This window comes from Felis catus, chromosome X (assembly GCF_018350175.1).
Source record: "Felis catus isolate Fca126 chromosome X, F.catus_Fca126_mat1.0, whole genome shotgun sequence".
Taxonomy (NCBI): domain Eukaryota; kingdom Metazoa; phylum Chordata; class Mammalia; order Carnivora; family Felidae; genus Felis; species Felis catus.
This window is the reverse complement of record NC_058386.1, coordinates 83983494-84055582: the sequence shown is the minus strand read 5'-3', so window position 1 is coordinate 84055582 and position 72089 is coordinate 83983494. Positions and strand designations below refer to the sequence as shown.

At 40.2% G+C, this 72089-nt stretch overlaps 1 protein-coding gene and 1 long non-coding RNA gene across 2 annotated transcripts; both read left to right on the top strand.

Annotated features, from left to right (window-relative positions):
* The first annotated feature begins 40726 nt into the window (after window positions 1-40726).
* On the top strand, window positions 40727-45917 carry ESX1 (ESX homeobox 1). Its single transcript, XM_019823485.3, has 4 exons — window positions 40727-41041; window positions 41229-41547; window positions 42574-42619; window positions 45407-45917. The coding sequence occupies exons 1-4, from the start codon at window positions 40924-40926 to the stop codon at window positions 45725-45727; spliced, it is 804 nt and encodes a 267-aa protein (XP_019679044.2). The 5' UTR covers window positions 40727-40923; the 3' UTR covers window positions 45728-45917.
* A 12905-nt stretch (window positions 45918-58822) lies between these two features.
* Window positions 58823-69362, top strand: LOC102899919. Its single transcript, XR_442483.4, has 4 exons — window positions 58823-59072; window positions 64735-64882; window positions 67597-67645; window positions 68160-69362. It is a non-coding gene; the product is annotated as an uncharacterized LOC102899919 (long non-coding RNA).
* Window positions 69363-72089: the final 2727 nt, after the last annotated feature.

Here is a 72089-nt window from a genome sequence, read left to right as displayed (position 1 = left end):
AAATAAAATGTAAAGGCAAAAGACAAGCTTGAAAAAAATATTTACAATATGGATGTCAAAGAGTTAATATACCCAATTTGTAATAAGCTCATAAAAATCAATAATAAAAGATAAATATCCTAATAGAAAAATAAGCAAATTACATTAATAAGCATTTCACAAAAGAAGAAATGCAACATTTATGGGAAATAAATATTAACCTCTCTAACGATCACAGAAATGCATATAAAAGCAATGCTAAAATATATCTTTTCTTGTGTAGATTGGCAAATATATTACATGTCTAACTAGAGTGGGGAAACCAAGTACTCTCATACCTTGTTGCTCATAATAAACATAAATTCTGGAGCAATGGAAATACAGGATAAGCAAAAGCCTTTAAGATGCACATACCCATTGACCTAACATTTCCATTTCTAAGAAATTATGAGGAAATTAGCAACAATATTCACAGGATGTTCACTGCTGAGTACACATAATTTCAGCATCCATATTATGAAACAATAGACACACCATTAAAAATTATATAACTGAAGAATGAGAAAAATATACAAGGTGAACTGCCAAATTGGAAACAAAACTATTAAAAACAAGTATGTTTTTAGAAGGACAGGCCTTTTCAAGCCCCTGCTTTAAATGGTTCATTATTTTTCCATTGTTCTTAGAACAATGTTTAAAACCCTTAACCTGCAGGTTTTATCTGGTCCTTGCCTTAGATTCAGCCTAATCATCGCCTGCATTCCTCCTTTCCTGTCATTTTAGCCTTCTTTTAGGTCCCAGAACAGGAGTTGGCAAACATTTTCCATAAAGGGACAGATAAAAAATATGTTAGACTTTACAAGAGGCCATACAATATCTATTGGAACCATTCAACTCCACAGTTGTAGGACAAAAGCAACCATAGACAGTATGTGTATGAATGGGCATACTGTCTTCAGATAAAACTTTATTTATAAAAACAGGTAATGTTATAGCAAGTCTAGTTTGCCCACTCCATCCTAGAGCATCCCATATTCCCCCTAGTCACTGATATTTTGCTTTTCCCACATGCTATCACCTCAGCTTGAAAAGATCTTTCCATCTCACCCACCTCTCCCCTCCCCAATCTCCCATCACTCAAACCTCCTTGGCCTACTTCCTGATTATCTTTCAGATTTCATCTCAAATGTCAATTCCTAAGGAAACCATTCTTTTATGTCTAGACCCATATCAGTCCCCTCTCCCACACACTCTCACAACACACTGCTATTTCTTCATGACCTTTAACACAATTTGTAACTGCATATTTAATTTGTGATGATGGGAAAATGTTCGTTAGAGTCCAAGCTCCAAGGAGATAGACAGTGATCCTGTTTGCTATTACATCTCTAAAACTTACAAGAGAGCCAAAAACATCCTTGCTCAATAAATCCTTGCTGAATGAACAAATTAATGAATGAATGACATACACCAAATGTTATCTGTGGGTGGCAGGACTTTGGGTCATTTTTGGTTTCTTCTTTGTTCCTCAAATGTGTTTTCTGTTTTCTGAGTTGCACTCATATTCCTTTTGTATTTAGGAAAAATAAAAATAGAAAGTGCAAAATTTTAAAAACAGCATAAAAGCAATGCATCAATAAATATGAAATCATGACATAGGAATAAGAGGACCTTGAGTAAATGCATGATCAGAATGGGTAAACTTACTCTGGAAGGTCTCTCTGTAAGGGGTTTTCAAGCCAGGTCTTCAAGGTGATGGTTGTATGAAAACTGGTTAAAAGGAGAAAGAGGGCACGGCAGATGAGGTTACTGGAATGTGCAAAAACACAAAGGTAGAAAGTAACATGAAAATGGAAATTGAAAGTCACAAAACCAAAAAATTCAGGAGACCAGAAGCAAACAGTATAGAGGAGGGTTACTGGTTTCTATTGAACTTTTCCCCTCTTTTCTCCTCTTCATCTTGCTTTTGAAAGTGTACAAAATGGCAAAGCCCCAAGAGTGCCCCTGATGTGCTTTCTGAAGAATCCAAGAGAGCTCACATTTCTAATCAAACTTGAATGCTCTGGCTTAGCTAGGGCTCCGTAGAGACATGTGGTCTCACCTGGGTGAAACATCAAATGAAATCCCTCACTGGAGAGCACCGGTGATAATTAAGCTACTTTTATAAAAATACACTGGAATGACATTTTCTCAGAGACTGTCTTAAGGTTCCTCTTAGCCTCTTGAACTTCAGCTCTTGCTCCTTATCTTTCAGAAAGACTCACTCCCCAGCTAGGAATGTGCCACACATTTTGACCAAGTACTTATCTGCACAACCACAAAACAAATATCATCAGTTAGGGAAAAACAATTTCCTCTGGCAAGTAGAGACAGCCTAATTGCTAAATCTGACAGGTTCAAGCCACCCAAAAGTATAATGGATGTTGATAACCACTGGCAGGTTGGACATTTGATGCATACAGTATTGCTGGAAATTACTTACATCAAGGGTTGCAACTGACCATTAGACTAAATTTTCCAATCTCCGTGGGTTTCAATAAATAGTTCTATCAACTTGGTAAAGTGCCAAGCTAGAAAGTTAGCCCATTAACTATGGCTCTGAAAAAAAAAAAAAAAAGGCTAACAGAGTGGAGGATACTTACAGTATTTATGTTCCAAATCAGTGTGAAAATAAATCTCTGTGGCAAAATTGTGCTCTGGATGTTGGAGATGATTTCCCCTCTCCATTTGGAGGATTGGGGAACCATGCTTAGACTGAGCCAGTACCTGGAAATGACTGCGATTTGGGGGAAGCTGACAGTGGCATTGAGTTTAGTGTTCCAGGATATTCATAGCCTGATTCATTATTCACTGGGCCCTTTTGAGGAAAAGCTAAGTCTCATCCACAATGAGTATTGTTTCTTCATGCACCATCTCCCCTTTATAGAGCAGCAGGGATAGGCTAACAAATGGACAGAAACTGAAACTTCCCTGGATCCTACCAGTGCAAGGTAAATGCAGCCCTGGGCCCCACTTTGGAAGAAAGAACTGTGAAGAAGCATGGGAAACCCAGGAATCACTACAGAGCTGCTACAGGGGAAATAATTCACAGCACACAGAGTTCCAACCTACATGATTACCTCCCAATCATTAGTAAACCCCTTACATATAATCAGGAAAAGCAGAAAGCAAAGTCTTAAGGATTAAACTGGATTGGCAGTTTAAAAGAGGAGAAATGGCTCTATTAAGCAACTAGAATAACAGAGAGAAAGCAAACCAGCAAGAATAGCAACAATTAAAGGAAGCCCTCTCTTCTCTTGGGAAGGTTGAGAGGTTCAATGTAGTAATGGAAATGCCCAGGAAAGCTGTTGCTATGGTCCTGGAGGGGAGAGATGATGTATACATGAATTAAAACAGTGGCAAAGGCAGTGAAGATGGAGAAGAGGGGGTAAGTCTAAAAGATATTTAAGAACTAGAATCAATAGGACTTAGTCACTGATGGAGAAGGGTACACTAAGTGAGGTATCTAGGACGTGATATTAACATACAATCCTTCAAAAAAAAGTAAATAAGTTAATATTTGTAAAGTCCTTAGAACAGTGCCTGCTATATAATAAGAGCTATAGGGGTGCTTACTAACGATCATTATTATTTTCCCGGTCAAACTGAAAGTGTAAAATGCCAGACTAACCAGGATACACAGAAGTTCCATATTCAACAAGAGATTCTAAAGTGTATGTTTCTGGGGCACCTGGGTGGTTCAGTTGGTTAGGCATCCTACTTCAGCTCAGGTCATGATCTCACAGTCTGTGAATTAGAGCCCTGCGTCGGGCTCTGTGCTGACAGCTCAGAGCCTGGAGCCTGTTTCAGATTCTGTGTGTGTGTCTCTCTCTCTGTCCCTCCCTTGCTTATGCTCTGTCTCTCTCTGTCTCAAAAATAAATAAAAAACAATTTAAAAATTTAAAAAATAATAATAAAGTGTATGTTGTTAACGATTTGTACTGCACCACTCTCCTATACCTGCCCTGACAGACATGCAGGTAACTGGCCCAGGATTGGGCTGTTGCTGGTATAATACCAATAACTAGCATCCATATACCACTCTACCTTGAACCAAGTGCTTTTACATGCCATTTCATCTGACCCTAACAAGAACTTCATAAAGTTGGTAGAAGTGAGGTCCTGACTCTGCTATGCTCCAACTTAGGCTCTGTGGGGACAAGAACTATGTCTTTTAGCCCTTATTATTCCCCATAGAACTTAGCACTTAGTAGGCAGTTTCAAGTGGTCAGATCAATATGGCAGCATGGTTGAAACTACTGCCTCTGGATCCAAACAACCTGTACTTGAAGCCCAACTCTACTACTGTGGGTCCCTGAGAAGTTAGTTCGCCTCTTTGAGCCTCAGATATCTCATCTGCAAAATGGGAGCAATAACAGAGCTTTCTTCAGATGGCTGTTGGAAGGATAAAAAGAGATAATGCATATAAAGCCCTTAGCACAATGTCTGGCCTGTGCCCAAGAAATGAGTTATACTTGGTATTGCTTGCATGTGTGGAAGCCCAATTAATAAAAAAGAATTTTAAGTAGTCAAAGCAAGAGTTAAGGTATAAAATCATGGGGATTATTTTTCCATCAAAAAGATAGCTAGAACAATGTGTGCACATGTCGTAGACTCTACGTCTAAAGTTCTCTTTTGGGCAGCAAAACAGCGGATGCAGGATTAACGTGAGAGATGGCTAATGCTCAGAAAAAGACAAGCGCCCCGAATAAGGGTCCTTGCCCCGTATTTATTCAAATCAGAAGGCTTACAAACATGATTGGTGTGAACAAAGAGACAAAGAAAGTGTGAAGATTAGCTTGGGGATGTGAGTGAAAAAGGGGGGTTTTGAAGATATACAGTGTTTGGAGTTTGGGTCAATATAAAACAAAATCTGAGTGCAGGGCAGATGGGTTAGATGGTTGTTAACAGCAGACGGGACGAGTCGTGCCTGTTTATCTTAGCTAGCCTAGGGGATAAGGCAGATAGGGGAAATAACTTCAGGGTTAACAAGGCACCTTTTCCTCTGTTAACCATCTGTGCTCTGTGCTGCTTTGCCTACAGTGCAGCAGTCCATAGTCCAATTGGCCAATTTACCCAACATGGCCCTACTTTCCTGTGAAAGCAGCTTTCTGCTATAATACTAAATTTGGGGTGCTTCCACCCTGAATATTTAATCTTGTTATTCCTGTGTATTGGGCAACTTTGTGCCATTTCTATTTAAGGCCTTTGCCTATCTCTCTCTCTCTCTATTTTGGGGGCTCTGCACCCCCTCTCTATTTGGGGGTGCTTTTACACCTCCCTAATCCTGGCACTTTTGTGCCTCCTTATTCTCGAGGTGTCTTTGCATCCCCCTATTCTTGGAGTGTCGATCTGGTTTACCCAAACTCGGGTATGACATTTTATGACTTTGTATTTCTTTATGCCTTGTTAACCCATTGGTGTAAAACCGGGGGATTCCTAAGCTTATCCCCCACATGCACAGAAAGAGATTTGCACAGACATAGGCCTAGTTCCAGGAAAGAAGCAGAGCTCTAAGGGTGAAGAGGAAAAGGTACAAGGGAAAAACAGCCCAAAATAGATTCAGGAACCCGTTGCTTGGCCTGGAAACCTGAAAATTCCGAAGTCGGCTCCTCTGAATATTATTTCCCCATTCAAAAATGTGAGCTCAATTATGTTAGGATCAAAAACTCTGGCATGAGCTGCAAACAGCTGGGCTCTTGCTATAAATTCCCTGCTGTGACCAAAGCATAATGAAGTTAGGGCTTTTTCATGTGCATTTTTTTTTAACCCGCGAAAGGAAAATATAGCTCTCCAAAGTAAAGAAATGCAACTGCCCCTGTTAGATTCTATTCAAATCTATTTAAATCCAGAAATGGCAAGCCCTTGCCAGGAAAAGCTAAAAGAATTCTCAAGCATACTGGTGATGTGGAAAGGGGGCACACAGGCTTAACAAAACAAGAGCATAGCTGTGAGAGGCCAGAAATGCCCACTTCTCTTCTCCAAACCCTGGGCCTGAACCACTTACCACTACCTTTCTGTATTGCTCTGAAGAGGCCATCAAATAGCCCTGCCACTCATCTCTACCCCTCACCACCCCCTCACCACTGGCCACTGGGCTTGGCATGCAAATAAAGGCACCACAGTAAATGCATCTTTCCCCTAGCTCAGTAGCATCTCTTCGTGGATGCCCAGAAAGCGTTGTTGTTCCTTTAATCTGCTGTCTTTCTGGATCATAAAAGATCTATCAGGAAGCCATAAAGTGCTGAGACATGACCTGGCCCTGGGAGGAGAAGAAAGGGTAAGGAATGTAATCCCAAACAGAAGTGAAACAGTACTGCCTTAGGCTGGAGAAAAGGCTCAAGTATATGGACCATTTAAAACCAACTTCCTGGAGTGAAGGGCAAAATATTTTACCCAACAAGACACTGGTCATATTTTTACTTCATCTCACAGTGATTTGTGAAAATTTGGGGCTGTCCCCCCAAAGAAACATTTATGGAGACAAAACAGTTTTCTCAGCCCAATATTACTGATTGGGTGTACCACATATAAACAATCCTGTACTGGTAGCTATCTTTTCATGCATCATACTTTATGTCTTCATGGAAGTCTACGGTTGAATCCTGTGCTTTCTATAGAAGTCCCAAGACCTGAGTGGCTGTGATGCATTGGAAACAACTCTTGGGAGAGCTGAGTCCAAATCTTTGCTTGGCACATAGTAGGTATATGACATAGACTCGGCTTCAGGACTTCTCTGGACTCCAGGAGGCCCATCTGTGTAAGACAGATGTTTTTATAAGGCCAGGAACATTCTAGAACTGGAGGAAGTAAACTTGGGATGCAAGAAGCCACAAGATGCATATGGATCTCCCTGGAGTATTCATTTTACTCAAAGAGTGAGAAGAGAGGGGACAAAATTATTTGTGTATCAAAACAAACTCAGCAATATTATAGAGTAAAAGGCAAAATTCTCACGATGCTTTTAAAGATTGAGCATGAAAATTAAAAGTAAATTAGTGATGATTTAAGATAGCACATTGGGAAAATTCCTGGTTCTTACTAGGTACACAATAAATATTCATTAAACTGCACTATTGATTCTCACATATCTTTAGGTCAAATAAAAACAAGAAAAAGGGTACTATTAATCAAGTTCAGTCTTAGTCTTACCATGCAAAACTTCCCAGAAAACAAATCTCAGATAAAACTGCAAGAAGACAGGGGTGCTTGGGTGGCTCAGTCAGGTAAGCGTCCGACTTCAGCTCAGGTCATGATCTCACAGTCTGTGAGTTCAAGCCCCATGTCAGGTTGTCAAGCTCTGTGCTGACAGCTCAGAGCCTGGAGCCTGCTTCAGATTCTGTGTCTCTCTCTGCCCCTCCCCTGATCATGCTCTGTCTTTGTCTCAAAAATAAATAAAAACATTTAATTTTTTTTTAAAAAACTGCCAGAAGACAGGTACCACATCTGCCCAACTTTGCATATGACCTATACACTTTTGATAAGGGTAAACATATTTTACAACTTCCTATATGATCTGACCCCTGACTACCTCTCCAGCCTCATTTATGCTACTTTTCATTCTTCAAACTCTAAGCCCTGGGAATCATGAACCTTTGTACATCCCTTAGCTAGCTGAATTTCCTCAAAACTCCATGTAGTAAATTCTCTCCTCCTGGCTTCCATTTTGTATTTGGTTATAGAATCATGTTCTGGGAATAATGAGAGAGGTCATCGGGTTTCCTTGACAAAACCACTGAAGTTTTAAAATAGCCTCTGTAGGGAGACAACAAGAAGCCCAGTGAGATTAACACCTTCAGAGGCCAGCAAAAGAGAACTTTCTCATCTTGCAGCTCCAATAGGTAAAGAGATTGCTAAGGAGCCACAGAAAAGGTAAGGATCCATGTGAGAAGGGGTGTGCCCAGAGAGAGTCCCTCCTGTATGTATTCAGGGCAGATACCTTGGTGTAACCTAGTCTGGTGGACTTTAGAAAAGACCACTCAACATGACTTATAAGGCTCTTTGGGTCCTGGTAGTCCCTCACCCCCTTCTCCAGGAAATCATACGTTTGCCATATTCTCTATCATCCGTTAGCTTTGCCCATTCTCCCTGGAAATATGCTTCCTTATTCTCCATCCTTCTTTGTGTGACCAACACCATTCGTTCTTTATATTTCAATTTTGCATTCCTTCCTTCATTCATTCATTCACTCATTCAACATATATGTACTGAAAGTCTTCCATGTGATTGGCACCGGAGATATAACAGTGGACAAGACAAATGAGATGACTGCCTTCATAGAGTTTATAGTCTAGGGGAGAAAGACAATAAATAAGAAAAATAAATAAACAAGATAATTTACATAATGAATCAAGCAAAGTGATGTACTCGAGAGTGCCTAGATGGTGGACTTAAATTGAAAGGTGAGTGTAGTGCATTGAATGGTAGCCCCCCAAAAGATATGCCCACCCAGAATCACAGAATGTGACCTTATTTGGGATAAGCCTTTGCAGATATAAGTTAGGTAAATATCTCAAGACAAAATCATCCTGCATTAATGTGGGATCTAAACCCCAAAATGAACTTCCTTATAAGAAACAGAGAAGGAGAAGATACAGACATACAGACCCAGAGGAAGGCCATGTGAACATGGAGGCAGAGATTGGAGTGATGCTGCGACAAACCTGGAGCCACCAGAAACTGAAAAAGGAAAGGAAAGATTCTCTACTAGAGCCTTCAGGAGGACTTCCCTGCTGACATCTAGATTTTGGACTTTGAGCCTCCAAGAATTATGAAAATAATTTTATGTTGCCTTAACTCAATTGTGGTAATTTGACATGACAGCCCTAGGAGACTAACACAGCCAGGGAAAGTTTCCCTAAGGACATAATTTTTAGGCTGAATCTGGAGTGATGAGAAGTAGCCAGCCATGGGAAAATCTGGGGAAAGTACACTCCACATAGAGAAAAGTAAGTGCAAAGGTCCTGAGGCAGGGACAAGCTTGACATGTTTAAGTAACAGAAATAACACCAGATGGCTGAACAGAGAGGGGGGGAGGAAGAGAAGTTGATACAAAAGAAGATCTTGCAGGGTTTGTAGGCCATAGTAAGGAATGTGGGTTTTATTCTACATGTGATGAAAAGCTTGAAAGCATTCAATCACACATAGAATTAAACCCAAATTCCTTACTATAATTAAAAGACACTCCAAGATTTGGCCTATGCCAACCTCTATCCTTCTCACTTATTTTGTTCCATTCTCACATAATTTTTTCAATAAGCAAAACTATTCCTTCCTTCAGAGTCTTCACATTTTCTGTTTCCTCTGTCCTGGAATGTTCTTTCCCCAGAACTATGCTTGTATGGCTCCTTCAAATGATTGAGGGGTAAGCTCACATGTCACCTCTTAGAGAAGTCTACTTAAGAGCCAATTATGCTTTCAATTAACCTTCTTCATTATTTCATGTCACTCATCACTTTTGAGATTATTTTATGAATATGTTTACTTGTTTGATGTCTATCTTCCTCATGTGATTGCAAGCTCTATGGAGGCAAGAGTATTTGAACTGTACTTTTAGGATTAAAATGAGTGTGCCTAAAAGATACATGAGAAAGGGGAATGTTCCCAGGACTGAAAAACTAACCACTTCAGAACTGTTGTAATATATAGAAAGAGGGTAAGGTGAGAGAAATGAGAAGTAATGGAGGATAAAGCAATTGTGCTTTTTTTAATGTCTTATTTATTTTTGAGAAAGCACAAGCAGGGGAGGGGCAAAGAAACAGAGACAGAGGATCTGAAGTGGGCTCTTCACTGACAGCAGTGAGCCCATGTAGGGCTTGAACTCATGGAACTGTGACATGATGACCTGAGCCAAAGTCAGGTGCTCAACTGACTGAGCCACCCAGGTGCTCCACATTGGCTGCATTTTTAAAAATACCACATTGGCTGCTGAATTGTAGTGGACCAACAGTGTAAGAATACAGACCATTTATTCATTCAAGATTATGTATTGACCACGCACTACATGTCAGGCACTGTTTGGGATTTCTCAACAAATGAAACAGACTAAAGTTTTTATCCTCTTGGAGCTTGTGACTTAGTGGGACAAGCTTTATAACTACTGCAGGTGATGATGACTGGTACTAAGGGTGAGACAGTGGAGATAGGGAGAAGTGGTTGAATTTAGGATGTGTTTTAAGGGGGGGGTAGAGTTGGTAGACCTTGATGATGGATAGTCTAGATTGGACATCACTTCCTCCACAAGGTCTTCCCTGGGATTCCCCAATATTAGATCAGGATTCACAGCTCTCCATGTTTATTCTTTTGCTACACACCCTGTATTACAAATACTCGTACACTAGTCTGTCTTACCTGTATCTTATGACATTACATCAGAACCCACGGCACAATGTTTGGCACAGAATAGGTATTCAATAAATTTATTAATGAAATAAACTTATTTCATGCTAATATTTATCATTATCAAATAAATTTACTAAATATATAAACCAAGTCTTTTATCAGGGTAGTATTCACTGCCCATCCAGCAAAAAAATCTCTTTTAATCTGCTGTTGTTTTATTCTGGTCTTTGATACAAAAATTTCCTTTCTAGATTGATATCTGATAAGAACTTCCATTTAAACTATGAAAAACTTTGTGCTAAGACTGGAAAATGACATCATCTCATTATGACAATTGCACCTGATTGAACATTGCACAATGTCAGAAAATTAAAAGTTCAAGATTATAAATATAGTGTCAGAGAGCACATTTATAAGAAATCAAATATTCAATCAAGCTATTATGACATTTAAAAGGTCAATGGCCAAAAGCAGTCCACATATTTAGGTAATGGTCAATGCAGTTCTATAGCACCAGTCACAGCTCAGAAAATACTTTAAAATAAATTTTAATGGAATTCAAATTTACGGGATCCCAAACAGCAAAAAAAATTCAACAAGAAAGGCAAAAAATATGGCATACAGCTATACACGAAAGCCTAGAAGGTAAGGACTGTTGCTGTTATTTTTAAACACATCCCTCAAAACTCAGAAGATGGTGGCACAGGAGGACTCTGGGCTCACCTCATCCTGCTGATCACTTAGATTCCACCCACATCTGCCTAAATAACCCAGAAAACCACCAGAAGACTAGCAGAATGGACTCTCCGGAGCCAAGTGTAGACAAGAGGCCCAGAGAAGAGGGTAGGAAGGGCTGAGAGGCGGTGCATGCTGCATGGACTGACAGGAGGGAGCCAGGGCAGTGGAGGGGCAGCCTGCCTGGCAAGGCAGAGCCCCCGAGTCTGGCTTTCCAAAGTGAAGGGGCCAGACTGCATGAGTTCTAACAGCCAGCAGGACTTAAAATCTGGAATGTTAAAAGTGAACAGGTCTGCTCTCAGCAAGGGAGGGAGAGTTGTTGAGCCCCAGGAAGACAGAGCTCAGCTCAGAGGGGGAACAAAGGCACTGACAAGCGCCATTTCCCTCTCCCATCCGAAATTCCAAAGGAAACCAATTCCATCACTGAACTTGCTTGCACTGCGTAAATGCCCAATGCTGTTTCTGTGGATTCATCTCTCCAATGGGTCTGCCTCCCTCCCGGTGCCACAGGGCCCCTCCTGAAGCGGACCCCCGAGGGCAAACCTAGCTATGCCTGCCCCTCTTGCTCCTGTGCACCATGCGGATCCACCCCGGCTAATAGGCCCCTGGCCAGATCCCATAAAAGCAGCACCACAAGCTTGGCAGTGTGCAAGTAGCCCAGACAGGAGCCACACCACTCCACAGTGAGTCCTGCCCCTAGGAGAGGGGAAGATAAGGTACCCACCAGTCTGACTTTGGCCCCAGCGGTGGGCTGGGGGCAGACATCAGGTCTGACTGTGGCCCGGCCCACCAACACAAGTTTCTCACAACAGCACAGGGGATGTGTCCTGCAGTTTGGAGCTACTGCAGGGGCCACCCAAAATGATGAAATGGAAGAATTATCCTCAAAAGAAACTTCAGGTAGTAGTGACAGCTAACAAATTGATCAAAAATGATTTAAGCAATATAACAGACCAAGAATTTAGAATCATAGTCTTAAAATTAATCGATGGGCTTGAAAAAGCATAGAGGACAGCAGAGAATCTATTGCTACAGAGATCAAGGGACTAAGAAATAGTCATGAGGAGCTAAAAAATGCTATAAATGAGGTGCAAAATAAAATGGAGGCAGTCATAACATGCATTGAAGAGGCAGAGGAGAGAATAGGTGAATTAGAAGATGAAATTATGGAAAAAGAGAAAGCTGAGAAAAAGAGAGATAAAAAAATCCAAGAGTATGAGAGGAGAATGAGAGAACAAAGTGATGCAATCAAACAGAACAATATCCATATCATAGGAATTCCAGAAGCAGAAGAGAGAGAGAAAGGGGCTGAAGGTGTACTTGAACATATCATAGCTGAGAATTTCCCTGATCTGGGGAAGGAAACAGGCATTGAAATCCAAGAGGCACAGAGAACTCCCTTCAGACGTAACTTGAACCGATCTTCTGCAAGACATATCATAGTGAAACTGGCAAAATACAAGGATAAAGAGAAAATTCTGAAAGCAGCCAGGGATAAACAGGCTCTAACCTACAAAGGTAAATACATAAGAGTAGTAACAGACCTACCTACTGTAACTTGGCAGGCCAGAAAAGAATGGCAGAAAATGTTCAATGTGATGAACAGAAAAAATATGCAGCTGAGAATCCTTTATCCAGCAAGTCTGTCATTTAGAATAGAAGGAGAGATAAAGGTCTTCCCAAACAAACAAAAACTGAAGGAAGTCATCACCACTAAACCAGCCCTACAAGGGATCCTAAGGGTGATTCTGTGAGTGAAATGTTGCAAGGACCACAAAATACCAGAGATATCACTACAAGCATGAAACCTACAGACATCACAATGACTTTAAACCCATATCTTTAAATAATAACACTGATTTTAAATGGACTAAATGCTCCAACCAAAAGACATAGAGTATCAGAATGGATAAAAAAAAAAACAATACCCATCTATTTGCTGTCTACAAGAGACTCATTTCAGACCTAGGCCACCTTCAGATTGAAAGTGAAGGGATGGAGAACTATCTATCATGCTATTGGAAGTCAAAAGAAAGATGGAGTAGCCATACTTATATCAGAAAAACTAGACTTTAAATTAAAGGCTGTAACAAGATATGAAGAAGGGCATTATATAATAATTACAAGGACTATCCATCAGGAAGAGCTAACAATTATAAATGTCTATGCGCTGAATATGGGAGCCCCCAAATATATAAAACAATTAATCACAAACGTAATCAACCTTATTGATAAGAATATAGTAATTGCAGGGGACTTTAATACTCCACTTACAACAATGAATAATCATCTAGACACAGGATCAATAAAGAAACAGGGGCCCTGAATGACACATTGGATCAGATGGACTTGACAGATATATTCAGAATTCTGCATCCCAAGTGACAGAATATACTTTCTTCTCGAGTGCACATGGAACATTCTCAAAGATAGATCACATAGTGGGTCACAAAACAACCCATCATAAGTATAAAAGAATTTAGATCATACCATGCACACTTTCAGGCCACAACGCTATGAAACTTAAAATCAACCACAGGAAAAAGTCTGGAAAACCTCCAAAAGCATGGAGATTAAAGAACACCCAACTAAAGAATGAATGGGTCAACCAGGCAATTAGAGAAGAAATTTAAAAATATATGGAAAATGAAAATGAAAAGACAACAATAATAAAGCTTTGGGATCGAGCAAAAGCAGTACTGAAAGGAAAATACATTGCTATCCAAGCCAATCTCAAGAGACAAGAAAAATCCCAAATACAAAATCTAACAGCATACCTAAAAGAACTAGAAGCAGAACAAAGATACCCTGAACCCAGCAGAAGAAGAGAATTAATAAAGATCAGAGCAGAAATAAACAATACATAATCTAAAAAAACTGTAGAGCAGATCAATGAAACCAAGAGTTGTTTTTTGAAAAAATAAAGTTGATAAACGTCTAGCCAGGATTCTCAAAAAGAAAAGGGAAGTGACCCAAATAGATAAAATCATGAATGAAAATGGACTTATGACAACCAATCCCTCAGAAATACAAGCAATTATCAGGGAATACTAAGAAAAATTAAATGCCAACAAACTGGACAACCTGGAAGAAATGGACAAATTCCTAAGCACCCACACACTTCCAGACCTCAGACAGGAAGAAATAGAAGACTTGAACAGACCGATAACCAGAGAAGAAATTGAATCAGTTATCAAAAATCTCCCAACAAATAAGTGTCCAGGACCAGACAGCTTCCCTGGGGAATTCTACCAGACATTTAAAGCAGAGATAATACCTATCCTTCTCAAGCTGTTCCAAAAAATAGGGAAGAAAAACTTCCAAACTCATTCTATGAAGCCAGCATTACTTTGCTTCCTAAATGAGACAGACACCTAGCAAAACAAGAGAACTACAGGCCAATATCCCTGATGAATATGGATGCAAAAATTCTCAATAAAATACTAGCAAATCAAATTCAACAGCATAAAAAAAGAGTTATTCTCCATGATCAAGTGGGATTCATTCCTGGGATGCAGAGCTGGTTCAGCACTCACAAATCAATCAATGTGATACATCACATTAATAAAAGAAAAGATAAGAACCATATGATCCTGTCAATAGATGCAGAAAAAGCATTTGACAAAATTCATCATTCTTTCTTAATAAAAACCCTCAAGAAATTCAGGATAGAAGGAACATACTTAAACATCATAAAAGCGATTGATGAAAAGCCCACAGCTAATATCATCCTCAATGGGGAAAAACTGAGAGCTTTCCCCCGGGGATCAAGAACAAGACAGGGATGTCCACTTTCACCATGTTGTTTAACATAGTGTTGGAAGTTCTAGCATCAGGAATCAGACAACAAAAGGAAATCAAAGGCATCAAAATTGGCATATATGAAGGCAAGCTTTCACTTTTTCAGATGGCATGATACTCTATATGGAAAACCCTATAGACGCCACCAAAAGTCTTCTAGAACTGATACATGAATTCAGCAAAGTCACAGGACACAAAATCAATGTACAGAAATCAGGTGCATTCTTATACACTAATAATGAAGCAACAGAAAAACAAATAAAGAAACTGATCCCATTCACAATTGCACCTAGAAGCATAAAATACCTAGGAATAAACCTAACCAAAGATGTAAAAAGATCTGTATCCTGAGAACTATAGAAAGCTTACGATGGAAATTGAAGAAGATATAAAGAAATTGAAAAACATTCCATGCTCATCGATTGGAGGAATAAATATTGTTAAAATGTCAATACTACTCAAAGCTATCTACACATTCAGTGCACTCCCAATCAACATTGCACCAGAATTCTTCTTGAAGCTAGAACAAACAATCCTAAAATTTGTATGGAACCACAAAAGACCCTGAATAGCCAAAGAAATATTGAAGAAGAAGACCAAAGCGGGAGGCATCACAATCCCAGACGTTAGCCTCTACTACAAAGCTGTAATCATCAAGACAGCATGGTATTGGCACAAAAACAGACACATAGACCAATCGAATAGAATAGAGACTCCAGATTTGGACCCACAAAAGTATGGCCAACTCATCTTTGACAAAGCAGGAAAGAATATCCAATGGAAAAAGTCTCTTTAACAAATGGTGCTGGGAGAACTGGACAGCAACATGCAGAAGGTTGAAACTAGACCACTTTTTCACACCATTCACCAAAATAAACTCAAATGGATAAAGGACCTGAATGTGAGACAGGAAACCATCAAAACCCTAGAGGAGAAAGCAGGAAAAAACCTCTCTGACCTTAGCTGTAGCAATTTTTTACTTGACACATCCCCAAAGGCAAGGGAATTAAAAGCAAAAATGAACTATTGGGACCTCATGAAGATAAAAAGCTTCTGCACAGCAAAGGAAACAATCAACAAAACTAAAAGGCAACCAACGGAATGGGAAAAGATATTTGCAAATGACATATCAGACAAAGGGCTAGTATCCAAAATCTATAAAGAGCTCACCAAACTCCACACCTGAAAAACAAATATTCCAGTGAAGAAATGGGCAGAAGACATGAATAGACACTTCTCTAAAGAAGACATCCAGATGGCCAAAAGGCAAAAGGAAAGATGCTCAATGTCGCTCCTCCTCAGGGAAATACAAATCAAAACCACACTCAGATATCACCTCACGCCAGTCAGAGTGGCCAAAATGAACAAATCAGGAGACTATAGATGCTGAGGAGGATGTGGAGAAATGGGAACCCTCTTGCACTGTTGGTGAGAATGCAAACTGGTGCAGCTTCTCTGGAAAACAGTGTGGAGGTTCCTCAAAAAATTAAAAATAGATCTACCTTAGAACCCAGCAATAGTACTGCTAGGAACTTACCCAAGGGATACAGGAGTGCTGACGCATAGGGGCACGTGTACCCCAATGTTTATAGCAGCACTTTCAACAATAGCCAAATTATGGAAAGAGCCTAAATGTCCATCAATTGATGAATGGAGAAAGAAATTGTGTTTTATATACACAATGGAATACTATGTGGCAATGAGAAAGAATGAAATCTGTCCTTTTGTAGCAACATGGATAGAACTGGAGAGTGTTGTGCTAAGTGAAATAAGCCATACAGAGAAAGACAGATACCATATGTTTTCACTCTTATGTGGATGCTGAGAAACTTAACAGAAGTCCATGGGGGAAGGGAAGGAGAAAAAAAAAAGGTTAGAGAGGGAGGGAGCCAAACCATAAGAGACTCTTAAAAACTGAGAACAAACTGAGGGTTGGTGGGGGATGGGAGGGAGGGGAGGGTGTGTGATGGGTATTGAAGAGGGCACCTTTTGGGATGAGCACTGGGTGTTGTAAGGAAACAATTTGACAATAAATTTCATATTAAAATAAACAAGTAAGTAAGTAAGTAAATAAATAAATCACATCCCTCAATATTTCTATCTATAAATATCTTGTACTATAGAACTTATCCAGTTACCCAGTGGAAGGTTGAAGCTTGCTTTTCAGTGGCTGATATCCAGTGATTGGTTTCAATCTGCATTTCCATTATAAATGATTATAATATAAATGAGGGTTTTTTTGCTGTCCAGTATTTGTGCATCCCCTACCCAGAGTAATGATCTATATGAAAACATGTTAAATCTGATTATAGCAGCCAAAAATATTCTAGAGAAACAAGGAGCTTAGTTAGGTGCCACGTGAATTTGTCTCATGAACTCCTGTCCACTACCTCTTCCTCTAGCCAAAGCGTCCAAAGCACTCTCCTTCCATATGAATAACTGTCATTTCACAGGTTATGTAACCCAAAAAGGGGTCATTTGGCTGTTCCCTAGGGTCACAGAGTAACTAAACTACAGTTGAGACTAAAACTCAGAAACTTTGGCTTCTGATTCTCAAAGGAAGATTAGAAAACAACAAAGAGTAAGAGCCAAGATTGAAAAACAGCATGTTTTTTTTTGTATCTCGCATACATGAAATACAGCCAGATCAACACTAAACCATCCTGCACACCTAGAAAACTGATTTGAGGATTAACACAAAAATCTGCACAATCTGAACCACAGAACTCAGCAGGTACATGGCATGGAGAGGTTATCTGGGGAAGAGAGAAGCTGTGGAGTGCAGGGAGCTGTTTTTGCTTGTGGAGAGAGGATGGAGATGGGGGGAGAGTATAGGAAAAGCACCCCCCAAAAGCAGCTGGAGAGAAAATGGAAAAGTGGAAACAGCTGCAGGGACTGAACCAAAGAAGGGAGAAAGGAGAAAGAAGAGGGTTTAAATTCCATTAATACTCTGCAAACAGGGGTATCACAGAGTCTGAAACTCTGCAGCTCAATACCTGGTGGTGCTCTGGTGGGAAGAGTGAATCCCCAGGAGCAGAGTGAGGTCTGGGCGGTCCTCAGTCCACACAGGGAGAGGTGTTTACTCTGCTGGGAGGACATTTGGTAGAGGCTGTGTGGCCACCTCATAGGCAAAGATCCCAGCAAACCCCAGAGAACAACCACATTCGTTGGTGCTAGAACAAGGTCGTTAAGGGTGAAGCCGGGTGCCAGATGTGTGTTGTGATTTTCCACAATCCCTGAAATTCTGCAACTACATGATTGCGTGAACTTTTTCTGGGGTGGGCTGACACCCAGCCACAGTCTCTAGGCATCAGCAGCAGCGTGGTCCTGTGAATGTTCCTGGGAGCGACCATCACCTGCTTATTGCTTGGTGAGACCCTGCCACAGAAGGTCTGAGTGGGTCAAAGTCGCAGTCCCTCAGAAGTGAGAGATTGGGAAATACAGCCACATCTAGGATAAAACTCAGGAGGGAGGTGCCACCTGGCAACCTGATGGCTTGGTCACGGACAGTGTAAAAGCAAGGAGTGGATGGAAGCCAGAGACAAAGGACAGGTGCACTATTGCTGATGGGGAGAGCAGAGTTCCGATACTAGAGTCTGGGTAGCAGGAGGCCACCATTTTCACCCCTCCCACAATGGCACATACACACCTACAAGCACCACAAGAATCCACCAATAAGCTAAGGAGCACCATCTAGTGGAGAACAGAGATGTTACACTAAGCCCCACCCAACTGGGCCAATCATGCTCCTCAGGAACACCACAAGTCTCTCCGCCTGCTTAGTGTATGGACTATAAAGCACTTCTTGTTTGACTTCTAGGGGAAAAGGATGTAATTTCAATCATTTTTCAGTCTGTTTGCTGGTACATCTATTCAATTTTCCTTTTTTTCTTTTTTTCATTCCTTTTCTTAAATATAGAGGAGAAAACACGTTTTTACTTCCAATTTTTATTAATATTTTATTTAATTTTTCGTACTATATTTTTTGACCTTTTGGAAATTTTTCATTCTATTTTACTTCCGCCATTTCATTCTATTTCACTGTATTCATTTTTTCAAATTTTCAAGTGTTGTCCTTTTTTTTCTTCCCTTTTTTCTCTAATCAATCCAACTCCTTTCAACAAACAGAACAAAGCATACCTAGGATATACCATCATTTATTTTATTTGTGTGTGTGTTGCTGTTGTTCTTTTTAATTTTTTAATTTTAATTTTTTTTACCTTATTAATTCTTTTTCTTTATTCAAAATGACAAAATGAAGAAGTTCACTCCAAAAGAAAGAACAGGAAGAAATGACAGCCAGGGATTTAATCAACACAGATAGAGCAAGATGTCTGAACCAGAATTTAGAATCATGATAATAAGAATACTAGCTGGGGTCGAAAATAGATAAGAAACCCTCTTTGCAGAAATAAAAGAAGTAAAAGCTAGTCAGGATGAAATAAAAAATGCTATACCTGAGCTGCAATCTTAAATGGATGCCATGTTGGCAAGGATGGATGAGGCCGAGCAGTGAATCAAAAATATAGAGGACAAACATGAGAATAATGAAGCAGAAAAAAAGAGGGAGACTAAGACAAAAGAGCATGATTTAAGAATTAGAGAAATTAGTAACTCATTAAAAAGGAGCAACATCAGAATCATAAGGGTCCCAGAAGATGAAGAGAAAGAAAAAGGGGTAGAAGGGTTATGTGAGCAAATCATAGCAGAAAATTTTCCTAACCTGGGGAAAGACACAGACATCAAAATCCAGGAAGAACAGAAGACTCCCATTAGATTCAACAAAAACCGACCATCAACAAGGCATATCATAGTCAAATTCACAAAATATTCAGGCGAGGAAAGAATCATGAAAAGAGCAGGGAAAAAAGTCCTTAATGAACAAGGGAAGAAAGATCAGGTTTGTAACAGACCTATCCACAGAAACTTGGCAGGCCATAAAGGAGTGGCAGGATATATTCAATGTGCTGAACTTGAAAATATGCACCCAAGAATTCCTTATTCAGTAAGGCTGTCATTCAAAATAGAAGGAGAGGTTAAAAGTTTCCCAGACAAACAAAAATTAAAGGAGTTCATGACCACTAAACCAGCCCTGCAAGAAATTTTAAGGGAGATTCTCTGAAGGGAGAAAAGACAGAAAAAAAAAAAAGACCAAAAGCAGCAAACACTAGAAAGGACCAGAGAACACCACCAGAAACTCCAAATCTACAAGAAACATAATGGCAATAAATTCATATCTTTCAATACTCATTCTAAACATAAAAGGACTAAATGCTCCTATCAAAAGACATAGGGTAACAGAATGGATAAGAAAACAAGATCCATCTATCTGCTGTTTACAAAAGACCCGTTTTAGACCTAAAGACACCTTCAGATTGAAAGTAAAGGGATGGAAAACCATCTATCATGCTAATGGTCAACAAAAGAAAGCCAGAGTAGCCATACTTATATAAGACAATCTAGACTTTAAAAAAGACTGTAACAAGAGATGAAGAGAGCATTATATCATTATTAAGGAGTCTACCCACCAGAAACACCTAACATTGTAAACACTTATGCTCCAAAAGTGGGAGAACTCAAATATATCAAACATAAATATTGATAATATTATTGATAATAATACCATAATAGTAGGGGACTTCAACACCGCACTTACAGCAATGGACAGATCATCCAAACAGAAAATCAACAAGGAAACAATGGCTTTCAATGACACACTGGACCAGATGGACTTAACAGATATATTCAGAACATTTCATCTTAAAACAGCAGAATGTACATTCTTCTCCAGTGCACATGGAATGTTCTCCAGAATAGATCTCATACTGGGTCACAAATCAGCCCTCAACAAGTACAAAAAGATCGAGATCATACCGTGCATATTTTCAGACCACAACACTATGAAACTCGAAATCAACCACAAGAAAAAATTTGGAAAGGTAACAAATACTTGGAGATTAAAGAATGAATGGGCTAACCAAGAAGTTAAATAGGAAATTAAAAAGTACATGGAAGCCAAAGAAGATGATAACACCACAGCCCAAAACCTCTGGGATGCAGCAAAGGTGGTCATAAGAGGAAAGTATATAGTAATCCAGGCATTCCTAAAGAAGGAAGAAAGGTCTTAGATACACAACCTAACCTTACACCTTAAAGAGCTGGAAAAAGAACAGCAAATAAAACCGCAAACCAGCAGAAGACATGAAATAATAAAGATTAGAGCAGAAATCAATGCTATTGAAACCAAGAAAAAAAAAACAGTAAAACAGGTCAATGAAACCAGAAGCTGGTTCTTTGAAAGAATTAAAAAAAATTTGATAAACAACTAGCCAGTTTGATCAAAAAGAAAAAGGAAAGGACCCAAATAAATAAAATCAAGAATGAAAGATGAAACATCACAACCAACAGAGCAGAAATACAAACAATAAAAAGAGAATATTATGAGCAATTATACGTCAATAAAATGTGCAATCTGGAAAAAATGGACAAATCCCTAGAAACATATAAACTACCAAAACTGAAACAGGAAGAAATAGAAATTTTGAACAGACCCATAACCAGTAAAGAAATTGAATTAGCATTCAAAAATCTCCCAAAACCAAGAGTCCAGGACCAGATGGCTTTCCAGGGGAATTCTCCCAAACATTTAAGGAAGAGTTAACACCTATTCTCTTCAAGTTGTTCCAAAAAATAGAAATGGAAGGAAAACTTCCAAATTCTTTCTATGAAGCCAGAATTACCTTTATTCCAAAACCAAAGACCCCACTAAAAAGGAGAACTATAGACCAATCTCCCTGATGAACATGGATGCCAAAATCTTCAACAAAATACTAGCCAACCAGATCCAACAATACATTAAAAGAAATATTCACCAGGGCCAAGTGGGATTTAAACCTGGGATGCAGTGTTGGTTCAATATCCACAAAGTAATCAATGTGATTCATCGCATCAATAAAAGAAAGAAGAACCACATGATCCTCTCAATAGATGCAGAGAATCATTTGACAAAATACAGCATCATTTCTTAATAAAAACCCTCAAGAAAGTAGGGATAGAAGGATCATACCTCAAGATCATAAAAACCATATATGAAAGACCCAATGCAAAAATCATCTTCAATGGGGAAAAACTGAGAGTTTTCCCCCTAAGGTCAGGAACAAGACAGGGATGTCCGCTCTCACCACTGTTATTCAACATAGTATTGGAAGTCTCAGCCTCAGCAATAAGACAACACAAAGAAATAAAAGGCATTCAAATCAGCCAGGAGGAGGTTAAACTTTCGCTCTTTGCAGATAACATGATACTCTATATGAAAAACCCAAAAGATTCCACCAAAAAACTGCTAGAACTGATTGATGAATTCAGCAATGTCACAAGATATTAAATCAATGCACAAAAATTTGTTGCATTCCTATACACCAATAATGCAGCAACAAAAGAGAAATCAATGAATCGATTCAATTTACAATTGCACCAAATGCCATAAAACAGATAGGAATAAATCTAACCAAAGAGGTGAAAACTCTATACACTGAAAACTATAGAAAGCTTATGACTGAAAACTATGGAAAGCGTATGAAAGAAACTGAAGAAGACCCAAAAAAATGGAAAAAGATTCCATGCTCCTGGATAAGAAGAACAAATATTGTTAAAATGTCAATACTACCCAAAGCAATCTACATATTCAATGCAATCTCTATCAAAATAACACCAGCATCTGTGAAGAATCACAGAGCTAGAACAAACAATCTAAAATTTGTATGGAACCAGAAAAGACCCCGAATAGCCAAAGCAATCTTGAAAAAGAAAACCAAAGCAGGAGGCATCATAATCCCAGACTTCAAGTTGTATTACAAAGCTGTAATCAGCAAGACAGTATGCTACTGGCACAAGAACAGACACTCAGATCAATGGAACAGAATAAAGAACCCAGAAATGGACCCACAAACATATGGCCAACTAATCTTTGACAAAGCAGGAAAGAATATCCAATGGAATAAAGACAGTCTCTTAAGAAAGTGGTGCTGGGAAAACTGGACAGCAACATGCAGAAGAATGAACCTGGACCACTTTCTTACACAATACACAAAAATAAACTCAAAATGGATGAAAGACCTCAATGTAAGACAGGAAGCCATCAAAATCCTAGAAGAGAAAACAGGCAAAAACCTCTTTGATCTTGCCCACAGCAACTTCTTACTCAACACATCTCTGGAGGCAAGGGAAACAAAAGCAAAAATGAACTACTGTGGGACCTCATCAAAATAAAGCTTCTGCACAGCGAAGGAAACAATTGGCAAAACTAAAAGGCAACCGATGGAATGGGAAAAGATATTTGCAAATGACATATCAGATAAAGGGTTAGTATCCAAATCTAAAAAGAACTTATCAACTCAACACCCAGAAAACAAATAATCCAGTGAAGAAATGGGCAAAAGGCATGAATAGACACTTCTCCAAAGAAGACCTCCAGAAGGCCAACTGACACATGAAAAGATGCTTAATATCACTCATCATCAGGGAAATACAAATCAAAACCATAATGAGATATCGCCTCACAACAGTCAGAATGGCTAACATTAACAACTCAGGCAACAACAGATGTTGGCAAGGATGCAGAGAAAGAGGATCTCTTTTGCACTGTTGGTGGGAATGCAAGCTGGTGCAGCCACTCTGGAAAACAGCATGGGGGTTTCCTCAAAAAATTAAAAATAGAACTACTCTACGACCCAGCAATTGCACTACTAGGTATTTATCCAAGGTATACAGGTGTGCTGTTTCCAAGGGGTACATGCACCCCAATGTTTATAGCTGCACTATCAACAATAGCCAAAGTATGGAAAGAGTGCAAATGTCCACCAATGGATGAATGGATAACGAAGATGTGGTATATATATACAATGGAGTATTACTCGGCAATCAAAAAGAATGAAATCTTGGATGGATCTAGATGGTATTATGTTATGAGAAATTAGTCAGAGAAAGACAAATATCATATGAATTCACTCATATGAGGACTTTAAGATACAAAACAGATGAATATGAGGGAAGGGAAACAAAAATAATATAAAAACATAGAGGAGGACAGAACATTAGAGACTCTTAAATATGGAGAACAAACAGAAGGTTACTGGAAAGGTTGTGGAAGGGGGATGGGCTAAATGGGTAAGGGGTATTAAGGAATCTACTCCTGAAATCATGATTGCACTATATGCTAACTAACTTGGATGTAAATTAAAAATATATATTAAGAAAAGAAAAGAAAAGAAAAGAAAAGAAAAGAAAAGAAAAGAAAAAATAAAACAACAAGAACAGAAAATTTAAAAAACTAACCTGGGGGCTCAATAATCAAGATTCTCATGAATCAAAACATTCCTCTGGAAAAAATTCTACCTTGTCTCGCCCAAAGTTTCTGAAATCCCAGCCCCTCCATAAAACATTCCTAGATTGATCATAAGAGAGGGGATGGTTTTTCCAGGTTCCTTGCTTTTTTCTCACCCCATAAATGAAGTTCCCATGAGCCTATAAGAAAACTGACCTTATTTTCATGTAGAATTTTCAACATTATTCTCATATCTGTGTGTCAAAACCCATGGCCAAAACAAAGAAACATCATGTGCATTGAGAAGGATGTAACATGATTTCTATGATATTCCTGCCCCAAATGCATAACCTGATCCTCATTATGAAGAAACATCAGACAAATTCAAATTCAGGGACATTCTACTAAATATTTGGCCTATACTCTAAAAATGCAAAGGTCACGAAAGACAAAGAAGACTAAGGAACTATTTTAGATTAAAGAAGACTAAACAGACACAAGTAAATGCAATGCCATGAGTGATACTGGATACCGTGTATTTTCTATGTATATTTCCTTTTGTTTTATGTTTATTTCTTTTGAGAGACAGAGAGACTAGAGAGAGAATCCCATGCAGACTCTGCACCGTCAGCGCAGAGCCCATTGCCGGGCTCACGAATCATGACCCTAACCAAAGTCAAGAGTTGGGTGCCCAACTGACTGAGCCACCCTATATATTGTCTATAAAGGATGTTAGTAGCACCATTTGCAAAGTTGAATCAAGTCTGAAGACTGGAAAATAGTACTGTGTGAATGTTAATTTCCTGGTTTTAATCATTGTATTGTGGTTATATAAGCAAATTTTCTTGTTTTGAGAAAATACACATGGAAGTATTTAAGGATAAAGGAGCCTCATGTCTGTAACATTCTCAAACAGATCAGAAAAAATATACATATTTATAATTAGAGAATGATAGAACAAATGGGCTAAAATGCTAACTTTGGGATAATCTGGATGAAGAATATATGGGAATTATTTGTACTATCTTTGCAACTTTTCCATAAATCTGAAATTATTCCAAAATAAAAAAATGTTTATAATATCTGTGGTTATTCATCCTTGTCGCTCCAGGATGTTTTAGATGGAAAACCCATACACAAAACATCTTCTGTGCCTCTATAGGTAGCTCCAGCTAATTTAAGGAACACATAATAATATTTAAATCTAAGAAATAATTTAAGTTCACTTTAATTTCAAAAACAGACCTACCCCACCGCAGCACGTGAGGAGGAGGCAATGCAGGCAGTCCAAAATAAACCTGGCAAGATTATTACGAAGCTGCTACACCAATCAGCTTGAGAATTGGCACCCTAGAGGGAACAGTACCATCTCCGCACAGGTTGCCCTGCCGGGTGCCTACCAACTTGCCAAGTACCAGTGCCAATTCCGAGATGTTTGTCCACAGCGCCAACTTCCATCAAAAGCCATTGCCGCAGTATTTCATTTGGCCACCTGAGGGCGCGCTAAAATTACTTTTTCTAACCGTGGGATTTCCAGGCACTGAGGAGGGAAGTGTATAGGAGGTAGAAGTCCCAGGTGTCTTCAGGCCCCTTTGCAGACTCTTGATGGGGTAGAAAAGAGAAGAAGTGGTAGCTCTGACCTTTAGAAAACCGTGTTGTCCTCAGAGTTCAGCTTCTTTGTCTTCTACCTGCATTACCTGCCCCCTTTTGCCTTATTGTCAGAGTGCTTTCTACACCCCTACACCCCTTTCTCTTCTCCAGCTATCCAGAACCCTCTTGGTCCCTTTCACCTTATTCCACAGTTTTACCCAAAGCACTCAATCCCACTCAGTGTAAGACTGATAATGATGGTAATCACCATAGCAGAATGTCACAACATAAGAAACTGATAATGGTGATAATCATGATAGCAGAATGTGCCCCTCTCAAGAGAGATTTGAATGTTTGCAGGAATCCATGTCTTAAACTATAGGATTAGGCTCAGATTAGAAATTCAAGCCTCAAAGCTGATGGAAAAGAATGTGAGGGACCACAGGAGCTTTTATTGCCCTCAAAAAATCATACTTTGAGTGGCAAAAAGGGAGCTAGGTTATCATCCAGCTAAGCAAGGGAACAGGGTGTCTGGGACTCATGGGACTTGGTGGGGAACATCTGAGTTTCCAGACTGAAAACTGAATTCTAGAAAGGTGCTGTCTGGAAGGCAGAAAAGCAGTTGGAGTGAAGAACAGTCACCACTAGGAGACTTGGCAAATCTCCAGGGTTATCACAACCTTAAAAAAAAATGTGTAATACAACTGTAAAGCAAAGATTGCTGACTCTTTTGTAGTTGCCCTTCTTCTAACCTCTAAAAGCAGAAATCTCCTTTATTTGAAAGCAGAGAGGAAATCTGGGAAATCTCTGCCAGCACAGAGCCAGATGCTGGGCTTGAACTCACAAACCATGAGATCATGAGATCATGAGATCATGACGTGAGCTGAAGTTGGATGCTTAACCAACTGAGCCACCCAGATGCCCTAAAGTTTGTGATGTTTTTTAAAGGAGTTATGAAGTAACACACCACCTGAAGCTGGCAAATGCATATCACACACTCAACTCTGTAACATCATTTTCTTATTGAAGTCCCAGTCCAAATCACTTTTCTAAAAATACAGGAAGGCAAATAGCTAAAATACTGCCAAAGTCAACGTTTGGGAATGTACTTGCTTCCGTAATAAAATCTTCCACATTATACATCTCATACCTTCCATTTAACTTAAAATTAACTTGAAACAATTATGCCCATAAGATTCATAGCGTGAATATTCTTTTATGCCTGAAAGTGGTGTGATGTTAACAAACAAAAACACCCGCAGCATGCCTCAGAACTGGATGTAAATTATCACAGTGTTTATGTCTAAGCCAAGCTGTGAGGTCCCTGTACTTTTTGTTGTCCTCTCCTCCTCTCTGCCAGGAGGACACTGCTTATCTTTCAGGACTGAGCTTAAGGGTCCTTGTCCTCTGTGAAGCTTTTCCTTTGTATAGACCTTCCCCTCTGCCAGTAGATTTGTCTAGTAGTTCCCTCCGCCCATGCCCTGCTGTGCCGCTATTGGCTTCAGGGCAAGCCCTTAGAACCCCATTCATATTTGTCTTCTCACACATCTGTCTCCTTTGCCAAAACCCAGGCTGTATTTGTATTTGTGGCCTCTCTTCCTCTCTCAGCACCTGGAATTCCATAAGCCCTCAGTATGTGTCCATATATTTGTATGTTTTCATAATTGTGCATTATATACTTCCACTTGTCAGCTCTTTTTATTCTAGCCTTGTAATTGATTCTACAGTTAGAGCAAACTACACATGAGCAAACTCAGGACAGAAGCTTGATTGTTCAGCAGAGGGAGACCCAAAGCCCTGATCAGTTCTGGGGTGGCCTGGCAGATCACTTCTTCAAACTGCAGCCTTGGCACCAACCTTTTCCAATGACCCCTTCTCCCTGCACAGAAAATTTGTACATTATCAAGCCTAGCACAACTCAATGTCTGGACATAGGTGGAAGCTGGAAGCACAGGGCCAGCCACAGGGTCTTTCCAACAAAAGATGTGTTCAGTTTGTAATTTAAGATGAAACAGCAGGTAAATAGCAGTGTCAGCAACGAGCACTCAACAAGGCACAAAAATCCCAAGAATAAAAATTATTGTTTTTGTTGTTGCTATAGATAACATGATGTGAGTGCTATGTGCCAAGCACTATGCTAAGTGCTTTGCCTACAATTTAATCTTCAAAATAACTCTATGAGATAGAGACCATTATCACCTCTACCTCACAGATAAAGAACCTAGGGCTCAAAGAGGTTAATGGAACTTTCCTCTTCATCTCAATAGTAAGTGGTGGAGCCAGAATTCAAAATCCACTTTGTTTACTACAAAGTACCCACACATATCTAGTGCACTATACTTCCTTCTATAGGGAGATACCAAAAAGCCATAAATCAGGGAAGAAACTGAGACCAGTAAATGTGCTCAAATTAGAAACAAGAACATGGGTTGTTCACTGTACAGTTGATTTTTTTTAAAGGGATTCAATACTGCACCCAACATTCTCTCTCATACCACTCTTTAGGAAACACTGAGGTTAAAAAAAAAGCATTATCTCCAGAAGGCCCCTGGTTCCATTGTAAATATTTGCAAATATATAAACTTAGCACCTTTAATTATGACAGAGCTGAGTATTTATTGAACTAATGGGCTTTCATAATTGGAGCTCTGAAAGGACAGGACACAGGACAAGTATCAAAGGCCAAGGGAGGTCTTTAAGATATCATGCTGGAGGGGTGCCTGGGTAGCTCAGTTGGTTAAGCATCCAACTTCAGCTCAGGTCATGATCTTACGGTTTGTGAGTTTGAGCCTTGCATTGGGCTCTCTGCTGTCAGCACAGAGCCCACTTTGGATCCTATCCCCCTCTCTCTCTCTGCCCCTCCCCTGCTCTTGCTCACTCTCTCTCAAAAATAAACATAAAAAATATAAGATACCATGCAGAAAAAGAGCCCTGAGTGAACTCGTGCCTTATGAACTGGTCATCTGGCTGGTCTCTAAAGATAGTTATATGTATTTCTGTATGTGTCACTCCAAGGATACCTGGTTTCCATTCACAACCAATCCCTTATGGAGGAAAAAGCCAACAAGGAGGACCCCATATGTGCCCAAGTACAGCCCCTGTGGAGGTGACTTGTGAGTTCTGAACGCCCACTCCAGCAGACATGTGGCAACCCAGCAGAATGGAAAGTTGCCAGTGGAGACATTTGCCAACCTAACTGGGGTTACAAATGTTTATATGGATGGTATAACCTTCTGTCTCAGAGTGACTGGAAGATATGTCACAGAAGCACAAATTCCTGACAAATACACTCTTCCTGAGTGGAGCCTGAGATAAAGTCTCCATAGCAAACTTTGTCTAGGAACACATACTCCAGGGGCTCCTGTGTCCATCACTGTGAAAAAGGAGGGAGCTTGACTTTTGGACCCTCAGGCCAAGCTCAGTGCTGCTGCCTCAAAGGCCTGCCTTGGCAAGAGAATAACTAGTACATCAAACCCATGATCGCATGGTTATTATGGGTTAGTACAAGGCAGCAGTTAAAAGATGGCTCTGTTTAAAATCAGTTTAAAGGACAACATTTAGAAAACAATGGTACTAGGGCACCTGGGTGGCTCAGTCAGTTAAGCGCCTGACTTCAGCTCAGGTCGTGATCTCGCAGTTAGTGGGTTCGAGCCCCACTTCGGGCTCTGTGCTGACAGCTCAGAGCCTGGAGCCTGCTTCGGATTCTGTGTCTCCCTTTCTCTCTGCCTCTCCGCCCCTCAGAAATAAACATTAAAAAAATAAAAAGGAAAAAGAAAACGATGGTACTGGTGGTATTTGAAATGACAAGAGACAGTGAAAGAGGCCCTCAAATGACTCATATTTGGGGACCCCACACTTCCAAAGGAGTACTACTATGGTGGAAATTCTAGCCCCTGGGGCAAGCCTGCTGTACAGGGGAGGACCTTAGGGCAGACTGTTATTCTAGCACCCTTCATTAGCCTAGCCTGCCTGTAATGAAGGACGACAGTACACACATACTCTGAAGCCAGGAAGAGGGGAAAGGTGGCTCACACTTACTGGGGGGACTAGGGCCAAATTCTCCCTGCCCCATAGAAACCTGAGCAGGGCTTTGGGGCTGGGTGTCCCACCAGTCCAGAGATAGGATGATGGGTTTCATTAAAACACTGAAACAAACCTTTATTTTTTTCCTTTCTATTTTCCCCCATTTTATTCCTCCTATAAAATCTTCAGCCTTGCAAAGCTAACCAGATAATGTATCTGAATTAACACTAGGGGATTCCTGGATCACACAACACAAATGCTTAAAATAAATGAATTGCCTAGTTAACTTAAGAAATGCTTTCTTTAATAGTATGGGTAAAACACTAGTGAATGGGAAGAGATGCTTCTTGCTAACCTCCCACTAAGACTACCATACTTAATAGGCTTGAAGTGGTAAAAGGAGACAGTAATAAAAAGAATTACAGCCCCAAAATGGAGGCTAACCCCTCCCATTAGTGCCAACAGGTATGATGAACACACTCCAGGGAACACTGCCAGAATGCATGAAGCTTCCATCTGATCCTTGTATGCCAGACAAGTTGCCTCCCACCACTAGAGGGAAGTTCCCAAGAGTTGGCAGCATTCTAAGATGGTTCCAGCTGAACAAATGTGCACTTGGAATATACCAGAGAACATATTTTAGAAGTCCCAAACCTGTAATTCATCCTGTCTGTGACAAACCATCCATAGATCCCAGCTCATGGCTCTGGCTCCTCCTTAACAGAACCTGTACCCAACTCATTGGAATAGAAGTATAGTTCCCATATCTTTCCCTTTGGGGTAAATAAGAGCAGAGCTAAAATGAGCTACAGTTCTCGTTCCCACCCTGTCTTCCTCAAAACACCATCATCGCCAAAAGTGTAAACAGAACTCTAGTTCAGGCATTTCTTGTCATTCTCACCAGAAATAAATACTAGCTCTATTCATTAAGCACATGCAATGTGACTACTTCAGTGATAGATTTTAAAATGGGTATACATACATTTTGAGTTCATCTTCTGTATGCCTCTTTCATGTTCATCTGCACTGGCATTCATATAATTACTGCCCAAACCCCAAGAAACCAGGTTACAAATCCCTTTCATCTTCGACCCCCACCTATGAGCTAAGCAATGGGGACAGGAAACTCTGCAGATTCTTGGGGCCCTGGAAGTTAAGTTTCTATCCTTGAGTGCCAAGGTTAGTCAGCTTTCATTCAAATGATAAAAAAGGCAAGTTTGAGCAAAGATATCAATATCTAAAGTGGTAATTTGCTCTTAACTTCTGATTCTATATTCAGCTGCCTATTAGATATAATAAAGACCTGGAAGGCCCACCAACACCTCAAACTCACAACATCCACAACTGAATTCATCCTCTTTATCTGAAATTTGGTCCTTCCCCTATTCCTCTTAATAAGGGGTGTCATCTTGTGGCTGAAGCCAGAAACCCCAGAAGTATCCTTGACACTTTCTTTTCCTCAATCTCTACATTCAGTCTGTCAGTAAATTCTATTACTTCCACTTCAAAAATAAACACAAAGATAGTTTCTTCTCTCCACCTCCATCACCTGTTCCAAGCTATCATCATCTCTCACCTAATTGAGTGCGACAACCTCCAAGCTGATCTCCGTGCCTCTACAGGTTCCACCTTCAAGAATTCTTTCTCCGTATATCAGTCAGCAGAAAATGCATATCAAACCATGTTACAACTCTACTTCAAACCCTCCAATGAGAGAGACATATAGTATTCATAAGTTGGAAGATTCAACACAGTGAAGATGCCAATTCTTCCCAGATTGATGTAGAGGTTTAATAACATTCCTATCAAGATCCACACAAGACTTTTTGTAAATAAAGACAAGATTATTTAAAAATTTATACGGAAATGCAAAGGAACTATAATAGGTTAAACAAATTTGCAAAGGAAGAATACAGTGAGAGGAATCAATCTACTTGAATTCCAGACATAACTACAGTAATCAAGACTATGTGGTATTAGCAGAGGAACAAATGTATGGATAAGAGAAACAGAATTAAAAAATCGCAGGAATAGACTCACACAAGTATGCCCACGTGATTTTTGACAAAAGTGCAAAAGAATTCAAATGGTGCTGGAGCAACTGGGCATTCATAGGCAAGATGATAAGCCTCGACTTAAACTTCACAGTTCATGTAAAAATTAACTCAAAATGGATCACAGACTTAAATGTATATCCTAAAACTATAAAACTTTTAGAAAGAAAAAAACAGAAGAAAGTCTTCAGGACCTGGAGCTAAGCAGAGTTCTTACATATGACATGATCCATAAAGGGAAAAATTGATGAACTGGGCATCATCAAAACTAAAAGCTTTTAATTGGATGAAGGCGGTCAAAAGTACAAATTTCAAACTAAGATATATAAGTACTGGTAATGTAATTTACACATAATTACTATTATTAACACTGCTGTGTGACATATTTGAAAATTGCTAAGAAAGTAGATCCTAAAAGTTCTCCAAAGGAAAAAAAAATGTAACTATATGAAGATGTTAATATTGTGGTAATCATTATGCAATATATGTATGCCAAGTATTTATGCAGTACACCTCGCACTTATACAAGGTTGTATGTCAATTATATCTCAACGAAACTGGAAAAATAAAATAAAATTTTAAAACAATGTTTGCCCTGACAAAGACCGTGCTATGAGAATTAAAAGACAAACTACAGACTAGGAGAAAATAACTGCAAACCACATAACTGACAAAGAATGTAGAATATATAAAGAGCTCTCAAAACTCAACAGTAAAAACAAGCAATCCATTAACAATAAGGGCAAAGAACATGCATAGATATGCACCAAAGAGGATATACAGATGGCAAAGAAGCACGTGAAAAGCATCATTAGCCATTATAAAAATGCCAATTTTCTTAATGTAATATCCACAATAAGAGACCACTGCACACTTGTAAGAATGGCTAAGAAAAAAAAGTGACAGTATCAAATGTTGGTGAAGATGCAAGGAAACTCTATTAATGGTATTGGTATAAATGTACAATTGTACAGCCGCCCTGAAAAAAATTGTTTGGCAGTTTATTTTAAAACTAAACATATAAGTACCATGAGAGCCAGAAGTCTCATACTTGGGATTTATAGCAAATAAATTAAACTGATGTTCACACAAAAACTTGAACATGAATGTTCACAGCAGCTTTATTGATAACAACAACAACAACAAACCAGAAACAACTCAAATGTCTGTTACAAGTGAATGGTTAAGCAGCACTACTAAGGAATAAAAAGGAACTATTGATACAAGGAACAACCTAAAATAGATCTCAAGGGAATTATACTGAGTCTAGAAAAAAAAGACAGTATCAAATGTTATATACGTATGATTTCACTCACATAACATTTTGAAAGGACAAAATTATAGAGAATGATAATAGATCAGTGGGTGCCCAGAGTTAGGGCACTATGAAGGTACAATATCAGGAAGTTTCTTTGGGGTTGATAGAACAGTTCTGTATCCTGATTGTCATGATGGTTACACGGTCTATACAAGCAATAAAATGTCATAGAACACTACACACACGCGCGCGCGCGCGCACACACACACACACACACACACACACACACACACACACACCAAATTGGATTAAGTCCTGTACTTGAGTTAATGCAGTGGTTCTCAACCATAGGCAATGGTGCTCCTCATCCCTAAGGGACATTTGGCAATGTCGGGAGATATTTGTGGTTGTGAAAACTGACATGGGGGAAGGGTGTGTTGCTATTACCACCTAGTGGGTTGAGATCAGGGATGCTGCTAAACACCCTACCATCACAGGACAGCCCCCCACAATAAAGAATTTTTCAATTCAGAATGACAATAATGCCAAGGTGAACAAACCCTGAGTTAATAGCATTGTACCTATATCAATTTTCTGATTTTGACAAAGTATTATAGTTAAGAAGTTATTATCATTGGGAAAACTAGATAAAAGGTACACAGGAATTCTCTGTACTACTATTTTTGCAAATTCTGTGAGTCAAACTATTTCAAAACAAAAAGTTAGACTAATTACTACTACTACTACACTACTATTACTACTACTACTACTAATAATAATAATAATAAAACCCTCCAATGACTCCTCATTGTTCTCAAGATAAAACCCAAACTCCTAACATATATTTCAAAACCCAATTCTATCTCCACCATTTACTAGCTGTGAAAACTTAGGCAACTAACTAAATCCCAGTTTTCTCCTTTATAGTGGAAATAATAATTCCATAAGGATTATGTAAACTAATGCTCACAAAATCACTCTTTATATTAGGAATTGCTATACAAATGCTTAGAATGATTATCACTTTTAAGCCTGGCCTCCCATGTCCCCCCCCCCCAGCTCATCTCCAGCCAAATTGAACTATTAGCTGGCCCATGAATACACTGTTTCTGTGTCATCTTCATTTTGAGCTATCTGCCTAGACTCTCTCCCCCATCTCTCTGAATTTTACCCATTGAAATTCTCCCCCACAAATAATTCATGCACAAAAATGCACTGACTGTATACACACACACACACACACACACACACACACACACACACACACTGGAATACTACTTGGCAATCAAAAAAAAAAAGAGAAATCTTGCCATTTGCAACAAAGTGGATAGAACTAGAGTGTATTATGCTAAGCGAAATAAGCCACTCAGAGAAAGATAAATATATGATTTCACTCATGTGTGGAATTTAAGAAACACAACAGATGAACATAAGGGAAAGGAAGGAAAATTAAACAATATAAAAACAGAGAGGGAGGCAAACCATAAAAGACTCTTAAATACAGAGAAAAAACTGAGGGTTGCTGGAGAGGAGGTGTTAGGGGATAGGCTAAATCGGTAATGGGCATTAAGGAGGGCACTTGTTGGGATGAGCACTGGGTTATATGTAAGTGATGAATCACTGGGTTCTACTCCTCAAACCAATACTACACTGTATGTCAACTAACTTGAATTTAAATAAATAAATTTTTTAAAAAGCAAAATTTATATATTAGAAAAGTATAGTGATTAAAACAACTATGGTATGATATATAATTACAGATCAATCAATACAACAAAATATATGTTTTAAAATATGAAAAAAATGCACTGGTTAGATAACAGGTGGGGAAAGGAGGATCTTAAATGTTTAACATGAAAGGAAATGATTAAGAAAGTTGTTACAAAACAAAGAAAGGAGAAAAAAAGAGAGACAACTCAAGAAACAGACTCTTAACTATAGAGAACAAACTGATGGTTATTAAAAGGGAGGCAAGTGGGGGATGAGTGAAATAGGTGATGGAGATTAAAGAGCCCTCTTATGATGAGCACTGAGTAATGTATAGAACTGTTGAATCACTATATTGTACACATGAAACTAATAGAAAACTGCATGTTAACTAACTGGAATTCAAATAAAAACTTCTAAGCCAAAAAAATTAAGAAAGTTGTTACAGATCTAGCATCCTGCTGAAAACCATTCATTCATTGATTCAACAAATATTTAATGAGCATCCAATATGTGTCAGGCACCTTGACACTGAAATACAATAGTGTTCATGGCTGGCAATAAATATTGATAGAATGACTGAATGAGAAAATGGATGAATGAATAACAGACTACTATGCAATCATTTATTCAAAGCTTTAAACATTTAAAAAAATTTAATGATTATTTATTTTTGAGACAGAGAGACACACACACAGAGCACAAGTGGGGGACAAGCAAAGAGAGAGAGAGACCCAGAATCCGAAGTAGGCTCCAGGCTCTGAGCTGTCAGCACAAGGCCGGGTGCGGGGCTCGAACCCACGAACCACGAGATCATGACCTGAGCTGAAGTAGGACACACAACTGACTGAGCCACACAGACGCCCCTAAACATTTTTAAGGTGTAGGAAATACTTCTCTTTTTTATTTTTTTAATGTTTAATTTTGAGAAAGAGACAGAACACAAGCAGGGAGAGGGGCAGAAAGAGAGGGAGACACAGACTCTGAAGCAGGTTCCAGGCTCTGGGCTGTCAGCACAGAGCCTAATGCAGGGCTCATGCAGGGCTTGAACTCACAAACTGTGAGATCATGACCTGAGCCAAAGTCATACACTTAACCGACTGAGCCATCCAGGCACCCCAGAAAATACTTCTGATATAATGTTAGACAACTAAAATCTAATATCAGGTAGTTAAATGGAAAAGAAAACTTGTAAAAAAGTGTAGAAAAAATTGAATTTTAATTATCACCTCTGAATGATAGACAAGGTTATGGATGAACTTATTTTATTTTATATTATTTTTGGTTTCTTTATATTTTCCAAATTTATCATAGCAATAATTCATTACTTTTGCAATTAGAAGGAAAAAGATTATTTTTTACAAGTTAAAAAAAAAAAAAAAAAACCTCCAGGGGCACCTGGATGGCTCAGTGGGATAAGCATCCAACTCATGATCATGAGGTCATGATCTCATGGTTCACAAGTTCAAGCCCTGTGCCGGGCTCTGCGCTGACAGCTCAGAGCCTGGAGCCTGCTTCAGATATTGTGTCTCCCCCTCTCTCTATGCCTTTTCCCACTCATGCTGTCTCTTTCAAAAATAAATAAACTTAATTTAAAAAAAAAAAAAAAACCGTCCCAACCATACTTCAAGATTCATCTTAGATTCCACCTCTTCTATAAATTTTTTTTTCAACGTTTATTTATTTTTGGGACAGAGAGAGACAGAGCATGAACGGGGGAGGGGCAGAGAGAGAGGGAGACACAGAATCGGAAACAGGCTCCAGGCTCTGAGCCATCAGCCCAGAGCCTGACGCGGGGCTCGAACTCACGGACTGCGAGATCATGACCTGGCTGAAGTCGGACGCTTAACCGACTGCGCCACCCAGGCGCCCCAGTATATCTATACAATGGAATATTACTCAGCCATAAAAAGGAATGAGGTGCTGATATATGCTACAAATGCATGAACCTCAAAAACATGATGCCAAATGAAAGAAGGTAGACACAAATTGTCACCTATGCGTGATTCCATTTGTACAAAATATCCAGAATAGGAAAATTCACTGGGATAGAAGGTACATTATTGTTCACCAGTGGCTTCAGGGAGGTAAGGACTGGGAAATGACTGCTAATCAGTACCAACTTTCTTTATAGAGTGATGAAAATGTTCTATAATTAGATAATGGTAACAGTTGTACAACACCAAAATGCTAGAAATGACTATTATATTTATTTTTTAAAAATTGGGGCACTTGGGTGGCTCAGTCGGTTAAGCGTCCGACTTCAGCTCAGGTCATGATCTCACAGTTCGTGAGTTCGAGCCCCATGTCGGGCTCTGTGCTGACAGCTCAGAGCCTGGAGCCTGCTTCACATTCTGTGTCTCCCTCTCTCTCTGCCCCTTCCCTGCTCATGCTGTGTCTCTCTCTGTCTCAAAAATAAATAAACATTAAATTTTTTTTAAATCGTAATAGTACCATTATTGAATATGTTCTTTCTATAAAGCATCATTTTAAGAAAGTTCAAATCCAAGGTCCAACACTTACCAGCTGGATGCCCTTAGACAAGTTAATTAACCTCTCTGTGCCTCAATAATATTATCTGTGAAATGAAGATAATAGCAGTATCAACCTCGATAGGGTTGCTTTGAGAATTAAATGTTAATATATAGAAAACAATTCAAATAGTGCTTGCTATACAACAAGAATTAGCTAAGCGTTACCTATTGTAATCACTTCAACTAATCCTCACAACAACCCCCTGAAGTAGGTATTAATGATTCCCATTTTACAGATGAGAAAAATGAAGGCACAGGAATAAGCAACTCACTAGGTTATCCAGCTAGCAAGTAGCGATCAAAACTAGGATTCTGACACCAGCGTTCTGGCTTCAGGGTCCTTGCTCTCAACTACTGTCAGATTCTACCTCCCATAAATCTGGCATATCAAACCCTTGAAGTCATAGCTATTTTTGGTTAGCATGGGGTTCAATTGGGTATTTAAGGTTTTCAAAATGTGAATCAATTTAGGTAAATACATTAATTAAATACTACCATGGCTGGTACCCAGGTCTGGCAAAACGAGTAAGGAGCACATGAATGAGGTTTAGAAAACACTGGAGTAAACCATGGAAATCTACCATGCAAGAAAACACACCTGAGCTGTTACCAATATACTAGGTAAGCTACTGCACACCATAATTAAAACATATATGGATCTCTTGTATAATAACTCATCCCAGGCCAAAATTATTCACCAGGTACCTAGCCCAAAGAGAGGGAGTCCAGCAGAACTCAGCAAGAGCAAGCCTGAGGAAGAAATATCGAAATATCTTGATTAAAGTCAGAGAGGGGCTGTGGAGTTGTCATCCCTTGACCTCTTTTGGAAAATGAATTGGTCAGTCAACCATCTGATCAGCTGGTTTCCCACCTGCCATCTCTGGGAATGTGAGGCAGGGGAATTTCTCCATTAGTCACAGTAATCACGATATCCACGGCCCACCACCCTTTTAGGAACCTAGGAAAATGTTTTAACTTCTTTTGAAATCAAAAGAAAAAATTAATGTAACCCAAGCCAAATTATATTTATCTTTATACCAACATAGTTGTAAAGTATCATCTTAAAAAATTTTATGGAGAAGGGGTGCCTGAGGTTAAGCTTTGGACTCTTGATTTCCACTCAGGTCATTATCTCACTGCTCCTGAGATCAACCCGCCCCCCCACACACACACACCCCTGTAGGGATCAGAGATGACAATGCAGAGCCTGCTTGGCATTCTCTCTCTCTCTCTCTCTCTCTCTCTCTCTCTTTCTGTCCCTCCTTCCCTCACAAAATAAATAAATAAACATTTAAAAAATTTATGGAGGAAGGTGCCAAAGAAGGCAAAAATGCCTAGGGTCCACAAAAGTCCTAATGTAGCCCTGACATGAGGGCAGATCATCTCACCTCTACCTCCTGTGTCTTCAAAGAACCAGCTCAGTCGGTTAAGCATCCAACTCTTGATTTCAGCTCAGGTCATGACCTCTAGGTTCATAAGTTCTAGCCTGCATTGGGCTCCATGCTGACAGCAGGTAGCCTGCTTGGGATTCTCTCTCTCTCTCTCTCTCTCTCTCTCTCTCTCTCTTTCTCTCACTCTCTCTCAAGATAAATAAACTTTAAAAAAAGGAACCAGCTCAGCAGCCAATGCATGTAGTACCCTGGTCCTGTTAGTGTCCCCTCAGTGTTGAAGAGAAGTGAAGAGATGGGAAGGAGGAGGAGATCCCAGGCACTCCGATTTTTTTTTAAGACTCTGCCCAATGTTCTCCTCCCCCCTCCTTCACTGCTGCCTTGGAACCTCACCATTATTTACTCTTTTGAAATAATATGGCAGTAATATGGTGAAAAGTACACAGAATTTGTAGTCAAGCTTTCTGGTATGACCATGTTTGGGTGCATTGCCTGGCTGCCCTAGGGCTCAGTTTTCTGTGTAAAAAATGGAGATGGTGGGGCGCCTGGGTGGCGCAGTCGGTTAAGCGTCTGACTTCAGCCAGGTCACGATCTCGCAGTCCGTGAGTTCGAGCCCCGCGTCAGGCTCTGGGCTGACGGCTCGGAGCCTGGAGCCTGTTTCCGATTCTGTGTCTCCCTCTCTCTCTGCCCCTCCCCCGTTCATGCTCTGTCTCTCTCTGTCCCAAAAATAAATAAACGTTGAAAAAAAAATTTTAAAAAATAAAAAAATAAAAAAAAATGGAGATGGTAAAAATGGTGGTTGTAAAGGTAAAAGTGGGATAAATTGTGTACAGTGCCAAGCAGAGGGCCCATTATTAAAAGTTATTCTTAGATATTAAGGACATTAACAGATCCTGGAGCACCTGCAAACACTGGAGGAAGAACCACGAGCCTTCAGTTATGGCCTGATCCTTTTTTATTTGGCACATTAGTAGAGAAAACCAGCTCAGAAAGATAATTGTATTAAAGGAAAGGGGTGGAGAAGTAGTAAGGAAGGTGGGAACTCTTCCGAGGCCTGCAATACTGGTCCTGGAATAAGGCACGCTCTCAGCGCCTTGCAGAGCGGGGTGCTGTAAGAAGCAAAGCAAATGCGTGTGCCAAGAACTGAAGGAAGGAGCCCGTGCAGCCTAAGCATTCTTGGATGCACTAAGCACTTGGCAGGTTTATACACTTGCACTCTGACGTGGGTTCATTACTAAATATCTGAAGTCCTTGGAGATTTTTCAAGAGGCAGGTTGGATTTCTTGCAATGTGCATCTGAGCACCCGGACTGCTCTGCAAACCTAACTACCGCTCCCTCCAGAATGCACGGTGGGATCTGATCGCAAAAACCCAGTGCAAGCAGCCTCCAAGCTAATCGTTTCGTCTTAATCACTAGCCAGATACGCAGGCTTTGAGTGTGAATGGAACGGAAGCAGACAGTCCTATCCATCATTCACCAAGTTCTAGGAGGGGTATGCCGCTCTCAGAGCCCAACGCAGGATAGACTAACAACTTCGCTTCAGTGTGCTTGGGCTGCTGAGGGCTCCGCGCTTTCCCCAACCACCCCTATCTCTCTGTCTTTTCCCCTGAGGAAGCAAGGCACACTGCGTCCTCTGCAGTCTGGGGAACATCGAAGGTTGAGCGGAGGAATATGTTACAAACATTTCGCTGCGAACTTCTGGACCGAGAGTGAAGTTTTGCCTCTCGCCACCAAAAACTGCGTTCTCGATACAGCACAGCCCCATCCTCCAATCAGATATTTCGTCCGAGTTGGGAGTAGACAGTTAAACTGCAAGTTGGAGTCACAGCTCCCCACACAAGCATGCCCACTACCAGCACCACTCTGACAAACACTCGCCCTATTTTACTAACACGCCCTGGCAGCGAGCGCGCCCCCGTCAGGTCCCACTGACAGCAACTAGAGGTAACGTGAACGCTAATAGAGGACCTCTAACTGACTCGAGCGTATACACTTTGAACCTGCTGGGGGCAACATACCCCCTATATAAGGCGCGCCAGCCTCAGACTCGGCGCCTGAAGAGGTCCGGGAGCCAGAAGTACACCCCACTGGGCAGTTGGTCCTAGCTCCTGACGCCACCCAGGGTTCGCCGCGGACCCCAGGAAACAGTCTATGTATGCGCTGGGCTTCATCGACAGTACTTTGGACATGGAGAGTAATTTCGGGTGCAGCCACTACGACGTGGGCTTCCGCAGCCTGGGGGGCGGTAGGGAGGAGGAAGAACAGAATGGTCAGTGCCTAGACGGGGACAGGTGCTTTGGCAAACTCCAGGGGAGGAACTTTCCCTGGGAGGGGTGGGTGCGCGGGACGCTGCGAGGCTGTCGCCACTATCTTTCATCGTGACCCCACGGCCCCTCCAGCTCACGTAAGGTGGGCCCGTACCCTACGGTCTCTCTTTTGCTTTCGTCCTTTCCCAGAGACGAAGCCTACCTTGGCCTCGTTGCTTTTAAGTGGAAGAGAGGAGAATACAGCGTCTGAACCTAAGTGCGGAGCGGCTGCAGTAAACTACGTTGGCATGAGAGAGCTGAACCCCTTCGACGACGAAAACCTGGAGGGCGGCTTTGGCGGCGGCTTGGCGCCCCCGCAGCAGCTGGAGGAGCCGCCCCCCCCGGCTGCGGTGGGGCCACTGATCGCTGAGAGGAAGCAGCGCCGCTACCGCACCGCGTTCACCCAGTTGCAGCTGCAGGAACTGGAGGACATTTTCCATCGCGTTCAATACCCCGACGTGTTCACGCGGTAAGTGGTTTGTTACGCTAGCGCGCAGTTCTCCAGGGGGCTCGGGCCCATCCCGGGGAGTGTTAGGCTCTTTCCCAGGACCCTCCCAAGCCAAAAGCCGCTTAGGGGGGGTTGAGGACGCCAGGGTCCGTCCTTGATCTCAGGGGTTGGGTCAGTGCTTCCAGAGAGCTTGCTAGGGTGAAGCAAGAGAGGGTCGGATTGATCGTGCTTTTATTTAAAATTTGGATAATTTGTTCATGAGTCTTTTGCATTAATTTTTATATTTTAAATGTTGCATTAAAATATTTATCGTGATTGCTCAGTTTTTTTCAAGCACTTTAAGTTTTGCGCACCAGGCGAGCACCTCGCTTTCCTCACCCTAGTCTCGGTCCTGCCACGTGGAGCGCTGTGCTAAGGCTTCACAGTTTCGAGCGTTTAAAAGCCAGCGAGGTTTTCCCTTCAACTTGCCTTCCGGGGAGCCCTTGTAGTGGGTCCCGATCCCGGTAGTGTATGAAGGGGCAGGCCTATTCGGGGCCGGCAGGAATGGGGGACCAGGATGAGTCGGTGTGCGGTTTAGGGGCCTTCTTTCTGGTTCTGCTGCATTCAGCCTTCTCCCGCCAAAGAGCACAGAAAGAATTTCCCTTGAGCCGATGGTTTGGAGTTCCTCCTTGAGAGTTCCCCTCTGCGTTTACAATAAACTGTGGAAATACTCTGGTTCAAAACTCCGCTTTAAAGGCTTTGGCGTTTTATGTATTTTCACGGAGGGAAAGATTCCTTTCCCAAGGAAAGATTTCCAGTATTATTCTCTGTTGTTCCACAAACAGAAAAATCGGTGGAGACATATTTAACTAACAGACACACTACCAGGGACTTTCATATATATTCCCTTTTTCTATCTTATTTAGTACAGGTAAGTTGTCCGTGGGAAAACTCCCTAAAGCAAGCCTCAAGCTGTGTTATGGAAAACTTCACTGGGAGGGAAGATAGAAATAATGTGTGTGATATATTTATTTTAAATACTGAACATTTGCAATTTTCCTCCCTCAGAGAAGAGATCGCAGGACGTCTGAATTTGACTGAAGCCAAAGTGCAGGTCAGTAAATCTTAAAAGAGCACATGGCAGGGCAGCCATTTAAAACATAGTTGAGATTTTGTCCTGGATATTCTGAAGTTGGTGTGTTAGTTGTCTTTCCATGTTTAATAAATAAGTTTTGAACATTGAGTGCCTTGGGGGTGGGAAATGGGATAGGCTTCTGGAAATTGCCCATTACCAGAGGAAATATGATTTCCTAAAGGAAAAAAAATAGAGCACACTTCTCCCCACACACACTTTTTTCCCAATAAAGTTCACCTCCTTTTACACTGGTATCTTTCAGGAAGAATGTTAGTCTTCCCTAAAGGAATATTTCTATGTATAATCATGTTGGGGCTTAATCCTACCTGGGAAGTATACAAATTAATGCACTGAAGAGCTAGATTATAAGAAGGTTCAACAGTACTAAATTATTTGAAATATTTAAAACCAGCCATAAGCTCTTGGCTAAATGAGTGAATTTACAAGTATTCAGACATTGGGGTGAAGGAGTAATTCACAGACAGAACACAGTGCATGAGTAGCATGTTTAGTTAAACTGAAACTGGAGTGGGAGGGTAGCTTAAAATTCCAAGTGCCTGGTCCTTCTGCCATTTTTAAGTGTTTTGTAAAGCAGCATAGAAAATGAAAGCCTTAAATTTTAATTTTTTTGGAAGACTTTGATATCAGCCCCAAAACATGGCTAAAATGTTGGGATTTTGTTAGTAATGGGGAAAGGTTTGCAAACTTTGGAAAATTGTCTTAAAGAATTGAACCAAAAAAGACAACAATTTTTAATAAAGTTCCACTGACCTAAGAAGGGGTGAAAGTTTAGGGGAGTATTGTATACATTCAAATATATGCATTGCAGATGCCTCACAAATTCAACTATATGAAACTACCAAATGTGTAAATGAATATTCTCTTGAGGAACTTTTAACATCTACTAATTTTTCTTTCCTTTTGGTGACATTATTTTGAAAAGGTGGGGTTTTCTGGAATTTGATTTTCAGGGTGCTCTCACTTCAGACCAGATTCTTACATGTGTAAATTTAAATACTTTTCAGGAAATGATTATTAATTTGTTGGTCACGGGATCAAATGGTAACTGTTTGAGGTCATAGAAAATCATAGTTACATGAAAGAAGTATGTGCCCCCTCAAGGTAATCTCAGAGGAAAAGAAAAACAAAGTTTGCTAAGTAGATTTTCCCCCTCCCTGGTTGCCTTCTTTTTGGATTTCTGAAGGGGAAATGAGCCAGAAAACCCAAAAAAGGAAAAACACTATGTTCTCATATATTTTCAAGCTCTGCAGCATGAATTTCCCCCAAGAAACTTAATAGATGCTTCCCCTCACCTTTTGCAAATATAGTAGACCTGTTTATGAAACCAGTATTGGGAATATGGATCTAATATTCGCCCATACCAAAATTTGCCAGATTTTGGTTACATTTAGGGAGATTTGACCACTGATATATTTGAATCCCTCCAAAATGAACTCTACTATACTGGCCTTCTTCAGACTATATATTCATGCAGCAAAAGGACCCAAATCCTAAGATGGGAAAGAGAAAAGGTGACAGCAGACAGAGAGAAAAGGCCCTTTGTCTCAATTAAATAATATTGCAGTTTGGGAACTTCCGAAAGGATTAAATACAATAAAAACCCTATTAACTAGTATACCAAGAGAACAGTAAAGTCTAAGTGACAGCTTTTTTTGTCTGTTGGTTTGTTAATATTTGGCAAATACTCAGGGAGGAGCCTCTTTTGTGGCCCCTACCCCCACATTGCTGTTGAACATTTTCCTAAAATGCATAATTGGACCTTCCTGCCTTAGGAATGAGTGATGGGATTGGAGTTTCCTACTTAAGGAATGGAGCTGGCAGGGCCAAACGTGCCTCACCCCTCTGAGAAACAGCAGCTTCTGTCCAGGATCCTAAAACTATAGCTAGGGTTGAATGACCTAACTTTCTCCTGAGCCCAGGAAGGTCTGGAGGGTAAGGCAGATGGGAGCGTGCAAAGTTGACAGTAGTGACAATGGGGTGCCCAATCTTTTATCTGGGGAAAAGGATTTTGAGTTTAGTGAATTTGGATTTAATTAGGTTAAACTTTCCTTAACACTAAAAGCTAAACTACCAAGGCAGCGTCCGGGGCTTCAGCAACTCTCCTATCCCAGCAGTCCCTGAGACCCCATGATCAGGCCTCTTTTGACATACCACATGTTTAATTCTTAGGAGATTTAGGAGAATGATCCCTTAAATATCACTACAGGAAACTTTTCTGGCTAAAACTGCAATGTTCTCCTAGTGGATTAGTTACTTTAGACTGCAGATGGGTTTTTTGAAAAGGGAGTCATTCCTGTCCATATAATTTTAATCAGGTCCTCCTTTATACCATGCTCAGCTTCCCCCATAACCAGGGTGACACTACCCCTGGTGAGGAGGGGGTGAAGCAACCAGACAGCTGACGGTTGAATGTCCCTTTACCCCATTGCCAGGCATGTGCATTAATGTTGGAGAACCAGTGCAATTTATCAGTTAGATCTGCATCCGAGACCTGGGGGGAAAACATGAAAGAATACTAAAAATTAGAAGAGAGACAAATCAATGTGCCCAAGTCTGGACTAACCATGGGGTTAGCTGAGAGGAGGTATGCAGTTTACTTTCCCAAGATACTTTAGCAATAAGGAAATGGCTTCTCCCACTGCAGTTTACAAGTTCAGTGGCAGCATTGCATGTTGTCGTGTTTTCTATTATGACATTGACTGTTCAGTGTACTAAACCAATCCCTTTTTTTCCCTCTGATTGAAGGTTTGGTTTCAAAACAGAAGGGCCAAGTGGAGAAGACACCAGAGGGCAATGATGCTCAGAAATGTGGCCCCTGTTGCCTTGGGCCCTCCTGTGGGAGTAATCTTTGATGGGCCCTATCATGCAATCCCTGTTCTGGACCCGGCATGGAGATATGTTCCTCTAGTGCCTCGGGGCCTTATGCCTCCTGGGCCACCTCTGCCCCCCGGGCCACCCATGATACCTATGCCACCCCCACCACCTGTGCCTCCCTTTGCACTGTCCCCCGTAGGGGTGGCATGGGCCCATGTCATCAATGGTTATTTCACAGGTCCCATTTTCTAAAGTATGGTCTTTGTGACAATTTTTCCAAAGTGTTTTTTTCTGCCAGATATAAATCATGTGTAGCGCAATATTGAGTAATTCTTCAAATACATGTTAAATGAATTGAATAACTGAACAAAGTTAGTGCCTGTTGTCCTTGTAGAGTACCTTTTCAATAAAGCATTTTCAATAAAGTTTCAAATAAGTAATATATTGGTTTTGAGTGCCAAATGAGATAAGTAGGGTATTCATGCAAATTATAAGGAAATAGCATTCAAACAGAATGTCAAATAGGTCTCCTTCATAACATAATAGTCCTGAGTTACCATCAATAGGCCATGCACATCACAATTTTCCAAGTGCCCATGCTGGTTTATACTGACCACATGTGCTCCTTCCACATCTGTCCCCTCCCCAACAATCCTCAGCCCCACTCTGCCCTGTTTGGAGCACATCCCTGTGCAAGATGAGAAGGGGTGCGTCTCTAGTGAGAGAACAGTGTGTTTCCAGGCAGGGCCATGTTCCACTCATGTCAGGGAATTCAACAGCCATGGACTCTAAGGGAATCTTCCTAAGAGGCTACTCAGGGCTGTAAGGGACTGTGGCAGCCAAACTCCAAATTCTGTTCACTGCTCTCCATTTTGTGGAAGTCATAGGGAAATATGAATCATTCTGGTTCACAGACACAAGAAGGAGTTCGGCTAAGGTCAGAAAGGGGCTGTTCTCTGTTTTCTTATCCCCATCCCCAGCCTAAGAGAGCCTATTATAGTTTCCCCAGCTCAGAAGCAGTCACACCTTGAACTATATTTTGTCACCTTCAACATCCAATAAATGGACCCCTGAACAATGCTCTGGAATTAGCACTCACTGAAAAGAAGCACACCTTTGCTTTGTTCATGCTTACTTCATGCAAAACTGCCAGGAGAGAAAATAAAAACCAAAATGGAAGGGAGGAGGAGGCTAGGCCCACTATTCCTAAAACATCACTTTCTTTTCAGTAGAACTTTTGCTTTTCATCAATCCCTATCAGTATATGGTCATTTTACGACCAGTCATGAAATGATTCTAGTGACTTCAGATAAGGGTATCACAGTGACACCAGAATTTCATGGGAGGTGGAGTGGGGAGAGAGGAGGTCCCAAAGACAGGTTTTGCAGCAGTTCCACATTCCTAGCTTGAAGTGAGGCTTTATTTTCATGTGAAAACATGATTTTTGCGGTGTTGTCCTGTCCAGTGTTCATTCCTTCCCTCCCTTCACACGTACAGATGGCAAAGGTCAGCAAAGCAGTTGTATCTAATATAGGACTTCAGCAGTGAGGAGGAGGTGATTAGGAAGGAAGAACATCCAGGAATGCATCTGCATGCTTTACCAGGTAATTTTGAAACACAACCATTCTTATCTCCCATCACTGACCACTTTCCTTCTTGTTAAAACATCAGGTCCCTGAATGTTGTAAGTCTTGGAAATACAGGATCTATACAAATAAAAGTTCAAGGACCCCATCCAGCCCTGCCATCCTAAGATTCAAAGTCAAACACTACCCAGAACACAAATCCTGCAGTTAATTCTCATATGCAGTCTGACCCACACAAACATAGAATGTTTTTGGGTTTTTTTTGACTCAGGTTGCCTGAGAAGGTGAACATCCTTTCCCATAAGTAGGTGGGATATTCAAGAGTAATATATACTATTTTTAAAATTATATCTACTTCTTTCAAATGCCAGATGGTTTAAGGAAGGGAGGTGGGATGTGAACAAAGGAAATAGACAAAACATTTCTGCAGATAATAGGTTCCCCTGGCTTTAAAAGGGAGGTTCTAGGTTCTAGGTTCTAGGCTTTAAAAGGGAGAGGCCTTTTAAAATAATCCCACAAAGAGCATTACTCTTTGAAAGTGCATTTCAAATATCCCTAAAGCATAGATGAATTAATTTATTCTAATATAAGGAAATTATTTTGGTAAAAAATCTTTAGAAAATGGCCATTAGCAAATAGGTTTATCTGAGATAGATGGTCTTTATAGATTGCAATTTGGGCTGAACTGTAAAAATCACAATTTCAGGAGGAGTACAGGAGGTTCAGCATTTTACAGTAATAATTATGGATATGCTTTTTCTAAAGTTGTTTTGTATTGAAGACTACATGACAGGGAGCTTTCACAAGAGTAACTTTCATGGTCAAATAGAACAAGATATGAAGTATTTGGGGGTAAAATAAAGTCTTGTTTTTTTAATTTGAGAGATAGCATTCACATGAATGGAGGGGAGGGGCAGAGGGAGAGAGAGAATCCCAAACAGGCTCCATGCTTGAGGCAGAGCTGTATCTTACAACCCCAGGATCATAACGTGAGCTGAAATCAAGAGTTGATTGCTCAACCAACTGAGCCACCCAAGCTCCCTGGCAATAAAGCCTTTTTGACTAAAACTAAATTTATGTAACCTGGATCTTGTTTCAAACAAATATAGTCAGAACCTTGGAGATCTAACTGGGAGGTGCCTGAGAATCAAAATCCCAGCCATCACTGGTAAGACAAGTAGGGGAAAAAGGCAAGGAAGGAAAGGACTAGAAATAATTCTTTAGCTGAGCATACAAGGATTCTCCCTTGAAATGGGTGTGAGAAGTGACTTTTTAAACAAAGAGAAGAACTACTATAAAAACATAAAAAAATAGGGGAGCCTGGGTGGCTCAGTCCGTTAAGCATCCGACTTTGGCTCAGGTCATGATCTCGCCATTTGTGAGTACGAGCCCTGCATCGGGCTCTGTGCTGACGAGCCTGGAGCCTGCTTCAGATTCCACCTCTCCTCCTCTCTGTGCCCCTCCCATGTTCATGCTCTGTCTCTCAATAATAAATAAACATTGTTAAAAATTTTTTTTTAAAAAATAAAGGAATAGAGTTTGATCAAAGTTGTTTTCAAAATAATAATCATTTGCCTGAATTCAGATCATGGGGTTTTATACCTAAAATTGGACATGCTCTGAAAACATATGGATATACGTGTTTTTCCACCCAGTTCGGTGCTGGTGTGACTCTAGGAATTGGTGAAAATATGAAAATAAAATAATGGTGTACAATAATAGAGTTATTCCCTGAATCTTTTGTTTGGTAAATTCAACTTTGTCTAATTGGAATCCCATAGCTCATAAACTGGGGTTCTCAGACCTTGAATGGACACCTGCTAGAAGCAGATGATATCATAAAACAACCCTTATCACACACTCTTCTTTCTGAGAATGCTGATGATCAAAATTATTCTTATTGGTAACTTTTCCAATGTTCCCTCCCACTTAGTCAAGGTGATAGGATGTCCCAAAGAGAATGAGCCCTTGCCTCAGACAGCTCCTTAGCTGTCTTAGCAGGCACTTTTTCATTTTCCTTCAAAAAATTTTCACACAAGATCACGTCAATTTGGCAAATGACACAGACATTCTTAATTCTTGCAGTGAAAGGATGGGACAGGGGACCAGTCCCTTCACTTCATGCCACTTTTCCAAGCAAAGTGCCTTTCTTCTGAGGGACACTCAGCTTAAAGGAAGAGACCCTGGTATTCTGCTGGAACTGGAGGAGGCTTTCACAGTAATCCAGCCCTTCCCCTTTATCCTACAGATGAGGGAACACAGGCCCTCATAAGAGGTGGAATGGCCTGCCTGAGGTAGTGTGCACAGCTCATCCTGGAGAAGGCCAGGCTCTGTATGGCCATGCCCTCCCCTAGGCCTAGGATTTCCCAGCTAAGGGCTGCTCCTCAGTGCTGTTCACCTCCGTCTCCCCAGAACTCTTTCCTTCAAGGGGCTACAAACTCAAGGCCCCTTCCCAAGTCTTGGCACTGGGCCATTTTACCTCTAGGAAAAGTAAGCAACTTCCCCTGAAGGCATGCAATATCCTGGTGTCCACTCTTGAACGCTGAACAGCAGGGGCTTGAAAGAGTGATGCAGTTTGTACCCTCCTCACAAAAGACCGAGTGTGCTTCCACTACAATAACCCTCATTTCCCCCAATCCCCTTGCAAAGCTGTGCCTGCCAACTGGCAGCATAACACATAAGAAACAGCCAGCTCTGGGCTTGTGTTGAATTAACTTTTTTTGTAAAGTAGGCTAATAGTTTAGAAACTGTCATTATGCAATTAGTATTCATTTTGAAATGTGGTTATTTATGCTTTGGCTTGATCAATGTCACACTCTCTCCTTCTCAGATGTCACCACAATGCTATGAGGCAGGGACACAAGGTGGAATGGTGTAAATTTAGTTTTCGAATGCACCCCAATGGTCTGTATGCCTCCCCATGCAAAGTGTAGATCTTAAGGAGACTGTCTGGATTCCCAACATTTACATGCAAATATTTTTAGACTCTAGGAATACAAAAAGACTCCTTCTGAAAGCACACTCTGTTGTGTTTCACAAACAAGGGGACACAAGTGAGGGAAGAGGCGGCATACAGGCATGGGCAGCATAATTGATACACCTGGATCCTTCTGAAGCACAGCTCCCAGACAAAAGTAGGGCCTCTGAGAACTACAGAGTTGGAGCACAGTTTTTCTATTTTTGGCCCAAGATTCTTGGTTTAGGGAAAAAAAAAACAAGAGGTGGGGTAGGGACCAAAGAATAGTCTCTGACCAGTTCTCCATGAACAAGGGAGACAAAAAGATGAAGCAAAAAATGTTGTAAAGTCAGGAGTGGAAAAGCAGGCTGTGGGTACCCAAGGGAGAAAGAGACTCATGTCCATGGCTGGGCCCCAAGATGTCGCTGTGGGGTAGGAAGCTAGGTAGTGAGTGGCAACTGGGTAGTGTCCCTGGGAGGTAGCCAGTGGGGCACAAGGTGGTGGCCCTGGCCAGCTGGGCTTTACAAAAAAGAAGAAAGGAAAACAGAACTCAGGTTAATATGCAAATAAATCCCCTTCCATAGTCCCCATCTCAAGGTAAAGCAATGGGACTGCTCTCTCTCTTTTCATCTCTACTTCCCCTTCAATGATCACCTTAAGGGGTATCACCAGGATTGAAATATTCATGAGGCATGAGGGAATGTCAGGACAGAGACGGGGTTCTACTATGTGATTTCCTCTGACCCAGGTCCCCAGCCCCAACACCTCAAAAAACACTAAGGATTCTATTTCTTCATTTTAACCAGAAGGTATTTTCAAGGACGTCCAGGGAATTCCATGGGCTCACATACCATTTCAAAACCTCAACTCCAGCAGGGAGTCAGAAAGATACTGCAGTGTGCTAAACTGATTCCTCTATTTATTTAACACAGAGGTTTAGACTTCAGACATCCCATGGCCAGGTCTGTTCTTCCACTGATGAACATATTCTATAGCTTCATGATTCTGCTTAACACTCTGTTTTAGAGAGTGGTTAATCCATTCACTCCAAACAGAAAGTAAGGAGACTGGATACAAGATCCTAGTAGACATGTGGTATGAAGATGAGGAAGTCATCTTTACAAGTTATGAGGTCACTGCCCAAGAGTGACAAGCAAAGCCAAGGCCAGAAATCAAGGTCCCCTTACCTCACCCTACTCCTCCTTATCATCCCCTCCCCTGGGAACCATGAGAAAGCTTCAATCCACAGGCAAAATTCAAATGATATTTTTAATAACTATTAATAACTTCCCCACAACACTTCAGGGACTGCTGCATAAGTGTAGCTCGTCCTCCCACATAACTGATAAGTTTCATAATGTTATACACCCATATCTCAATTAAATAAAACGATTCCTGCAGGGAGTTTCAGTTTATCAGGATTGTATATTTACTGCAGGAAAAAGCAGGTTGCCGGGAAAGTCTTTTTTTCCTCTTTCCCTTCTTTTAAATTTTTAAAAAATGTTTATTTTTCAGAGAGACAGAGCGCAAGCAGGGGAAGGACAGAGAGAGAGGGAGACACAGAATCCGAAGTAGGATCCAGGCTCTAAGCTGTCAGCACAGAACCTGAGGCGTGGGTCAAACCCAGGAACTGTGAGATCATGACCTGAGCCGAAGTCAGACACTTAACCGACTGAGGCACCCAGCAGCCCCTCCTCTCTCCCTTTTTTAAAGTCTTTTTTTTTATTTTAGGGGTTTTTTTCCTGTTGTTTTCATTGTGTTGTACTTTGTATAACCATTTAAAGAAAGTCCCAGGGATCGGCACACACTCAGTATAATTGCCTACTCACATCCAGGTAAGGAATTTTGATCTCCGGAATGATAACTCTGAGACACTACAACCTCACACAGCAGAAACACAGAAACTGTCATGCTCATCTCTCTTTTTTTTAAGTTTATTTATTTACTTTGAGGGTGGGGGGGGGGAGCACAAGAGGGGGAGGGGCAGAGAGAGAGAGGGAGAGAGAGAATCCCAAGCAGGCTTTGTGCTGTCAGTCTAACATAGGGCTCGATCCCAGGAGCCATGAGATCATAGCCTGAAGCAAAATCAAGAGTCAGATGTTTAACCGACTGAATCAACCAACTGCCCCATGCCATGCTCATTTCTGACCCTACACCTCTGCTTGTGCCACGCCTGTGTGCCCCTTCCTCATCTAGCTGGGTCATTCAGTGCTTGACCACTTCTCTGTTGCCTTTTACTCCTCCTTTCTTCATTCCCCTCTTTCTCAATCCTGCCTACCTAGCTATTACATCCTCTCCCTGAATCTCTATAGGCCTGAGGCATGGATATCACTCATTTGACCAGAACCTTCATAACTTATGGCATTCCGCTGAAACTTAACCATTGGTGGATGCAATTCTTGATTCCTTTACCTGAACACTAGTGCCTGAAGCTTCCAGCTGGGTCTCCTCTATTTTCTGGATGCCTCATTGCACCCACTCTAGTGCTTTACATTTAAACAATAATAAACGGTGATAATGGTAACAGCTAAAATTTTCTGAGGGTTTACAATGTGCCAAATACTGTGTTGAGCAATATGCATGAATGACAACTATTGCATTCTGCAGATGAGGAAACTAAGACACAAAGAGTTTAAATAACCTACCCCAAACCAAGAGACAGACTCTTAACTCTAGAGAACAAACTGTTGGTTACCAGAGGGCAAGTGGGTGGGGGAATGGGTGAAAAAGGTGATGGGGATTAAGGAGTGCACTTATGATGATCACTGGGTGATGTATGGAAGGATTGAATCACTATATTGTACAACTGAAACTGACATTACACTGTATGTTTACTAACTGGAATTAAAAAAAAAAAAACAAAAAAATTTTAAATAAATAACCTGCCCAAAATGACACAGCTGAAAAGTGACTATGATAGACTTCAAACCAAAAGTCTTTTGTCATTTTGATGTATACATAATCATTGAATCGAACATTGAATTCATTGAATTCCTGTTCAAATTTGAGAGGAAAACAGACTAACTAATGGTTTCACATTTTGTTCAACAGAAATACACAAAAACATGAATCTCCTATTAAATTTCAATTCTTCAGTAAGTTCCATTAAGAAGAATAACCCCATGGGTCACCTGGGTGGCTCAAGTGGTTAAGTGTCTGACTTCGGCTCAGGTCATGATCTCACAGTTTATGGGGTTTGTGGGTTCGAGCCCCACCTCCGGCTCTGAGCTGACAGCCTGCTTTGGATTCTGTGTTTCCCTCTCTCTCTGCCCCTCCCCCTCTTGCACTCTCTTTCTTTCTCTCTCTCTGTCTCTCAAAATAAACATTAAAATTTTTTTAAAAAGAAGAAGAAGAATCTCATTTCTTGAGCATTCTGATGCTTTAAGGATTTACTTTAATATATCATCATGCAATATTTCTGGACAAATATTAACCAGACAAATTTATTAGGTATCAACCTGTTTTTTTTTTTAATTTGCTCTCCAACTCATCATTTAAATGGGTTCCCTTTTCTCTGTTTTAAGCTCTCCTTTTTAAAAGAGAAAGGGGGGCGCCTGGGTGGCTCAGTTGGTTAAGTGTCCAACTTTGGCTCAGGTCATGATTTCACAGTTTGTGAGTTCAAGCCCTGCATCGGGCTCACCGTGGCCTTTCGGAGCCTCCTTTGGGTTCTCTCTCTCTCTTTCTCTCTCAAAATAAATAAACTTCAAAAAAAAGAGAAAGGGAATTTCCCTTTCTGCGGGTGAATAATAAGCAGTCTGTGAACACACAATATCATTGGAATCTGGAAGTGTCATACTTTAAATAAGCAAGGCAAGATCAGAGCATGAATGTGGCTAACTCCTCCTTTCAATCCAATGTTTTCAAATTGTGCTTAATTTAGTGTGTTTTTAAAAGTTTATTAGTGTAGTTTATCTGACAATAGTTATAAAAGTAGTCCATGCATCATATATACTACATAGTCAAATTGTTTTCAAAGGGGGTTCCAAGACCAATCAATAAGAAAAGGGCAGTCTTTTCAACAAATGGTGCTGGTTAAACTGTATATCCACATGCAAAAGAATGAAAGGTACCGTCACCTTACACAATATGCAAAAATATGTCAGAATGGATAAAAAACCTAAATAACCTCTTCCATTAGGGGCCTGGTATGCAGCAGAGCACTCACAGAAATGCTTTATCCAGGTCATTCACTGGCTCTTCTCTCTCTCTCTCTTTCTCTCTTGCACACATGTGCACATGAGATCTTTAGATTGAAAATATCCTGAAATGGTCACATCAGTCCATTTCATTGGGTGCTTCTTTTGGACATTAGAATGTCCCCACCAGAATGCAAACTGGTGCAGCCACTCTGCAAAACAGTATGGAGGTTCCTCAAAAAGTTAAAAACAGAACTACCTTAGGATCCAGCAATTGCACTACTAGGTATTTATCCAAAAGATAAAAAAAATACTATTGGAAGGGGCACATGCACCCCAATGTTTACAGTTGGCAATGTTACTATAAACAATAGCCAAATTATGAATTGTATAAATGCCCATTGATGAATGAACAAGGAAATGTGTATCTATACAATGGAATATTACCCAGCCATCAAGAAGAGTGAAATCTTGCCATTTGTAACAACATGGATGGAACTAGAACGTATTGTGCTAAGCGACATAAGTCAGAGAAAGACAAATACCATATGATTTCAGTCATATGTTGAATTTAACAAACAAAACAGATGAGCATAGGGGAAGGGAATGAAAAATAAAATAAGATAAAAACAGAGAAGGAAGTAAACCATAAGGGACTCTTAATGATAAGGAATGAATTGAGGGGTGTTGGAGGGGAGGGGAGTGGGAAGATGCGCTAAATAGCTTATTGTGCATTAAGGAAGGCACTTGTGATGAGCATTGGGTGCTGTATGTAAGTGATGAATCACTAAATTCTACTCCTGGGACCAATACCACAGTATATGTTAACTAACTTGAATTTAAATAAAATCTTGGAAGAAAAAAAAAGAACATCTCCACCAGCTGTTGAGTCTCTCCCAGTGAGGTCAATTGTCCACTTATGGCAGAAATTTTCCAATGTGGAATTAAAATTGGCTGAGGGGTTAGGAAAATATTTGATTAATCTAGCGGCCTAATAGTTTCATGAAACTCCTTCCTATAAAAAGCAAGAGCAATTCATCATCAGAGAAGAAAGCCTGGTGATCCAGGTGTTACACCAACAAAGCCGGTGCCCCAGGAAGGTGTCAGGACCCAACTCTGTATTGACTAAGAAATATTCAGGAAGAAATTAATTTTTTTTTATATGAAATTTATTGACAAATTAGTTTCCATACAACACCCAGTGCTCATCCCAAAAGGTGCCCTCCTCAATACCCATCACCCACCCTCTCCTCCCTCCCACCCCCCATCAACCCTCAGTTTGTTCTCAGTTTTTAAGAGTCTCTTATACTTTGGCTCTCTCCCACTCTAACCTGTTTTTTTTTTCCTTCCCCTCCCCCATGGGTTCCTGTTAAATTCTCAGGGTCCACATAAGAGTGAAACCATATGGTATCTGTCTTTCTCTGTATGGCTTATTTCACTTAGCATCACACTCTCCAGTTCCATCCACGTTGCTACAAAAGGCCATATTTCATTTTTTCTCATTGCCACGTAATATTCCATTGTGTATATAAACCACAATTTCTTTATCCATTCATCAGTTGATGGACATTTAGGCTCTTTCCATAATTTGGCTATTGTTGAGAGTGCTGCTATGAACATTGGGGTACAAGTGGCCCTATGCATCAGTACTCCTGTATCCCTTGGATAAATTCCTAGCAGTGCTATTGCTGGGTCATAGGGTAGGTCTATTTTTAATTTTCTGAGGAACCTCCACACTGCTTTCCAGAGCGGCTGCACCAATTTGCATTCCCACCAACAGTGCAAGAGGGTTCCCGTTTCTCCACATCCTCTCCAGCATCTAGAGTCTCCTGATTTGTTCATTTTGGCCACTCTGACTGGCGTGAGGTGATACCTGAGTGTGGTTTTGATTTGTATTTCCCTGATAAGGAGCGACGCTGAACATCTTTTCATGTGCCTGTTGGCCATCCGGATGTCTTCTTTAGAGAAGTGTCTATTCATGTTTTCTGCCCATTTCTTCACTGGGTTATTTGTTTTTCGGGTGTGGAGTTTGGTGAGCTCTTTATAGATTTTGGATACTAGCCCTTTGTCCGATATGTCATTTGCGAATATCTTTTCCCATTCCGTTGGTTGCCTTTTAGTTTTGTTGGTTGTTTCCTTTGCTGTGCAGAAGCTTTTTATCTTCATAAGGTCCCAGTAATTCACTTTTGCTTTTAATTCCCTTGCCTTTGGGGATGTGTCGAGTAAGAGATTGCTACGGCTGAGGTCAGAGAGGTCTTTTCCTGCTTTCTCCTCTAAGGTTTTGATGGTTTCCTGTCTCACATTTAGGTCCTTTATCCATTTTGAGTTTATTTTTGTGAATGGTGTGAGAAAGTGGTCTAGTTTCAACCTTCTGCATGTTGCTGTCCAGTTCTCCCAGCACCATTTGTTAAAGAGGCTGTCTTTTTTCCATTGGATGTTCTTTCCTGCTTTGTCAAAGATGAGTTGGCCATACGTTTGTGGGTCTAGTTCTGGGGTTTCTATTCTATTCCATTGGTCTATGTGTCTGTTTCTGTGCCAATACCATGCTGTCTTGATGATGACAGCTTTGTAGTAGAGGCTAAAGTCTGGGATTGTGATGCCTCCTGCTTTGGTCTTCTTCTTCAAAATTCCTTTGGCTATTCGGGGCCTTTTGTGGTTCCATATGAATTTTAGGATTGCTTGTTCTAGTTTCGAGAAGAATGCTGGTGCAATTTTGATTGGGATTGCATTGAATGTGTAGATAGCTTTGGGTAGTATTGACATTTTGACAATATTTATTTTTCCAATCCATGAGCAGGGAATGTCTTTCCATTTCTTTAAATCTTCTTCAATTTCCTTCATAAGCTTTCTATAGTTTTCAGCATACAGATCCTTTACATCTTTGGTTAGATTTATTCCTAGGTATTTTATGCTTCTTGGTGCAATTGTGAATGGGATCAGTTTCTTTATTTGTCTTTCTGTTGCTTCATTGTTAGTGTATAAGAATGCAACTGATTTCTGTACATTGATTTTGTATCCTGCAACTTTGCTGAATTCCTGTATCAGTTCTAGTAGACTTTTGGTGGAGTCTATCGGATTTTCCATGTATAATATCATGTCATCTGCAAAAAGCGAAAGCTTGACTTCGTCTTTGCCAATTTTGATGCCTTTGATTTCCTTTTGTTGTCTGATTGCTGATGCTAGAACTTCCAGCACTATGTTAAACAGCAGCGGTGAGAGTGGGCATCCTTGTCGTGTTCCTGATCTCAGGGAAAAAGCTCTCAGTTTTTCCCCGTTGAGGATGATGTTAGCTGTGGGCTTTTCATAGATGGCTTTTATGATCTTTAAGTATGTTCCTTCTATCCCGACTTTCTCAAGGGTTTTTATTAAGAAAGGGTGCTGGATTTTGTCAAAGGCCTTTTCTGCATCGATTGACAGGATCATATGGTTCTTCTCTTTTTTTTTGTTAATGTGATGTATCACGTTGATTGATTTGCGAATGTTGAACCAGCCCTGCATCCCAGGAATGAATCCCACTTGATCATGGTGAATAATTCTTTTTATATGCCGTTGAATTCGATTTGCTAGTATCTTATTGAGAATTTTTGCATCCATATTCATCAGGGATATTGGCCTGTAGTTCTCTTTTTTTACTGGGTCTCTGTCAGGTTTAGGAATCAAAGTAATACTGGCTTCATAGAATGAGTCTGGAAGTTTTCCTTCCCTTTCTATTTCTTGGAATAGCTTGAGAAGGATAGGTATTATCTCTGCTTTAAACGTCTGGTAGAACTCCCCTGGGAAGCCATCTGGTCCTGGACTCTTATTTGTTGGGAGATTTTTGATAACCGATTCAATTTCTTCACTGGTTATGGGTCTGTTCAAGCTTTCTATTTCCTCCTGATTGAGTTTTGGAAGAGTGTGGGTGTTCAGGAATTTGTCCATTTCTTCCAGGTTGTCCAGTTTGTTGGCATATAATTTTTCATAGTATTCCCTGATAATTGTTTGTATCTCTGAGGGATTGGTTGTAATAATTCCATTTTCATTCATGATTTTATCTATTTGGGTCATCTCCCTTTTCTTTTTGAGAAGCCTGGCTAGAGGTTTGTCAATTTTGTTTATTTTTTCAAAAAACCAACTCTTGGTTTCGTTGATCTGCTCTACAGTTTTTTTAGATTCTATATTGTTTATTTCTGCTCTGATCTTTATTATTTCTCTTCTTCTGCTGGGTTTAGGCTGCCTTTGCTGTTCTGCTTCTAGTTCCTTTAGGTGTGCTGTTAGATTTTGTATTTGGGATTTTTCTTGTTTCTTGAGATAGGCCTGGATTGCAATGTATTCTCCTCTCAGGACTGCCTTCGCTGCGTCCCAAAGCGTTTGGATTGTTGTATTTTCATTTTCGTTTGTTTCCATATATTTTTTCATTTCTTCTCTAAGAAATTAATTTTTTAAAATCTTTTCAAAAACAAATTAGTGATTAAAAAATCATTTTAGTCTTTTCAATCTCTTAAACAATTAATGCCATAACTGGCAAGGACCTACAAATTCAAATGGACACAAACTATAAAAAAGGTCCCCACCCCAGCCGCTCCAACCCCCTCCTCTTCCAGTCCCACCCCCCACCTTTCCAGAACCCTGACTCCTGTTCTGCTCTGCCTGCCGGCTTTGGCCACTAGAGGGTTTCTGCTTGCAAAAAGTGGATAGTGAATGTAGTATGAATGCCCCCGTAGCCCATGACACAGGATTTAACTCCGTCATAAAAACGATCAGTGTAGTGACGTGAAACTGAAAATTATTCCTTCCTCTGGGTTGGGCTGAGCTGAGCTATCACAGGAGCTGCCCTTCGCAAGCGCAAAGCCACTGACCGCCCGAGCACCTACTTGCCTGCGCGTCCCTTCGTCTCCTAACTTCCCACTGAGAAGCACAGGCTGCTCCCTGGAAACCGGGTAAGAGCAGCATCGGCCAAGGCCACTCTAGGGCGGAGGGCGAGCGTGGGGGGGGGGGCGGTAAGGGGGTGTTCTCTCAGAGATTAAAGCGTTTACCCACCAACCTTGGGGCACACAGACCATTTTTGCAAAGTTGGCTTCTATAGAGAATCAATACAAAAATGTGCAGTCTGGTTTCGCAAAAGTCAAGCAGTAGGTGTCCCCACTGCAAACGTTCCTACTGAAAGTTTCCCCCCAGTTCCCATCCCAAATCTCATAATCTGACAAAATTTACCTCTTAATCTCACCCTATGACCGTTTGTTTCTACATGGAGGATAGCCAATAGTGTGCTCCATTTTTTACTTAACAGTATTTCATAACTATTTTCCACATTTTATCATAGTCTTCACATTGATTATTTTCATGTTTGCATTCATATACTATCATTCATTTATGTTTTTTTTTTCTGATGATGATCAATCAGTAGCTACTTGTTGAATTACTAAACACTCTTTGTGGGCAGAGACAGATATATATATATATAATCTTTTTTTCTTTGAAATTTTTTTCTCAGGCCAAAGTTCTGGGGTCGGGAATACAATAGTCAGAGGGTAAGGATTTCTTCATTGCTCTAGCTACATATTGCTATGGAAGGCAGTGTACACAGGCTTTTAGTTAAGAACACAGGGTTTGGACTTCAACAAAACGTTGTTAGGCTGGTTCTGCCTATACTAGCTATGTGGGGATAGACTAGTTACTCCACCTCCCTAAATCACAGTTGCCTCAATTATGAGATGTGGAAAATAAAATTACTTCTGCACAGCAATATTATGGGGAAGATGGGCACAATAAATGTTGCCTACTGTGTTACTATGATCACCAGTGCCAACACATGTATTTACCCACAGCCTCACGAATATTGGGATTTTATCTTTCAAAACAATGTTTTGGTGGATTAAATGGGTATAAAATGGTACTTTGTTGTATTTATACTTCCTTGTCGCATAATGAGGTTTACATTTTTTACAAGTGTTGACGTATTCTGTGTGCCTTTTGTTCTGCAAATTGTTTTCTTCCCCATAGTCAAGATTCTGTTTTATCAAATAGTTGTGCTCATGAAGGATAGTCTATTCTATTCTTTAGATATGATTTTACCTGATTTTACCTCAGTTAAAATCCCAGATGAGATCATTTGTGCCAGATAGTGGAAGATGCATAATTCTAAATTAGCTTTTCCCATCACTATCCAGTTGTTTCAAAGCACTTATTAAATATACAATATTTTGCTCATCGTTTTATGGTGCATATTTGACATCTGTTCATGTTATGTATGCTAAAAGCTATTTCCAATCTCTCTCCTCTGTTCCACTGGTAAATATTTCACTTATGAGCCAACATCACAGTCTTAAAGATTACTGCTTTATAGCTTGTTCTAATGTGTGATGAGATGAATCTTCATTTCTTACTCTTTAGACTAGTCTTGTTGTTTTCTTGCATATTTTTCCTTTTTTTAGAGAGAGTGAGTGTGCATGTGAGAGCAAGGGAGAGGGACAGTGGGAGGGAGAGAAAGAATCTTAAGCAGGCTTCAAGTTCAGCACAGAGTCTAACATGGGGCTCGAACTCACAAACCGCGAGATCATGACCTGAGCCCAAATCAAGAGTCGGATGCTCAACTGACTGAGCCACCCAGGCGCCTCCATATTTTTCCTTTTTAACTGAAATTGTGTTAAATTTAGAAAATCATTGGGAGCAAATTGTCATATTTACAAATATGCTGTCTTTCCATTTAAGAACAGATCATAGTGGGCCATTTTATAAATAACACCTGAATCTTAAATATTTTGTCAGTATTGCTGAAAACTCACACCTGCCCCTAATGTATTCTGTTTTTTTTAATTCATTTATTTATTTATTTTGAGAGAGAGAGAGAGCGAGAGAGAGAGAGACAGAGAATCCCAAGCAAGCTCTGCACTGCCAGTGCAGAACCCTACGTGGGGCTCGAACCCACAAACCGTGAGATTATGACCTGAGCTGACACCAAGAATCAGGTGCTTAACCTACTAAGCCACTCAGGCACCCCTAATCTATTTTGTCTTCAATAACAGAGGCCAATTCTTTCTGTGACATTTGGTAGCTGTGGTAAGCAGAGTAATAACCTCCTCCCAAGGATGTTCATGCCTTATTCCCCAGAATAGTGAATATGTTATGTTACATGGCAATGGAGAATTAAGGTAGAAGATATAATTAAGGTTGTTAATCAGCTGACTTTAAAATAGGAAGATGATTGGGGTGCCTGGGTGGCTCAGTCGGTTAAGCAGCTGACTTCAGCTCAGGTCATGACCGCATGGTTGGTGAATTCGAGCTCCACATGGGGCTCTGTGCTGGCAGCTTGGAGCCTGGAGCCTGCTTTGGATTCTGTGTCTCCCTCTCTCTGCCCCTCCCTTACTCATGCTCTGTCTCTCTCTCAAAAATAAAAAATAAATAAACATTAAAAAAATTTAAAATAAAATAAAATAGGAAGATGATCTGGTTTATCCGGGTCGGCCCAATGTAAGTACAGGGATCCTTAAAAGTAAAAGAAGAACACAGAAGAGTAGGTCAGAGCTATGAGATGTGAAAAGGACTCAAATGGCCATCACTGGCTTTGAAGATGGGAAAAAGGGGTCATGAATCAAAGAATGTAGGCTGGAAACAACAAGGAAGCATATTAGTTCCCAGAGCCTCCACAAGGGAACACACAGCTCTGCTGACACCTTGACTTGAGCCTAGGGAGACTCATACTGGACTTCTAACCTACAGAGCTATAAGATAATAAAGATGTGTTCTAAGCCAGTTTGTGATAATACATTACAGCAGCCATAGGAATCTAAAACATTAGCCAAGTGAAAGCTGTGCAAGGGAGTCCCCTTACACTGATCCTGGTGCTCTCTGCCCTTAACCTTCTTTTCCTGAGGCCAGCAAACATTAGCAGGCCTAGCCTTGGCCCTTGCCTTTTCTGTGTCCCAGAACATTGGAGACATCTTTCTAGAAATGGGTTGTTTCTGCTTGGTACATTCTGTACCACTTCTTTTATTCCTGCTTGCCCACTTTTTGTGCTTCTGCCTTCATCCTTAAAACACTGGGGAACCTGTAGGTACTCAGAGATGAGGGAAAGAGGACAGGGGAGCTTGAAATCACACTCCCATTATAGCCATGCTTCAGGTCTATAAGATCTGTAAAATTTTCACACCATCCCAAGACTTTCTCAAACATGCACTGCTCCCTTAAATTCCAGAAAATATTTTCTGGCCGCACTAGGCACTAGTTTTTGAGCATATGATAGGTTACCTCTTAGGATGAAAAGCCAAGAGTCCATCCAGCTTGTGGCAGACTGAATTTGGAATTTCCACATCAAACCTATTGTGTCTCTGACAATTAAAATCTTTAGTATGAGAATGCACTTTCATTTTGAAGTATAAAATATAATTTAATTGTATTTCACATATAAAAAATGTATGAAAACATGAATCATGAACCACATATTGCTGGGATTACATAAAATGGGACTAGCCTAAGGGGCTGGTCAGAGAAGGAATAAAATTTCCTTTTTTCTTGGGCACATTGGTCGAGATAGTACTATAAACCACCCCCTCTTGGTAGCTTTCATTTATTGAGCCTTTACTCTGTGCAAAGTGATGTGCTAAATAATTTAAATGGATGATTTTGTTTCATCATCACATTAACCTTAAGAGTTAGGTACTATTATCCTTACTTGAAGATGAGGAAGTTGTTACCCACAGTCACAAAGTGAATAAAAGCTAGGATTCAGAGTCACGTTTGTCCAATTCCAAATCCCTTGCCATGTCAAGTTTAATACAGTAGTAAAGCACTGGGATGCTAGGGTTAGAGTGATCTGGCTTCCAATTCTAGTTCTGCCAATTGTTTGTTCTAAGCGTTTGTTCCTGGGAAAGTTACTTAATGTCTATGTATTTAGCATCTTTCTCTATAAGACTGGAAGAATAGAGAACTGATAAGAAGGATAAATAATACTAATATGACTTAGGTACCTCGCACAACTCCTAGCCACAGAGTAAGCACTCAAAATCTTCACTGCTATTACTCCATACTGTCTTCTATCATCACCATATAACCTGTCATGTCACCTTTCCTATATGGCACAACTCCCACCTGGGAGTCAGGTGGTCTGAGTTCTTGTCACAGCTCTTTTACTATGTCTGTAATTGAACAAGCTACTTAACCTTCTGTATCTGTCTCATACAAAATTATGACCGCAGAACCCATATAAAGAGATAAATGTGTTATGAAGTCATAAGGAATCATTCCATCTATTACTTTCTAGAGATCAGAATATAATATTCATATTTCTATTCCCATCACCCTTTCCTAGACCAAAGCTTCCCATTCTTATTTCTTCCCCAAAGAAAGAGAAAGGAAACCAGATGAGGTGAATAACATGGAAAATAATTAAAAAGTTAACAGAGTGGGGGTGCCTGGGTGGTGCAGTAGGTTAAGCGTCCAACTTCGGCTCAGGGCATGAGCTCATGGTTTTGTGAGTTTGAACTCTGCATTGGGTTCTCTGCTGTCAGCACAGAGCCTGCTTTGATACTCTCAAACATGTGCTGCTCCCTTAAAGTCCAGAAAATATTTCCTGGCCTCACTAGGCACTTGTTTTTGAGTATATGATAAGTTAGCTCTTAGGATGAAAAGCCAAGAGTCCCCCTCTTTCTCTGCCCCTTCCCACCCCCACACATGTGTGCGCACTCTCGCACTCTCTCTCTCAAATAAATAAACGGTTTTTAAAAGTTAGCACAGTGGATATTTGATTATAATAAAGAATTGATAATATTTTGGCTGTGATAATGAAACTGTGGTTCTGTTTATAAAAAAAGTCTGTCTTTTAGAGATACATATTGAGATATTTAGTGATAAAATGGTATGATGTCTGATATGATGTCTGGATTTGCTTCAAAATAATCCAGTGGGGGATAGGAGTATCAGATAATGGGTGAGGGCATTGATGTAATAATATTGGCTATGAATGACAGTTATTCAAACTGGGTGATGAGTGCTTGGGGTTCCTCATATGATTCTCTCTGCTTTTGTATATGTTCCTATAATAAAACTTTAAAAAAATATCAAGGGTGAAAACTCAAATGCCTACTGAGCCAGGCAGGTAAAATTTAGGGAAGCAAACCAGATGGGGACTGTGAAGAACCAAGGAAGAATAAGTCTCATCCAGAGGGGATGGCCACACTTAGCTCCAGCTGACTGTTGCTGGATGGAAATGTGGGGTTGGGCTGCCAGATTCTCCAGTTTTTCAAGAGAATCCAAAACTAAAAAAAAAAAAAAGTATATGAAATCTTCCAATCCTTAAATGTTGGAAACTAATTCAAATATATTTTATCAACACTGTGGTGGCCAACTAAAACAAGTCTGAGAACCAGATTCAGCCTACAACTGCCAATTTGTAACCTTTGCCTAGAAGGCTAATTTTAGGCAATTTTCACAACTCAGAAGCACTAGAAAGTGATGGAAAGCCCTTCCAGAATCGATAAAATTAGAATGCCATAACTCTGCCCTGATCTGCCTCATTATAGATACTGCTCCTATATATGCTTTGTTTTACACCCTCGGACCCCCACCTGAGTTTCTCTAACTTTATCTTTTACTCTTATTGCATAGTTATGATCTCAAATTGGTGATCACTGAGGACTAAGACATCATGAAGTTCCAAGACAAGAAGCTTTGCAATAACAAATGAAGCTTTAGGCTCCATCTGGCCAGACCCTTCTTTCTGACACATTTTGCTCCTCTTCTCAATGATAAGCAGGTAACTTGGAAGAGTCTTAAGAACTATTTGTGCTCAAAGGGGCAAGGAATTAGTCTGGGAAGGGCTGGGCATCCTAGTGAAGGAGCAGGTCTTGTCTATCCTTTAAATCCAAGATAGTCACTTCTGACTGACAGCCCACGGGGCAGGCAGTTACTGTGCATTTCCTAGTCATGGGGTGGAAGGAAAAGGTGGGTCTGTTTTGAGACTTCCACTCTCCATCATTCACTTCTTCTTCTATGACTACAAGCTTATGAGATGCCTGATGGGGTGATAAATGTATAGTTTTTTTTTGTTTTGTTTTTGTTTTTGTTTTTGTTTTTCTGAGAGTTCCGGGCGGGCTTCCTTGAGAACTAGTGTTTTAAGCTGAGGTGAGAAGGATGAGCAGGAGTTGACCAGATGAAGAAAAGATGGAAAAGCATTTCAGGCAGGGAGGACTGTGTGGGCAAAAGCCCCAAGGTAGGAAAGCACTTAGCATTTTTGAAGCATTGACATAATGCTTTCTGCAGTGAAGCTGCAGAAAGGAGGAAAGTGGCTGGAGATATGGATAAGGTATTAGGCAAAAGCCAGATCATGTAGAGCCTCGTCAAGCCCCAAATGGAGAGCCCAGTGTTGCATGACACCGTGACGGACACCATGGAGGCTACAGACACAATGCAGACTTAGTCCTTGCCCTGCAGTAGCAGACAATAGCCAGTAAGATATTAGGCAAGTGCCACCAGGGTTGCTAAAGAATGTTGTTGGACGGTCCTGGGGAGGAAGTGATTATTTTGAATGGAAAGATTGGGGGATGCTTCAGAGAAGAGGGGACAATTACTTGAACCTTGAAGGATAAATGGGATTTCAACTGACAAAGATGGTGGGCAGAGAATTTCTAGCAGTGGGAGCAGCTTGAAAAAAAAAAAAGAGGCAAGTCAGCTCAAATTATGTGTGGGAATAAAGGGGAGCAAAGTTGGGGTTGGGAACAGTATTTGAGAAATAACACTATTATACAAAACAACTTTGGGGAGGCCTTGAGTGCCTAGCTAAGACGTGTTGTCTTCATTCTGTTGGTAATGGAGAGTTATTGAAGGCTTTTGAGTAGAAGAGACCCATGTTTTTGGAAACTCTCTCTGGCAACAGTATGGTCACGGACGGAGGCCACACCCTCAGGGCTTTTCTAGCAATATAACAGTGCCTAGACTCGTTGGCTAGCAATAAGGAATAGAACTTACCCAAAAGAGGTCTAGATCTAATGGCACCTTGGGGGAAAAGGATGCTTTTTGTGACTACTTACGATGGTCCAATTTGGGGAAGTGGAGGGTGGTGGTTTCCAAATAATGAAATACAGGATGCCTGGGTGGCTCCGTCGGTTGAGCTTCTGACTTTGGCTCGGGTCAGGATCTTGCAGTTCATGAGTTCGAGCCCCGTGTTGGGCTCTGTGCTGACAGCTCAGAGCCTGGAGCCTGCTTCAGATTCTCTCTCTGTCTCTCTCTCTCCTCCTCCCCTACTTGTGCTCTGTCTCTCAAAAATAAATAAATATCCAAATAATGAAATACAGTGGCAGAACACAGTCTGTTCTGTACAAGTGACAGTACTGGGGAGGGGGAGGGAGGACAACAAGACTGGAGAGAGAATGAGAATATTATTTTACCCTGTGTCACAAAAAAGAATAATCTGCCTGACTTTTCATGTGGACATCTGCCCTGGCTGGGAGATTCGATTAGATAATCTCAGAGGGGCTTCTCCAAATTCTAGGATTCTTGGAATGTAAAGTGGGCAATGAGTACAATGATATCAGAGTATAGCAAATGCTGAGAAAAATACTGGGGAACTGAAGCCAGGCTCTTCCAACAATTGAGCTGAACCAACACAGTCATTCTGGAGGAGGGAAGGGAGCTGATATTGAGGAAACCAACTCCCAAAGGAACCAAAGATAGGAGCATCCTACCCAGCATACCTGAGAGGAACCAACAAGTTCACATGTGGCCAGCAGGCCTAGAGGGCTCCTCCCACCAGACCCATGACTCTGTTCTCCCAGCTCTCCAGACCAGTCAGGCACAATAGAACCACTGGCTCTCTTTCCTTTCAAAGATGGCATCTTGTAGTACAGAACTTGACTGTCTCCAAGTTTTAGCCTAAACGTATTAAGCTCACCTAAGGGTTGGGAGTCTAGGTTTGAAAAACCCTTACAATTTGCTGTTTCTTGAGAGACAATAACATTTCCTACATTGGAGTAATTGTTGACTCCTATGGTAAGTCAATGTCTGGGATAAAAGGTTGGGCATTCCTCCAGGGCCCTGCCCAACCACCTTCAATGTAAGAAGCTGGGAGAGGAAATTAACCTGAAAGGTAGTATAGTCTCGCCAGAGCCCCATGAACATGCAGTACAATATCCCCAGATTCCTGTTGGCCCTAAGCTTCAGGAAGGTCACTTATGGTCTTCTTTTTTGGCAATTTGTTGTTGGTACTAGAAGATAATCAGCCAACATGTACCCATTTAGTGTCAGATTATTATTTTCATTCATGTTTATGTTGCAGCCTTAACACATGAAATCCACCTGTTGATTTGTAATTGACAAGTCCATCTGTAGATGGCTGGCTTGGTTCTGCCCAAACGAAGATGGAAAAACACCTAGGGCCCCCAAATCTATTAGAGCTAGTAGTTCTAATGTAAGATATGAAGAATAAACACACTTCAGTTTAAACAGGAACTAATTCTACTTTTCTCTGTCTAGCAAGGTGATCAAAGCAAGTTTAAAAGCTTAAATGCCTCAGAAGTATACTGTAAGTATAATGGGCTCATTATTTTTTTATCCTGCTTATCAAAAATCAGAAATAACTTTATGTTTCCATTACTAACAGGACTCTTTCTGAGTATATTGACATTTAAGTTGGTTTTGAATGGTCCTAAAGCATTCTACATCTTGGGCTGATATGCATATGTACACAACATATACATATAAACATGACATTTTATATTAAATGCACATGCTTGAACACACATCTACATGCAATCATATACATAGGTATACATGCACACACAACCTACACAAACATATAGGCAGATAGATAGATCTAAATGTAGGTATTTACACACATATAAACATACAGATTTATATACACACATATACACACAGACATATGCACCTAAAACCAATACCGTGGTGAATGCTGATTGTATAGGAAAAATTAGCAAATGCATTTATTATCTTGTTTATGTTGACAAATCTTTCCCCTGTGATTAAAAATTTGTTACATGTCATTAGTGATAATGATGAATCCATTTTGTATTTTTCAGGTCTTCTTGGATTTCACAAGTCAAATTCAGTTCAAATTGTATTAAGATCAATGTTCAATTAACTTAATAAATATTTTTATTTTGTAATTGAAGAAGTATAAGTCAAACGCTAATTAATATGTTTAAAATATTTTTTCTATTGTGACATTATCCAACATAATATTAAATTCAGTTAAAAAAAAACCTTACCAAATGTATGAACTAATTTAAACATTAAAAATATAATAGTTCTTGATAAGAAAGTTACTTTCTTTAATTATGAGGGGTGTGAGTGAGTATAATGGGTAGTAAATGGAAAGTTTTAGTTTATTTATTGGATCGATTATCTATGTGATATTTTCCCTCAAAATGGAATATGCTGTGAATGAATTGCTGTCTAATATTTATGCTATAATGCAAAAGTTGTAAAAATAATAGCAAATATATTTTCACTTTATCAGGCAAAGTAGCTCAGGGATACCTCATAAAATCTGTATATGCACCATCACTTGTTTTGAGTGCTACAAGCTAGAAATAGGGATTCCTAAATGCAAGTTTTTTATTGTACATGATGCTTTAAAATAATGCAAGGTTTCAGTTCCCTGTCCCCAGGGCCTATTCAGGGTGCCATGTGCTCATGGTGCACTGCTGGCTGAAGGAGCCCAGTCCTGGGATGCATAGTCATATTCCATGGGTGTGCCTGTTCTCCATCACATCCTCCGTAGTTGGTGTTCATGGCATTTGCTTTCAGGAAGACAGAATGTCGGTCTTGTGTGCCACCCACAGTGTATCCCTCCCTTACCACCTATGTGACTGAGGTTGGCTTCTGTGTTGACCTTTATAAAACAAAACCCTCAAATCAAGTTGCTATAATTAGAAAAGAAAGGAAGGAAAAAAAAGAAAGAAAGGAAGGAAGGATGGAAGCCAACAAGCAAGCAAACAAGCTGGGTTTGAACAAATAGGTTTCAAAATTGTGTCTTTTCCTACCACAAATGATCATAACTTATGATTTTCTTATAGAATTGATTTTTACATAACTTAAAATTATGCTCTAAAATCAAAAGTTAAAAAATGCAGATAATCCAAATAAAGACTGTAAAAATTAAAAATACAATCCTAGAGAGAATAGCTATGAAAATTTTGGTGTATATTATTCTAGTCACTTCATCTAAATATAGATATATATGTAAATATATATAATTTTAATAAAATTGAATCATATTATAAGTTCTGTTTTGTAATATCATTTTTTTCTTAATAATATATCATGAACATACTCATTTGGTAACAATAAAAATACATTTAAGTCATTATAATTTTAAAGACTTCATAGAATCTAGTATATCTGTTGCCATAATTTATTTAACCAGTATCTTATTGTTGGACATTTCAATTACCCCAAGTGATCTTCATCATAATTAATACTGTGATGAACATCTTTATATCACATTGAAACATATATAATTTCTGTTGTTATAGGTCCAAATGGTCAAATATTGGCAATTTCATATTAGTCAACATAATACATACAACACAATGGGTCTATGCCAAACTCTGATTATTTCATTTGGATAAATTTCTAGAAGCAGAATTACAGGATCAGAAGATATGCATATTTCAAAAGCTTACAATATATTACCAGATTCAGAATTAACCTTTGTTACTTTTTATTTCTGAAGCATCTCTTCTTTGTTATCACGAGAGGCTCTTGATGGTATTGTAGAGAAAAATACAAATTAACTAGTATAAAATGGATTCATCTAATGTTTTAACAATAGCTAACTATGACAAAAACAAAGTGTATATGTTTTATTAAGTAAAAATAAACTTTCATGAGATGCTTTTCAGTCTCATACACTTATTTCAATCAATCTCATTGCAACCAAAGAGTTTGCGTTTCCCTGAAATCTACTCTTCTTTTTTTAGCAGGTGTTTTTTATTATTTAAAATTTATTTATTTTTGAGAGGGAGAGAGTGAGAGAGAGAGAGAGAACTAGTGGGAGGGGCAGAGAGAGAGGAGATAGAGAATCCCAAGCAGGCTCCATGTTGCCAGCACAGAGCCCAACGTTGGCCTTGATCTCATGTACTACGAGATCGTGACCTGAACTGAAATCAAGAGTCAGACACTTAACCAGCCAAGCTACCCAGGCTCCTTTTATCTGAAATCTACTCTTGCTGTCCAACAAGAATGTTTACATTCTTTATTTGAAGTATCAGTTAAAAATCTCAGTTGAATTATTACAGTGAGAAATACTACAGTCAATCAAGTTGTCCTAAGTATTGTATAACAGGTAGATTCCACCTGTTTTTATTTCCTGAAAACTGGTATTGTACTAGAGGATATGTCTTGAGAACATGATTCTTTATAAAATAAAAATGTTGCAGAAAAAAGTCAAGTATAAGAAAATAATGTCTAAAAAATTTTAAAGGAACATAGATCTTTATGCAATCTTTAAAAGGAAAGGGAAAACATGTAAAGTTATCTAAGTGTTGTTTTCAGGTATCTGAATTGAATATCACAATAGAGTAATGACCAGTTGTTCTAGTCTGAATTAGCCCTAGAATATGAATAAATATGAATAATAAGAAAAGGAGGAAAGGTCAGAGAAGTGTATTAGATTAAATTATTGACACAAATTCTTTACTCCACATTGCATCCATACCCACTGCCATTTGAATTTGCAGTTCCTCCTATTAAGGCCAAGTGTATTTCCTTACCCTTTGAATTTGGGCTCAGCCATATGACTTGCCTTGGCTAATGGAAGATATATAGAAGTGATAGTGTGCCAGTTCTAAGCCTAAATTTTAAATGCTTTTTTTTACATTTATTTATTTTTGAGAGACAGAGAGAGAGCATGAGCAGGGGAAGGGCAGAGAGAGAGGGAGGCAGAATCAGAAGCAGGCTCCAGGTTCTGAGCTGTCAGCACAGAGCCCAACGCGGGGCTCAAACTCACAAACCGAACTCACAAACTGTGAGATCATGACCTGAGCTGAAGTCGGATGCTCAACCGACTAAGCCACCCAGGCGCCGCAAAGCCTGAACTTTAAAAGGCAATGCTTGTTGGAACCTGGATGGCTCAGATGGTTGATTTCACTCTTGATTTCACTCAGGTCATGATCTCACGGTTCATGAGTTTGAGCCACACACCAGGCTCTGCGCTGACAGTGCCAAGGCTGCTTGGAATTCTCTCTCACTCTCTTTCTGCCCTTCCCCTGCTCACACACGTTTGCTCTCTCTCTGTCTCTCTCAAAATAAATAAATAAAACTTAAAAATAACTTTAAAAAGGCAATGCATGTTTTTACATGTATGTGTATATGTATACACTTTTTATTGAGAAATAATTCACATAGTGTACAATTAACCCATGTAAAATATACAGTTTAATTAATTTAATGATGTTTGGTAAAACACAGTTGTGCAATGATCACCATATCAATTCTTGGAATGGAATTACTGGATCATATAGTAACTGTGTTTAACAATTTCCTCAAATGCTTTATTTTTTTAATGTTTATTTTTGAGAGAGAGACAGAGCATGATCAGGGTAGGGGCAGGGAGAGAGGGAGACACAGAATCTGAAGCAAGCTCCAGGCTCCAAGCTGTCAGCACAGAGCCCAATGCAGAGCTCAAACTCACAAACCATGAGATCATGATCTGAGCCAAAGTCAGACACTTAACCAACTGAGCCACGCAGGAGGCCGTCAAATGCTTTATAAAGTGGCTACACCACTCTACATTCCCACCAGCAATGTACTGTTTTTTCCATATCTTCACCAACACTTCCTATAATCTTTTTGATTTTGGCCATTCTATTGTGTGTGAGGCGGCATCTCACTGTGGTTTTGGTTTGCATTTCCCTGATAACTCATGATGTTAAGCAACTTTTCACGTTCTTATGGATGATTTGTATAACGTCTTTGGGAAATGTCTATATAGATTCTTTGTCCAC

Bases quoted from the DNA above. Each gene is read 5' to 3' on its own strand.
- ESX1 (XM_019823485.3), top strand. From the start codon at position 40,924: ATGTATGCGCTGGGCTTCATCGACAGTACTTTGGACATGGAGAGTAAT. The intron at 41,042-41,228 runs GTCAGTGCCTAG...GTCCTTTCCCAG, and splicing joins GGAGGAGGAAGAACAGAATG to AGACGAAGCCTACCTTGGCC. The intron at 41,548-42,573 runs GTAAGTGGTTTG...TTCCTCCCTCAG, and splicing joins TACCCCGACGTGTTCACGCG to AGAAGAGATCGCAGGACGTC.